Source organism: Hyalella azteca, unplaced genomic scaffold (assembly GCF_000764305.2).
Source record: "Hyalella azteca isolate HAZT.00-mixed unplaced genomic scaffold, Hazt_2.0.2 contig8861, whole genome shotgun sequence".
Classification (NCBI taxonomy): Eukaryota; Metazoa; Arthropoda; class Malacostraca; order Amphipoda; family Hyalellidae; genus Hyalella; species Hyalella azteca.
In genome coordinates, this window is record NW_025938944.1 from 121 (window position 1) to 72209 (window position 72089).

General features: G+C 38.2%; 4 protein-coding genes and 1 long non-coding RNA gene across 6 annotated transcripts; 3 read left to right on the forward strand and 2 right to left on the reverse strand.

Annotated features, from left to right (window-relative positions):
- Positions 1-2972: 2972 nt before the first annotated feature.
- LOC125178322 lies at positions 2973-16754 on the forward strand. The gene is made up of 11 exons (XM_047881808.1): positions 2973-3623; positions 5706-5829; positions 6118-6325; positions 8975-9115; positions 9750-9907; positions 10224-10346; positions 10832-10872; positions 11814-12098; positions 13317-13429; positions 13851-14028; positions 16533-16754. The coding sequence occupies exons 1-11, from the start codon at positions 2973-2975 to the stop codon at positions 16752-16754; spliced, it is 2244 nt and encodes a 747-aa protein (XP_047737764.1).
- A 377-nt stretch (positions 16755-17131) lies between these two features.
- On the forward strand, positions 17132-18004 carry LOC125178321. The gene is made up of 3 exons (XR_007156860.1): positions 17132-17190; positions 17493-17621; positions 17878-18004. It is a non-coding gene; the product is annotated as an uncharacterized LOC125178321 (long non-coding RNA).
- A 189-nt stretch (positions 18005-18193) lies between these two features.
- LOC108678222 lies at positions 18194-25070 on the forward strand. The gene is made up of 12 exons (XM_018166588.2): positions 18194-18270; positions 18732-19028; positions 19306-19484; positions 19710-19835; positions 20566-20676; positions 21087-21276; positions 21682-21876; positions 22555-22744; positions 23015-23228; positions 23430-23550; positions 23962-24037; positions 24213-25070. Exons 2-12 carry the CDS (start codon positions 18879-18881, stop codon positions 24704-24706), a joined length of 2046 nt encoding a protein of 681 aa, XP_018022077.2. The 5' UTR covers positions 18194-18270; positions 18732-18878; the 3' UTR covers positions 24707-25070.
- An 806-nt stretch (positions 25071-25876) lies between these two features.
- Positions 25877-27762, reverse strand: LOC108678229 (YY1-associated factor 2-like). The gene is made up of 3 exons (XM_018166594.2): positions 27588-27762; positions 27090-27215; positions 25877-26835 (listed from the first exon to the last, which is right to left on the reverse strand). Exons 1-3 carry the CDS (start codon positions 27701-27703, stop codon positions 26574-26576), a joined length of 504 nt encoding a protein of 167 aa, XP_018022083.1. The 5' UTR covers positions 27704-27762; the 3' UTR covers positions 25877-26573.
- A 13861-nt stretch (positions 27763-41623) lies between these two features.
- LOC108678230 (roquin-2) lies at positions 41624-49077 on the reverse strand. Of its 2 annotated transcripts, none has more exons than XM_018166596.2 (9): positions 48820-49077; positions 47919-48390; positions 47444-47619; positions 46727-46963; positions 45905-46075; positions 44042-45581; positions 42730-42899; positions 42119-42412; positions 41624-41747 (listed from the first exon to the last, which is right to left on the reverse strand). In XM_018166596.2, the coding sequence occupies exons 1-9, from the start codon at positions 48979-48981 to the stop codon at positions 41655-41657; spliced, it is 3315 nt and encodes a 1104-aa protein (XP_018022085.1). In that variant the 5' UTR covers positions 48982-49077; the 3' UTR covers positions 41624-41654. The 2 variants fall into 2 exon arrangements, with proteins under 2 accessions (XP_018022085.1, XP_047737763.1); XM_047881807.1 differs by having other exon boundaries at positions 42727-42899.
- Between the last annotated feature and the right edge of the window lie 23012 nt (positions 49078-72089).

The window sequence follows — 72089 nt, forward strand, 5'->3', positions numbered from 1 at the left end:
TTCCTACAGCAGGTTACACCGTATGTCAACATTATCTTCCGATTTGCACACTAAATGTCGGATATTATTGTTCAAATAACGGATGTTAATTGAAAATTTATTATTGTTGAAATGGCTGCTAATTGGTTTCTATTCATTTTTGGAGTTGTTGTCGTTGTTTTATAATTAAATGCACTAATTTATTCCAGTTAAAAATGACAAAACTCACATTTTTTTCCTCGGCCCTAATCACATGAAATAGAATAGAATAGAAGCGTCGGCACTGAAGAAATATGCCCAAGGCCTGTTGCCGATTCTTGAATTTTTCGTGACTTGATTCACAAGGGATCCGGCCTTTGGAACCCGATCTTTCCATAACTGCCGATTGATTGAGATAGCTGCCGGACTTATTGCCTGGTCCGTAATTTGCTTCACGCACCATCAGTCCATCTCTATGTTTATGTAACAATATTTCTTTATGAAAATATATCTCTATGTGAGAATGATGTAAATACATCTCTATGGAAGTACCTATATATTTTATGGAAAATATATCTTTTATAAAATATATCTCTATCACTTTAAGGAAATATATATTTAACAATGTATATCTTTATGTTTATGTACCAATATTTATGTTACAATATCAGTCTATAATCTATCAATCTAGCAGTGCTGTTTATTATGCACCTAAAATACTGGGCCTTAAAAAGATGTATGGCCGACGGCTGCGCACCCTCAGGAACGACTGAAAAAATATTTAAGTGGCAAGGAGAACAGTCAAATACTGATTAAAATTTAGTGGCTACGTTTTTCTTTGTAGGAGTTACGTTTTTCTTTCTATAAAACACGGTACTACTAGAAGGAAAAGAAAATGATTTTCTAATTATATATGAGTTTCGTCATGCATGCAGTGTCGAGACTAGACTATCCACTTGCACGATCGATAGTTTTCAGTCTTGCATGATGTATAATAATTTTCACTGGGTTCTCATTCCTTAATTAACATAATGTAATCTCGGACATCTAAAAGGGTCTAAAAAGTGATTTTGCGCAGTGTGAATGAATCAATTAAGTACCATATAGCCATAATTTCTTTACATATAATTTAGTTGTTTGTGGCCGTTTTGATACTTTTTGCCCGTTTTCGCTTTGAATCATCTAGGTAGCAACCGAGACATGAAACCGCGATGAGCGAATTGCCGTTAGCGGTTAGTCAAGCGATAGACACGGACTGAGAAGGTGTGCGCTGATTGAACTGCTTTGAGGCTTGAGTGGAAGTCCTCGTGTTAGAGCAAAAACTTTGGCGTGTCTTGTTTACAAAATTGTTTCTTCCTTTGATCGTTGGTGGCGGTTGCGTAACATGAACGAATTTTGCTTAGTCAGCAGATGTCGAGTGTCAACTGAACGACCGTGATAGCATATTTTTTATTTGTGTATTGCCTCGCTGGCGACAGTTTGAAAGTTGATTTTTATAAGAAATTACCATTTTAAAAATCGCGGTAAATACGAGAGGATTCGAAGAAGTCAATGACTGATAAATAATTCTCAAGCAATATTTAATTTTGGGATGGTGAAAAGGAATGTCATTCAATGTAATGTCTGTTTTGGACTGTTGTGCACAAATCGAATGTCAAACTTAAATTTGGCGTTTTTTTCATTCCACATGGTCATGAGTACGTTCGGCATTCTTGGATCAAAAATTATTATTTACTGCAAGTAGAAGTCTGCGAATTTCCCCTCTTTTACAGATGAACGTTTTTGCATCTTGCTTCATTTGTCAATGCCGGATTTCTATGAGAAATGAGACACTCTATAACTTTAGATTCTGATTGTGCTCACTGGTTCAGTTGCTTCCGGTCGAGACAGTCGTGCATAACTAATTAACTATACACCGAACATGAAATAAGGTGTGGCTGTACATACGAAACTCGAATTGCTAACTAACTTGAACTATGCACCTGCATTGTCGCCCATAAGATACTGTGAGATGCATTCTTTATACTTGCAAGGATTTAAGTGATGAAAATTTCCACCTCATCTCCAAGTTACTAATTGGAAGATATAGATACTCTTGGTAATGGCATTAATTTTGAATTCAAGCTATGGTATGTACTATTCTGTAACCGTGCACTGCAAGTGTATGCATTAGGTACGGTAGGGGCTTCACGAGCGCGCGTTCGCATTACCAATCGTTTTGGAATATTTTCTGGGACTGCAATTTTGTGCGTTAGATGGTATCGTGCGACACAAAACTTAGCTATGTTTGGAAATTTGAAGTTGGAAGTTATTTTTTGCTATTATTTTTAACCTAACTTCATAACAAAAAATAATACGATGTAAATTTCCGAAATACGAATTAATTGGAGATCTTTGTAAAACGACAGCCAGGACGACCCTATGGAACCGAATGCTCTATAATCTCTGGGATTGTGCGCCCCGCTCAAAGCTGATCAACCCTGCTGGTTATGTGTACTTGAATTTACTTCATATCTGTTCATCTGGTTTAATCGTCTAAAATATTTTGTGCGATTAGTGGCTCGTTAAAAAAAGATGCACGGTTACCCGTTGTGTAAGGTTACGACCGTGGCACGGTTGTGGCGGTGCCATCATTGCAGCCCAGACAGGGTTAGCAGCCAAATCCATGAGTTCATCCTAAATTCTTAATTTCTCCAAATTGTAAAATATAATTTATTAGATTTCCATGTCTTATTAAATAAATGTATGTTGTGTCTAAACGAAACTCGAATTTTTGTTCCAGATCAAAAATGAGAAGTGGCTATGTCAACATTATTTACATATTTATACACATCTCATCTAGTAAGGCTACAAGATTTGATGGCCATTCACCGGAGTCATTCAATGACAATGCATCCTTCGTAACCGAACTAGTTCCCGCCCATCTGACTACACTGAAAAATTCAACCAATCCTAGATATTCGCACTCCTCTGATGTCACTTTAGTCGAGCCTGCTTCTGTGAACAGGTCGGGAATGGGTGATCTCATTCGCGCATCAAACGCGGACAAGGAATCGACTCTTGTGAAAATTTCAGGCAATGAACGTTCATTCACATCTTCATTGAATGCGACGACAACAGCATTTGATTCCGTTCGTCAGGAGGCCTTCGTTGCAGGCCACAAGCAAACTACGGAATCAAGTTCAAACTTTCCCATCGATCTCCGTCCTCAGCAGTTAAATTTGTTGAAACCTAATCTTAAATCTGACGTCAATTTTTCCTCCCTCCACTCGATCGCACCCTCCATGTACTTAGATTCGTCTGAGAAACATTCATCCTCAATTCTCAATGCGAAATCCGTCTCTGTTGGTGATTCATACATGCCAGTCAACGCCAGCAGCTTGGCTTCTTTACAAAGTCAAACTAATTTAATGCTTGATAATATTCGAATAAATCACTCCGTGTCTTCGGAAAGTACTAACGAAACTGAGTTCGACGACAACTGTCTTCATTGCGATGATTCCGGCTACCTTCATATTGACATGGATGGCGCCGATTGGAGGTTGGGTTTTATCTGTTCTCGTGGATTTCCACATGAGCATCCACTCCTGTCAACATGCATAGTGACCTTCGCTAAACGTGTCATGTTGCTCTTCCACGAGTTTTACGTCGAGCACAACAGCATTGTGAGTTTCTTTCGTATGGGAATTACCTTGTCTCTTGTTTGTCGCATTTGTTCCGATGTACATTGTTATAGTGACAACTTAGAAAATCTGAGTCGTAAATTAAATTTTAGTGGATTTGGTTGAGAAAGCAATCTAAAATTATTGCGAAGCGATACTATAGACGTGCTTTCAATACTTGACGCAAAGCTGGATGCTATGTATTTATTGTCCCACTAATTTCTGAATGCCTTACATTCAACATTTAAAACTGGTGACGTATTTACCCTGAGCTCATCTGTTTTGCGTTTGGTAAACGTGTAGTATGCCAAGTGCGTATTTAATATATAACAGATTTAATTAAATTGTTCATTCTCATTGGATGATATATAGATCCTAAGTCTCGTGCGTTTCGTATTTTTCTGCAGGCTCTTTTCGTATTATTAAAAAATTTTCTAGAAAGATGTACCGTTAAATGGGGTAACTTTGATCATTTTTTTTTAAATGATGCCATTTTTTTACTAGATAAGTTAAACTTAAATTGAAACATGCAAAATACAGGTCTATACTATAGCTTCACTCACCATAAATTGCTGGCTCCTGCCTCTCATTGTTTTGATGTAATTTAAAAAAAAGTGATGGTCTTTGTTACCCCAGCTCTTGGCGTATCTTAGACCGGGTGGTAAAATCAATTTTATTTTTTGGTAAAATAAATCCAAATAACTCCAGGTTTTGGTGCATTGTAGTAGAACTCTTCTAGTTACATATGCAAATGACAAATTTTAGGAAAGTGTCATAGTTTGCAAATTGGGGTGCTGCCCCCCAATGGGCGAAATGTGACCACCTAATGGCAGCCGTGAGGGGTAACGTTGACCGGTTTGGAAATTAAGTTAAAATTACCATATATAAGACTAGAGGCTGAAACATGAAGAAAAAACGTTAATAGGTGTATCAAACATAAAATATGTTATATAGGTACCTATGGTAATTTTAACTTAATTTCCAAGCCGGTCAATGTTACCCTGTCACGGCTGTCATTAGGTGGTCATAGTTCCTCCATTGGGGGGCGGCGCCCCCCATTTGCAAACTATGACACTTTCCTAAAGTTTGTCATTTGTATATGTAACTAGAAGAGTTATACTACAATGCATCAAAACCTGGAGTTATTTTACAAAAAAAAAAAAATACAAAAATTGGATGGGGTACTCCTACAGGCTTTAAATAATAGCTCTTTTTCGTGGGTCACATTTTTAATTTTTTAACCGATTAGATATGCAAACTTTTTAAATCTTTCTATTGTGTTACGTAGCCTCAGTATTAGGCCTTTAATGGCCATTGACTAAATTTTTCTATGTCAAATAGTTTTTGCGTTTTGGGGGTTTATGTTAAAAAAAACGAAAAGTGGTCAAAGTTACCTCGCGGGAGTCAACGTAACCCCCATTTTACGGTAAATTAATATTCACAAGATGAACATTCCGCATTTTTTACGAAATTCGCCGGCTTATGACAGCTCAAGCATTGACGAAGATCTGACGATGCCTATCATTCCAATGAATTATCCTCAAGTCTGTTGAGAACTCTCTAAATTGCAAGAAGAACATAAGGTCAAGTTTTTGCGTCGCTTAATTCATGGTGTGACTGTTTATCTATATTTTAAGTGATTAAGTCACTAATTATAGGCTTCTTTCTGAATCTTGCGTCACTTGAGCTGTATAATTAATGCGTTAAGTCTTTTTATTCGAAGACCTATCTTCGTCAAGTCTTTTTATTCGAATAGATATCTTATGTCTTGCTAACGATAGCATTCCTCTTCCAATTGAGTAGATTACATTCGTAAATTTTTCTACCGAAGAAATTTTCTACTCTTTATATACTATTTGAAAATAGGTTCAATATTTATTTAATGCGATTGACACATATCGTATCCCTGACTAAAGGTATGTTTTTTCTGCCAAGACGTATTGAATGTAATCCATGCCTATCATTTCCCTATAAGTTCAGGCCTTTTCATTGTAAGTCCTTAAACTCGTCATAATATCAGTTCCAGTTTCCTGCTAGCCAAGAACATAAAAAAACTGATGATCCCCCTCCCGTCCTCTCCACCAGGTCTCCGAGTGCGAACAGAATTTGCCGGCGAGCTGCAAGGTCATAGATTATCACAAAACCAGGGTGCCAATCCACATACAAGAACTTTATCATCTTAACCTCACCATTGGCGAGCCCAACAATGGTGCGTAATTTTATGCGTAATGTATTGTTTTTCATGTTTGATGTAAGCGTGGTTCCAAGAAAATTTAGATCTATGATATAAATATTTTTCATGGTCATTTTAAATTAGATTCGTGATCGTCGAGTGATTGAGAACAAAAATCTGTCGCTGGAAAGAATCGTTAATTATTTTGAATAAAATGAATTCCAAATGTTTTCTCTTCCTGACCTAATCCATCTACTATGCTCATTTGCTAAATAGTATTTACCGTGTGCGTCATTTTATAAATGATAATTTTTGTGTTTGTAGATTCTCTCGGAAGCCTGGGTGGTCGTAAGGGCTACAATATCACCTTTGAAATGTTCAACAAAACCTTGAATTTCTATGGACTAAGAGATGCATCTCGGCTGGTCAAAATGAATAACGAGCCTCAACCCGAGAATTTCCATGCTGGACTCAAACGTCGTGTTGGCACGCCCTTCGACTGCCACTACAACGGCTACCCTGTAATACGAAGGTACGTGGCAACGACTACCCCGTCATACGGAGGTGCGTTGCAACGGCTACCCCGTCATACGGAGGTGCGTGGCAACGGCTACCTCGTCATACGGAGGTGCGTGGCAGCGGCTACCCGTCATACGGAGGTGCGTGGCAGCGGCTACCCCGTCATACGGAGGTTCTACGCAGTTCAACTAGGAATGCTCGGTTAAAAATTCTCAATTCTCTTGATTTGCTTCGCGCGAATCAAGAACCACTTTTTTCCTATTGATATTTCTTGCGTGAAGTGTTATGAGACTTACTGCCTGCCCAGGACGCATAGAATGTAATTTAGTGCCGCCCGCATTACCTGCTGGCTGCTCAGACCACCGACGTGGTAAAGGCATCCATTTATCGTGTAGATTGATGGACTCGACTTATGGAAACTTTTATATTAATGGCACTCTCTATTGGGCTCAATACGAGCACTTTTCAAAACTGTATAATGTGGCGTACCGAAAGTTATTTCTTATAAGGTTGAAATTGATCATTATTGCACTACTTCTTGTAATAAAAGTAGAACTCTCAAAACCCGATGACATTCAATTGTACCGGATAATAATGAATATTATATAACTCGACAAGTACCTCATATTAGCTGGTTTATGTTAATTATATCATAGGTAACCAAAAAAATTCTGTTTGCATTTCTCAACAGAAAACAACTAAGGTTTTTGCGCCGATTTGTCGGTGCACACTGTATGCTCTACAAATTATTATAGAGCACGTCACAAGTTATTGTCTTTTCCGAAGCAACTATACTCATATGATACTGTGCTATCATGCAAATCGCATTCATTTCTCGCTGTCTCGTTTTTGCTATTCACGTGCAAAAGTTATAATTGCCAAATTTTTTCGTTGTCAGAAGACGAATCACTAGTCGAATGTTTCTTGGGCTGGAGGTTTGGTGGATTTTGACTGTTTATTAATTTTCTATTCTAGTATTTACAGTCCTTGTATTGCGTAAAGTATAATGTGCAGACGAGTCATTTTGTCATGTGGGTTTGTTGCTTTGCTGAATATACGCTTAACTGTTTCATTTTATTCGGCTATGACATTCTGCTCGACAGAGCGATAAGTGCATCAAATTTAACAAATAAAATTGCATGATTCTGAAGACCTGGTGCAACTAGTAGTTCAAACTTGTTTATAGTAATGAAGGACTTTGGAAACATTTAGAACATTCTTAGAAACTATAGAAGATTTCGATTAAACTGACAAATAAACTGAGATTGCCGAATAAGACGTTAATTAACTATTGAACTACACTGACTCATGAACAGTGACATAGAACTAAATTCAACTAATATTCGTAGTGCATGCTAAACCATAGGGTTATATTCTCAGTTAATATGTTCACTGCAAGCATTACATTCTAATACAAAAAGTTGTTTGGGATGATGTCAATCCTCTCAAAAATTCTTCTCTTTTCTATTATTATTCGTATGTATTATATTATTATTCACGAATTTCTTAGCCTTTTTTATGTCGAATGATTTTTTGCCTGCCAGCCAAATTGAGCACACTCAAAAATATTATGGGCCAAAAAATTTCGCATTAAATAATGCAGCGATACATCAAAAAATCTCCTGCAAAGACTACAAGAAACACTTGTGCCAGTCTGGTACTGCCTGCGGTATTGATATTTAACATTGCCGATCAATTATTTAAAAAAAAATTGCAAAACCTTGTTTAAAAAATACTTATTTGGCTATTGCGATTTTTTTTTCATTTTAGCCACAGCGAAAAACTTCGATAAACTTGAATTTTAATATTACGATACGTTGCTAGCTATTCATAATTATACCGCTGCTGTTGCTAGGCACTCTGCAGGCTACGAGGCGCCGGGAAGGGTGTCAGGAGGTTGAGGGGAGAAATAAGTTGTCGTAAACAACGTCATTAATCACGAGGGTCGGTGCTGGAATCCCGGCCTTACCTCGTCCGAGTTGAGTGAAGGATGAGGGAAGCTCCGGCTGTGTCAGCCCATCTTCTCGCTAAACTCGTGGCCGGATTAAGCTGGCCGTTAAATTTCGCCCTGCGAATTCCGTTGTTACGGGCTTCATACTCAAAAAAATATAACTTAGTACTCACTGCAGTAAGTGACAGAGCGCATTTTCTCGTCGACGAAAACTTGAGGTCACGGACGGACGGACAGACAGACAGACGGACATGGCTAGCACAATAGTGCATTTTTTCCATAAATGCGAAAATGCGCTAAAAATGGAGCTACGAACGGCGTGACAAAACGGAATAGGTTATTCGTTTAAGTTACGATTATTTAATTTTTTTCCATTTTTCGATTCAAATGCACCATTTTTTTCTCGAAATGTCTGGATTTCTTTTTTATTATCTTTCTCTCTCTTATTCATTTATCATAATAAAAACAGTTACTTCTGTATACTATTTTTAGCTAAATCAATGGAGTTAACGTAATTATAAAAATTTTATGGCAAGTGAGTTTTATGCTTAGGTTTCAGGTTGGGTCTTGTGTTTGGCATTTCAGAGGTTTACCGAAGATTCATGAAAAACATCAGTGACAGAGACTGACAAAACATCAGAGAATGTTGGACAGAAAATCCAACAAAACTTCACAACAGTCACATACGCTTTTGTGTTTCTCCAAAAGCAGAGTTGGAGGCGGGCTGGGTCCGGTGACATTGCAGTCCCAGTGCCAGTGTATGCTGGGCAGCACCGGTCCTCTCTGCCAGTTCGGCAGTATGTGCTCACGCAATAACCAGTGCAGTTACTGCGGCACAAACGGTATTTGTAGGTAATGAAAAAACTTTTCTTGGTTATTCACCCCGTATATTTTCGTGTTTGCGTTAAATAACTTAGATATTGAATTTTCAAGCTTTTACCGGCCAGCTATAGTAGTAGGGCTAGTTATAGTCTTACACGTATGACTATAACTAGCTTGATTATGTCGCCTTAAACGGCACATTCAATTTTAATTCCTTTTGCATTTGCGGCTGTTTTATTTCACCTTAATGCATTTCATATTTTACCTTATGCATTTTATATTTTACTTTTTGCATTGCATATTTTACCTGTTACATTATATCCTATCGTTTCATTGCCAGCTCCATATCTTAGCGTTTTGCGGCTGTTCAATTTCCTACCCTCGTACGGCAGCTTGACTTTCTATCTTTTTGCTACATTTTAGTACATTTTCTCTCCTATATCGGCTAGCTAAATTTCCTCTCGTATTAATATTCGTTTTCTTTCCTCTTCTTATGTGGCCCGCTTCATTTCCTGTGATAATATTGGAACCGACACACTTTCTTAGTTTACCGCTTTCAAAATATTCGGACGTCACAAATCTTCATGGCACTCACGGTACCATCTAATCAACCGTACGTCTTCATTTTATTGTCACGTATACTAAAACGACAAATCAACTTCAGCGATGTGGAAGGCGGACGACATACCTCGTGCTCGTGTCAGATGCGAGACGAGTGTGACAGTGGAGACGACGGAACGTGTGGGCAGAGAGAATTTTACGGTGGCGTGTGTTGCCACTTGCCTCACCACTTCTACCCTCTCGAGAACTTCAATTTTACAGGTAACAATTCCATGTAAATTTACTGAAATATCCTTTATTTTTAAATTATGGAAACCTTGAAAATTTTAATTTAGTTGGCCTATTATCAGAAATCATTTTCTCCGAAGGCAAACTTGGTATTAATTCACAATTTCCTTGATGTGATGCATAAACTTGATGATCAAGAGTGATGCATCAACTAGATGATCTCGCCCTGTGCGTGCTTCGCGCTTTGAATAATCACAGGAATACCATCTTATCTAGTACCATGATCAAGGTGGTAATTATTGCATTGCATTTAACCCTGCATTGAAAAATATCGGGCACTTGCACTCAGTTCTCCCCAACACCTCTCGGTGGAGCAAAGGCCCGTTGCGTTTTGCAAAGTGCCGGCTCGTGTCGTATCCCCACCAGCTTTCGCTGCTGCTCTGCGCTCCGAAAAAACGTTGCTTCCCGACTGGTGAGCTCTACCATTGCAGTTTGCTACTTGCTTTAGCAATCAAGTAGGAAAAACATTACAAATTAGACCTAAAACTTTTTATCTTTAAAAATGTTCTTTCAGCACATACTGATAGCTTACACTAAGCGGACATAGTCGAACACTGCTTCCCGACAAGTGCGCTCTACCATTTAAATGTGCTAATTGCTATATCTATCATTGAAACAATAACACTGAAAAGATGCATGAAAGTGTTTCAGCTTTAAAAAATCATTTTAAACTTATGCACCTGTATACAATTATTTGATCCTAAGCAGACATTATTAAATTACAGTTTGCTCGTGTAATTAAGCGTTCATTAAAGTCCAGTGGAAAATTACGATCACTCGTCCGTTGTGCAAACTTGATTTGTTTTTCTGGTTGCATAATAATTGTTTCCTTCTGCTTTCCCTCTGCAGATCCAACTTATACATTAAATCAATAATTTTTTTATTTTCCATTTCCAGTACCTGCGAGCTCCAACCTACTCGCAAATTCGCATCCTTCGGTAGGTACTGCAAAACTTCTCTGTCTCTTAATGATAAGCGCGAAACGTTACAATGCTGCTTTCGTTGCAGTCAAAATAGTTTATATACGCACGCATATATTTTTTTTAATTTTTTGCACTATTTCTACACCTCGTAGACGTTGGATTTCTACCCCTGGTAGACGCTGAATTTCTACACCTCATAGAAGCTGAATTTCTACACCTCGTAGACGCTGATTTTCTACACCTCGTAAACGCTGAATTTCTACACCTCGTAAACGCTGAATTTCTACACCTCGTAAAGGCTGAATTTCTACACCTCGTAGACGCTGAATTTCTACACATCGTAGACGCTGAATTTCTACACCTCGTAGACGCTGAATTTCTACACCTCGTAGACGCTGAATTTCTACACCTCGTAGACGCTGAATTTCTGCACCTCGTAGACGCTGAACTTTTACACCTCGTAGACGCTGAATTTCTACACCTCGTAGACGCTGAACTTTTACACCTCTTAGACGCTGTATTTCTACACCTCGTAGACGCTGTATATCTACACCTCGTAGACGCTGACTAATATTTTCTTGCTTAAACGTCTAATGATATGGAATCAAAAATTAACCAAATTTGCATTCTTCCTAAAATATTCTATAGTATTAAGATATAAATCACGATTATATTTTTACATTATCCCACGACATATTTATATGACGGGAGCTCAGTTTATTATTCAGGAGGCCCTGTTCATGTTTAAAAGTTGACTATGTAAAAATATTAACTTCAGTCTCACCAAGTGTCGAAGAACGTGCTCATGAAGTGGCGCCTTGGTCTCGCTCTAGCTTCCCATAAAGAGCAAATAAATGGCAGTAGGCGTGCTGTGTTGCGCCGTTTCATTCTCAAACAAGAGCATGTTGAATCGTACAAATATCGTGTTTCTATTTTCTTGATTCGTGCCTCGACAGAAACTTCCTGCGTCTCACGACTCTTGCTTTACCATGGCTAGCCAGTCGTTTTGGGTTGGAAACAACGGCAGCTTGGGCAAGTCTGAAAACTTCTCGGAGCACATAAACTTAAAAGAAAACAGAACAAAATTCTCATATGACGGTAAAATTGACCGCGACACTGAAGTGAGGGAAGGATGCTGGTCGCAGCAAGCTGAAGTCGTGAAGGCCATTGCTGCGATTGGCAGCAAAGAAAATGCAAGGGAGTCACGTAAACGAGACCTCAGCGGCAACCTCACCCTTCAGGTCAGCTCATGTTTTCATCTTGCGTGTTGTTGTTGATGATCGTACTGCGCACACAGAGCCCCGAGTTCAATTTTAGAGTAAAGCAAACAGCGTTTCAGTAACAGGCATGCATAATTAATTATCAGCGTAATTTATTTAAATTAATTTTCGCTTTTACCCAATTAAACTATGTGCGAGTCGAACTAATTCAGAATAAAATCTAAAATTTTTGATGCCGTTTCCACAAGTAGGCTGGTACCATTCGTCGGCAGTCCTACATGAACGACAACGAAATCTCATTTCTTGAACAGAAATTTTCATATTTTTGACAGTTTCTGGCTTTAAGTTTTATTTTTATAGTTCAGTAGAATTTATTAGGATGCATACAATGAGTTATCCATCCATATTGCTGATTATACGACTCTCATAGATCGCGTATTGATATTTATGAGGAAATCTTCCGCATTCACATTGATTCAGGTTTATTCTTCTAAACTTTTTATGTGTATGTATCGAAATGCAACCACTAGGAACGATATTATAAAAATTTTTATTTAGGTACAGCAGGGTAATTATCTAATATGGTTAAGGTGCAACTCATTTGATATAAAAATTTTATTGAGTGGGTTTCTTTGTTTTCATTTAAGGACAAAAACGCCTTCGTTTGCAATGAAAAAAAAAACTTCGCTATAAAATAATTCTCGTGATTGACCGACCATTCAAAATCAAAGCTTATGGAACTCGCAAGACATTTATTGACACAAATTTCTGCCTGCTCATATTTTCATAACCAATGTTTTTTAGCGCAAATTTTTACATAGGATAGATTGAAGTATCTTTTGGATGGTTTTTCATTATTTCATGCAGATGATGCATTATTTAAATGCATGTTCTACTCTAATTTTACTTCCAAATGACGAAACAATTCCGTTCGAGAACGTGTTAGGCTAACGCTGCAGCTGACAAATTTACTAATATTCTACATAGGTAGTATTCATTTGGTGTCAAGTTAATGATTCACTATCTCTACTTTCATACGATTCTCGTTCATAACATTGACATTATTTGCAGTGCATTCCAATCATTGTTTTTGAATCAAGAAAAGCGGTTAAATATGGTCTGCGTGGTTCAGCTATCAGTTAAAGGTACGGGTTCTCCATTTGCAACAATATTTTTTTTTTGCTGATGGCGATCTGCTAATTAAACAATTTTTAAATGAGTTACGTGCGAACCGAGCAGTTCAAGATCAACTCTATGATACTCGAGGTCAAGTGTTCGGTGGCATCTTCAGACGGGCAATTCGACTTCAAATGGTACTTGGACGCCCATCCCATCACCGGCACCTCGCAAACGTTAGTTACTTTCCTACGGCCATACTTTAAAAACTCGCTAAGTGAACGTAAGTACTTATATACGCTTTATTTTCTTGTCTATGATTGGTAGATTTGGCTTGAAAGGCCGTCAATGATTGGCGGATGAACTTACAATCTCTTAATTTTTATAAAGCCGCGCGTCACAGTCCAGTCAAGCCAAACTGACTTTGATGATCAATCAAGTAATCCGTGTAGTATGATATTTCAGTTATTCAGTTAATTTCAAGTTATTATTTAAGTGAAGGTTATCTTGACAGATGAAAGTTCTCTTTATTCAGTTCATTTCAAGTTATTATTCAAGTGAAAGTTATCTTGACAATAGAAAGTTCTCTTTATTCAGTTAATTTCAAGTTATTATTTAAGTGAAAAGTTATCTAGACAATTTCTTTATACGTGGCAGGTTATACAATGCGGACTGCTGCACAGGCATGCTGCTCGTCGACTCCATAGGAGGTCACGAGTACGGCATTTACACGTGTCGAGCGTTCAACTCTGACGCTGAGGGCACGGCCAGTATCCTGATAGACCCCAGGCCTGAAAAAGTCGTCGTTGAACCACGCAGTGTCGCCGTCAGGAAGGTACTGTTCAAGTTCTGTACTGTCAACTTATTTAAGGTAAGTAAAATGCCCTGTGGAAAGGAAAAGTCACTGTGGGAATTATCAATAATTTATATTTGTCAAGCTCTAAAAACTTTCGTTGCTAAACTTTTCATGCCCAATCAGCGGCCGAATTTTTCGTACATGTAGACCAGCAAATTAACTGACTTTCTGTGAGTCACTCACTTTTTTGTTCATAAAGAAATCAATTGGCTTCTCTCGTCTCTAATTTTAAATTTGATATTAGTTCCATAGACAATTTATATCTGATAGATCATCCATAGCAAATCGCAACTTGATGTGATGACACGCATTCAAATTAGAGGTAATAATAATTTTGTAATTTTGATAATCAGAAAGTTTTATAATTACCAATCGTCTAATGGATAAAAAGAAGTAACCAGAAGGGTTTCGTTAAATCTTAAATGTCGAATGACGTAAATTAGGCACTCCATCACGTTGGTGAATTATATTCCTAAACAGTTCGTTTTATATAGCGCGCATATTTATACCAAGACTGCGTGCATCTCTTAAAAACTATAATAAGCAGAAAGGGTTTGTTTGGCGTACATGCTTAGGATAAATTCAGTTTGAATCATACCGCACTCCGTCTAAACATAGAAACGTTTACGCGTTTCAGATGATTTATCTTGCTCTGTTACACTACAGTTCAAATGCTTAGGGTCACCCAACAATTTTTTGTTTTCCATGAAAAGTCCCATTTATTCACCACCATACGTGGAGAAATTAAGAGTGAAGAAATAATAAGAGACGAAAAAATCGGGTCAAGAAATTGATAAGGTTAGATTATTATTTGCATTTGAAATTTAACATTGTTTTTACATAAAACTCGCATCAAACTTGCAACAAACACGCAGTCACAGATATGGCTATTTTTGTACCATTCTGCCGTAAAGCCCAAAATCCCGCAGTCAGCTCTTCACTGTAGATGTTGAAACTGGTGTTTAGCGGGTAGTATTTAATGAAGATGCTGGACGGAGTCCTGTGAGGCATTTGTTTCTCAAACTGGAGACTCTCATAAACTTATCTTCTTGCTTAGTTGTTCAACGCACCTTCTCACTTCTTTATCTACTCTAGTTAGCTGTTTGTGATGTCCTCTGAAGGGAGAGTTTGTGAGTGCATTGCGCCCACCCTGGTAGTTGCAACTTGTGAGTGGGTGGACTGGGTGGTCGTTGGCCCTATTTGGATAGAACACATTTCTGAGCTAGTTCCTCGACCATTACTGGCTCGCTGACCCGCCTGGACCATAATTGCATTACACAGCACCCTGGAAAAGCCAGGTACTTATTTATCAACCAAATCTGGATGAATGTCTGAGTTGGCCATGAGCTGAGCTTAACTTAAGAATTTGCCCCGAGTGGACTCGAACCCTGGAGCTGGGTGCGAGAGACCGAGTCTCTCACTCTGCACCGCGCAGCTTTTCTTCTGAATGTAGTCCAGTAAACCGTTGAAGGAAATCTTCAATTTTTCAGCAATATCTCACGTTGAATAGCCGTCGTTTCAAAGAAGAATAATGACTGTCAAGGTTAAGATGATAGTTTTCTTTTTCTGGCCATTTGAGCGTTCTGGCCTTACAAATGTGAGGGTCCAGAAACACAATCTGCTCAAAGAAAGTTTAGTTTTGTATCTTCTGTAATGATCTAGATTGTTTTCAGAAATGTGAACATGATAGCACAAGGTTTTTAATCATCAATCAACTTTCTGGGTCAATGAGCAAACATACTGTACCATTAGAACACTGGAGTGATAATTACTGGAAATGGGCCTCCACGTAAAAATTGCAGAAAAAAAACGGACATTTGCAGCTAGAACAGTCATTTAATACATTAACAATATAAAGAGTATTAGGGCTAGTTCAAAAAAGTTAGGACTAGTTTAAAAGTTTTCTTCGTTGAAAAAAAGTACTTTTCATCAAAAATAATGACAGTTCAATGTAACCCATGCAAAATTTTGAACGGTAGTGTACATTAGATGAAATGTTCTCCAAGCGATCTAATAACCAGCATTATTCACTGCGTTGATACATAATCTTATTTCATTGTAATTGTGGCCAATCCTGGAAGTAAATCTTTCGTTGAAATTCCTTTATTATTGAATGTGTTCATGAATGTGTTCCTTGCAATAACTATATGCAATTGCGTTAGTAAAACACACTGAAATGTTAGTAAATCATTTGTTGACCATTTAAAGAGGATTCGAAGTTTGTACATGATAACTGGTACAAATCTCCTATAATTTCCCAGTATGGGCATTAATTCGAAAATGTGTAGAAATGCTAAACACTAATTGTATATTATCTATAATTTTCTATCATGGGCATTCTTTCGAAACTGTGTAGAAATGCTAAACACTAATTATCTATTATCTATAATTTTCTAGCATGGGCATTCATTCGAAACTGTGTAGAAATGGTAAATACTAATTGTCCATTATTGTGGATATTCTGAGATAGTGTGTTCCGTCAGGGCGGGAACCTCGAGCTGAGATGCGTGGGCGTGAACCGTCCCGGCGTGTGGAGGACGATATTTGCAGCACGCTGGGATACAAAGCTGGGCAGACAATCTGCGTTGCCTCTCTGGCACCAGAGACTGGGACCTCTGCAACTGCGGGGAGAAATCTCTGAGCATGTGCAGTGGGCACGCAACGTCCTCCACCTTCATAACATCTCCGTTAGTCTCGCGTACTGAATGGAGTTCTTTCAGTGAATATTGGTCAAATGGAAATTTAAAATTCCTGGATAGATTTGCGGAAATAGAGTGAATTAGGTAATTATATGTGATTATGATACGATTATTATACATTTTAATTGAGCGTAAGAAAAACCTACGAAACTAACTAATGCTAATTTGAGCTGGATAGTGGACCTACTATTTTGAGTACAGAATTTTTGAACTCGTCGATGAGAATTCGGATTCGCAGACAAGTTCTAAAGTACAAAAGTGGAATGTAAGGTTTACGTTTGAATCGTTAAACCTATTAATAGATAAAATATACTTCACTTAATGATGTGTGTGTTTAAAATTATGTTTACAGGACTCTCTGGATCTGACGTGTGCGCTGCACAGCCCCGAGGTGGAGGTAGTCGCGTTTCGCTTCTCATCTTGTCGTGTGAACGACGCTGCAGTGAGTTTTTGTTGTCAACTGTCATGGGCTTACCCAATACGTTGCAAAGATTTTCTGTTTCAAAGCGTGATTTGTCGAGAAATCGCCGAAAAATCAATTTAATTTGAGGAGCAGATCAGTGTTAATAGATCGCGAGGGCAATTCTCTGGTTGATTTTTTGCAGGTATTGGAGTCTTGGGATGTTGAACAAATATCAAAATTCTATATAGCTTTATTTGAAATTAGGATGCTCTTTAAGTGAGAAGATGAAGATTAATTAGAGTAGAAACTAGTATTCTGCATTCATGTTCTCCGTATTTTAGTCGCGGCGGCTGGTAGAAGTGTCGCTGGTGACGGAGGCGAAGACGACGGTGAGGGTGACCGTGCTGCCCGAAGACGAACCAGCCTGCGAGGCGGAGACGCTTCAAGGGGTTGTCTGGCCGCTAACTCGTGTGAATATTTGGTTTTTAACGATTTTAATATTATTTTTTGCCCCTAGTTTATAATTATAATTCAATTGTATTATATAGCATGATTCAATCGTATTTATATAGTGTGTTATTGTTATTGCTAAATCCAGTTCAAGACGGTTACGTGAAGCGTTTTTTTCCTCGGTCCCAAAATGTTTTGGGGTTGTAGAGCGTTGTTGCAGAATATCCGCAACATAGTGATTACTGAATACTTAAGAATTTTGTTTTTGTGTTTCAGGTTCATGATAACTCAGTACAAGGTTGCCCGTTGGGCTACGTAGGTCAAACTCGTCGCAACTGTTCACAATCGCAGGATAACGCCCCTCTAGATGACGTTCCTATAGATGGCGCCCCACTAGATGATACCCCTCCAGATCATACCCCTCTAGATGACACACCTCTAGATGACGCCCCACTAGATTTTATATCGCCGTTCAATATCTCGTCACTTGATGTTAATGGCTCCTCTCCTGAATTTTCTCCCGACGCGGTACCTAGAAGATCTGAAGAAATGAAAGCTCAAACTTTACGAAACTTGAACAGAACACTGCAATTTTCCATTAATTCAGCTGTGTGGCTGCCGCCAGATTACTCTTCATGCCTGCACGAGTCTTTTGAAGAGACAGAGAAGGTCAGTCATATTTATTTAGTTTATGGAAGAACCTGGGTTATGAAGCTTAATTCATTATAATTACACAGCCTTTTCCAAAATGTAAAAATTCTCGTTCGGCAATGGGAGGACATAAATATTGCTCATATTCCCTCTTGTACGCTTCATGTTTTCTTAAAGCAAAATTTGTGAAAAATAAAGGAAAAGGAAACATTTACTTTTTTCATAAATCAATTTACATGATAATGCTCCACGCTGCAATAATATGTTGAAAGCCTTTTTGTATCCTGCAAATCGTTGATTTTTTATTATTTTAATTTTGTATTTAAATTAAAACTCGTATCTTAACTGAAATTTCAACGTAGGTATTTTAGTGTTTAAAAAAATACGCGGTAGAATATTTCAATGCCTTCGATTGACCATTTTCCTTTGGATTTTGAAATTTCCAATAACTTTGTTCCTGACTTTTCATTTTATTCCAGCTTGTCCAGAGAACACGCACAATTTTCCGTACGTTTGATTCATGCGAGGAAAAATCTCACTTGCTCAGTGAGCTTCACGCTACTCTGACAACTTACGTCAGTGGGTTCACACACTTGCCTGGATCGTGTGATAAGATTTTGTCTCTCATGGACCTCGTTCGACAAATTCCTCTCAATGTGCATGGCAACAACGACAGCTTGTCGGGAGCCGAGCAAAGTCACTGCTTGTACAGCCACTGGCATATGTTGTGGACCATCGATTTGTTGGCTCGGACGCCGGAGCTGGTCCCTTCCAAGGTACTGTCTTAGTTTGCATCAATCTGTGTCTTTTCTATCGTCAGATTTAAAAACATTATAAAACCTTATTATTTGTTGTAGGTGAAATCGCTGAGATCATACTCATTTTACTGCAAATAAAATATGAAATTCACTCAATCATGTGTGTGCAGCTCCTAATTCGATTCTCCTGCTTAACAAATGTTATAATTATATTCCCAGTTTTGTTACTTTGTCACAAAATATTGAATTTACTACGATAGGTACTCAGTTTTTTTTCTGTCTGAACTGGCAACAGAGATGGCCGAGTTTACAGAACCTGCTACACGAAGTCGCTCGAGACTACTGGTCCAGTGCCTACAGAAGCTATTCTGATTTGAATTCTGTGACGAATTTCTCGTCGTTCAAGCCTGTGAACCTGACTGATGCCACGCTACCTGTCGCAACTACTGATGTCATTTTCCAGCCTGGCTACGAGTAAGTCGAATGGGTCCTTAATTCTTTGTATGGATAAAAATATTACGAAGAAGATTTTATAATTCTTCATTAGGAAATGTTGGAGATTGCTATGAAACACAATGCCTTTAGATTTACACTTCTTGCTATTATAAATCGAATACAGAAAAGGATTCTAATAGCTATGCAGATCGTTATGTTCTTGATTATATTCAAGATAATTAGGTATTACTGCAATTTGTACAGAAGAACGTCGATAAACATCTCGCTGCATTGGACGAACTCGTCCTACAACTCGAATGATGACGACAATTCCTGGCAAGGTGTTGGCCTCATCTTACACCAGGGAACCGCCATCTTTCCTTACTACGCGTAAGTTCCATTTCGTCTTTTCGCCACGCTTTTGCAACGTTTAATTAACCCTGCAATACGATAGAATGTCTAAGCAGTGTAATTTGTACGCCTTCTGTTTGTGGAGATACCAATTGCCGCATTTGCTTCCAGGCTTTGCGCTTATCATTAAGAAATTATGAAGGCGTAAATTGTATGAGTGCATTTTATTTCTGACTGGATAATCCGAGCTTTGGTAGATTCGAGAATTCTTCAGCTGCGAACCGTTTCTTGTTCTTTGATCGCCAAAACATCAAACGTTATTATTTTTACCGCCTATGATTCTTTCACGTTATTCACTTGACTCATGAGGGAAGTAGGTCATTTTGTTGCTACACTTATTTTTCCTTGAATTTTGTTTTAGAACCCAAATCACCTACTAAATACCTACTGCGCGATTAGTGTGAAATCAATTTCCTAAAATTTGTCATCTCCATCGTTGCGTCTCTTAGTTCTGAATATCTTTATCAATCGGCACATGTTATTCAATTCAAAGTCAGTTTGGAAGGATCTGCTCAAAATGCCAGTTTTTAGATCTGCCACGAAAATTAGATTAACAAGTCACGAAAATTAAAAGAGTCGGCCACAGACCAAGCTTGATCCATTTCCCAGCGCTAATTTGGCCCTCTCAATTAAATTTTAATTTAATTTAATTATCTTAATTAATAATTTACTATACTGTCTCTCGTCACCTCGTCTGGTTGCTACACAGCAATGTGGTGGTGCTGGGCGCAGCGATGCTCGTAATGCCGCCCGACTCTACAGGAGGCGTTCTCAAGATGACGGTACACGCAGCCACGTTGCTCCTGCTCAACGTCACCAGGTCTGCTCATTCACGAATAACTTTTTAATAATAAACTTGTTGCATAATAAAATACGATATTTTTTAACCCTGTACTTTCGTTCTCTCTGTGAATTGCGACGCGAGTTATTTACTTGATAATTTTTACGTTTTTGTAATGACTAACTTCCCAGGATTTCTTCAAATACATTGAACGTGAGTGAACAGCCAATGATTATCTTATTATAGCGTAAGATTATTATAATTTGCTGAAAACTCGATTATCGATAATTTTTTTATTTACTGTTATCAATTTAAATTGATAATTATTGATTGACTTCTGTCATTTGTGTACGTTTTCTTCTATTTTGTCTTACTTTTTCATGTTGATAATTCACAAATACTTGTACAAAACTATCGTATAACTGGCCATAACTCGTCTTGCCCGGCAGTGAATGGAGGAACTCCCTGCAGTGTGGCCGGGTGGACGGCTTTATAGACACGTCAGGGTGCTCGGTCTCCATCGTCCATCTCCCGTCCTCTGCAGCGAGTGTTACCTGCACCTGCCTTGTGGCGCGCGGTGTTGTGTCGATTTTTGTGCCCCAACACAACTCGTCTTCAGTGCCTCTTCTCGGGGCGTCGGTGAGCGGAAACTTGGCTTAAATATCAATATATTTTACAACCTTTCAATTCTGTGTATTGTAAAACACATACGTGAACGCCAAATGGCCGTTGAATTCCGTTCATTATGTAACATAAATGTGAACGCTAGGAGACAATTGAATCCCGTACATTATAAAGTGTAAACCGTTGTAAGTAAGTTCGGCTTGACTAGCGACTTAACTTTAACCTTCCTAATAGTCGCATTCATATTTAATCCCGTGCATTATAAAGTGTAAACCTTTGTAGGTAATTTCGGCCTGAGTAGACACTTAACTTTAACCTTCCTAATAGTCGCAGTCATCTTTAATCCCGCGCATTATAAAGTGTAAACCTTTGTAAGTAAGTTCGGCTTGACTAGACACTCAACTTTAACCTTCCTAATAGTCGCAGTCATCAAACATGTCCGTGAACGGCGTGCTGTTGTGCGGGTGCCTCGTGGCGGGCAGCGTGGTGGTGGTTGCGCTCTGCACCACGCGCTGCTGGCGACGTTCCTCCGACGTGTTCATCACCTGCGCTGGCGTCACCTTCGTCATCCTCATGGCAGCGATAGCTACGATCGCGGTGGCTCCTCGTCTTCATGTTAGATGAATTAATGATATTCGTCCCTTCTTACCATGTACCTATTATTAAATAACAAACAATTGGATTTCACATAATGAACATGTAAGAGAAAAAAATCAATAAAATCGATCACTGTATTATATAGTCACACCTTTCATTCATGACCTTACATGGCCCATAGGAATAACCTAACCAGTTCTTATTCCAGGACAATTTTAAAATTTATTTCCATCCACTCCAGTAAGGGTGTGACCACATCTTATTCTTCGCCTAGTGATTTAGATTATTTTTTAGAGTCCTAGTCGATACCCGACATTTGTAAACATTCGTCTCTGCCTTGTACCAACACCCATTCTTCAAGGTAGTTAAATGTGTGATCTTTATCCGTAGATTATTTTTCATTCAAAATCCTAGTCTTTTTACCAAGAAAATAATTTTCTAGTTTTTTTGCGAGCAGCATTTGTGTAAACTGGGAATAGATTGACTTAGTTGTTTTATTTAATTGAGTTCTTCGGACAATTGCGTTTTAATAATTTTTTCATTACATGTCGTTTCATCAATTAAATAATCAAATGATAGGCAGACGAATTGTATTCTACTACACATACTTCCAGAACTTATTCATTGTTTCCTTGCTTAAAATTATATCTTTCGCCGCTTCATCTATTCTAGAATGACAACATCAATCGTCCTCAGAATTCGGAACTTCTGGTGCTGGCGACTGGCTGCATCCTTCTCATGATGAGCAGCTGCTTCGTGCACCAGATATACACGGCGCATCTCATCTCCCTGCCACCGCTCCCAGACTCTCTGCCGTCCGTCGAACCTCCCATCCCTCGTCTTGCCTGCCCCAGAGGCGTTAAAGTCGCCGCTTTCATTTCTGCCGGTTAGTTCGCTTGCATTATTTATAACTATTTATTGAAGTTAATTGCCAACTCATTTTCATATAATTTTAAGACTTTTTACTTCGTTATTACAAGAATCATATGCGTGGCATCAACTCACCATTAGCTGGGTGGAATTGTGTCGAAATTTAGCTATGTTTCAGGTGTCGGACTGTTGTTTCGTCAAAATCATTTTATTTTGTAATGTCATCTTGAACGTGGACAAAAGCGTCCAAATGTGCCACAAGCTAAAATACGATTTCTTACTCCAGTTGGTGTGTTGTCGTTCACGGCGATCCTTTGGCTGCTCCTCTGCACATCAGTACACTTCCCCGGGCATCTCTCGGACCCCCGTAAGGCATCGATGTTGGTTCTGGCGGTCGCTCTCGTCCTCACGCTGCTCTGGGGATCTTGGGCGGGTGCTAACTACCTCGCTCTCTACCGACGACGTTGTGGCCTCAGTAATTCTCAGGCCAATCAACAACTGTGAGTTTATTTCAGAAGTTTTGTTCCATTCCTTTTTACGTAATATGTTCAAGTCTACACAATATCTCTGTTCATAAAATTTCAAGACTGGATGGTTATTCAAGTTGAGCGAGTTACAATACCGTTTGACAAATTTGATTACAAATGCATTCAGTAATACAATTGATGTATAAACATTTCTTGAAACAATCGTGTCCTCAGGGAAACGAGTGTGCGGCGCAGTATGATGCTGCTGGGGGGCGTGTGGCTCTTCATGCTGAGCGGGTTGGTGGCTGAGCAGCCGCAAGGACGATTTGCCTTCAGCGGTTGTTCGTTGCTCATGGTGCGACCTCTATTAGTAGTTAATAGCTTGCTTCTTGTCTGTTTGATATCTTTTTGTTTTATTCACCTACGCTTTATCTATGCTACAATAAATCTTCATTGATTCGAATTTTGCCTCGCATCGTATTACAAACTGCGTTAGTCTAGATATTTGTTCATTTGGCAGTCCTGCTGTTATGCTTAAATTAATGAAACCCGTATTTCCTCCTACTTTAATATTAATTGCATCAAACTTTTTGAAACATGATCTTTCACGTGGTGTCGAAGGGATTTCACTTTTCGTCTTTAGCGTCGAGGATAATTTGCGAGTACAGGTGTTCTCCAGAAATTCTGTAAAAAGGTGAACTTACTTGATTGAAAAATAACCTAGTTGAGTTTCTTCCCACCTTTGATTTTGTCTTTATTTCCCAAGGCCTGCCTGCTGAGCTACTCCATCATCGAAGATCAAACCGACAAGCTCAGGCGTCCTTCGTCCTCGCGCCCTGAAAGTAGGTTATCATACTAAGCCTAAATAGTGGAGTGTTTATTTTGTTTCGGCTCCATACTCACTATTATATTTAGTGTAATTTTACGTATATCAACCTCAAATTTATGGAATTTAAGTTAGACTTATAACCGTACTGCAAATAATTCGATACGCCTCCTTTTCTCGTGTTTCTTCAGTGACTGGCAATGCGTGTTGGGCTTCAACTAAAGCCTACGTCTCTGCAACAGTTAGGTGCTTGTTCTGCAATCTTCGTGCAAGTGATGAGCGTTCATCTACAAGTGACGCGAACTGCTCTCAACAAAACGGCAGTCACCGTGATTCGAGAACAGGCAGTCAGGTCTCCATATACCCAGACGGTGTTCACGCGTACTCGTATCCCTTACACCGGCTCTCGGCGAGCAGCGCGCAACTACCAAGTTTCGGAGTATTGAGAAAAGAATCAAACTGCGTACAAATCCGTGTGCTTTCGTCCCCTGTAGGTTATCTTGACATGTCCAGTAACGTGCAGGGTCGATACATAAACATGCCCAATAACGTTGTGATTCCAGCCGCTCCATGTTCGCTCCCTGACACAGAATTAGAGGAGCCTCCTCATGTTTATGCCAGTATTGAGGAAACTAGTGTTGAAGATGTGCAAGATTACATGTCAATGACAAAACTGTCTATCTAATTTTAAAAATTATTTCTATCCTCGGGATGCGAATGCTAAGGCGCTCGAAATTAGTTGCTTTTTGGGTCTTCATTCACAGTAAATTACAAAAAATTACTTAGTCGTCCCTTTTGCCATTGCTCGCTTATTTCCGATGGGGTGCTTGCGGATTGGAATCCGGACTTTTTACCATTAGTTTAAACAAAACGTTTATATCATTTGTACTTCCTTTTGTTTCGTGTCATAGAAATTTATCGTTACAAACCTCTTTCAAACGTTTATTTGTTACTGCATGCAATTTTTTTGCATGCCCATGTTTAGTGTTCAGTTCTTGTTTAGTTCTAAATATTGTATCTATGATGATCAATAGATAATGCGGTTGTCTAGTTTACGCTTTAACTTCCTAGTATAACTCGATCCAGCAGATTGCTGGCGATCAGTTGTCAATTGAAGCAATACGCAAGATTATCGTTTCAGGTGATCTCTCTACTTCTCGAGAAGCATTTAACAACGACTCTGACATTACGATCAGTGATAACTTTCATATAGATATTCGGTTTCAATCAAATGACGATGACGTCTCTCTGAGATATTATTCCCATTTTTCACTATAATGCTGAGAGTGAATTCAAAGTAATGATTGAGCTACTATTTCATATTGAATTTTCATATCACTATCTCATATTTTCACATGCATCCAAGAGATTTTGATGATGTGTATGGATGGAGCCATTTCAGTGAAGTTCATGTGGTAGGATGGATTAATGAATACTTCAGTAACATAGACTACATCGCACCGAAAGAGTAGGTACTTTGTTGGTGCACACTAGCGCCTAGACCACCCATGCAATGCAGGTGTTGCCAAAACACATGCTCCTAGCACAACCCAAAAATGTACACGGTTTTAACTAAAATACAACCTCGATTGACATCAATTAGCGCAGCTAGAATCCTGGCATTCTAGAACAATGGTTGAGTGAGGATATTTGTTCATCCGACGAAATGACTAATGTTAGATCTCAATCACAGCGTTAGCAGGCAATGCTCTAGCAGTTAAAATTATAAGATCCGATTGATAGATGAAGTATACAACAAAATCGTGATCACCAGCGAACAAAATAAGCCGACGCAGGGGAACAAAATTGTCAATAACAAATTAGGCTATTCAGTTGAGAAGAATGATTCTTGGCAGGTGAAATAATATTTTTATTGTGGCAATTCGTGCGTCAATATTGGTCACCATTACAAAACACGTAGCCAGACCACCTAACAATGCTACATTAATGCAGCATAGAGTATTTGTACAACATTACGTTACAGGTACAATAATTTATACCTAGACATAAAGTAGAAATGACATAGCTTCTTAAACTAGAATTAAAATGGTATTGAAATCATCATCTGCCTTGAAATCTGGGGTTTCAACTTCTAGAAAAAAAATGTACATACAAATTCAAAACTTGAGAAAAATGATTAATGAAATATTTAGAGCATGTTTTAGGGCTTCAATTATATACACATGCAGTCAAATGCATAGTTTATACTACAGCAGACAACGCAGTCACAGTCCATTGATGTCAACGGATCTTCAAATCTTAAAGTTAATGTTGACCCAAAATAAAACATTTGCACCCACCATAAAACTTTACAATATTGGAGGTTTGAAAGGAAAAACAAGACATAACTGAGAAACTTCAGTTTTAAATTCTAAAAAAATTCTTCATAATGTATTAATCAATTTTTAAAACACTATTTACAAATGTGAAGAACACGTTTCGAACGCATTATTTTTGCATTGAAATGAAGTAAGAAATCAAGAATCAGATCTAGATGAACATAAAATTAATACACAAAACTAAGTTAAATATTATGCTTGAAAAAATAATAATTAAACTGTTTGCTCAGATTTTCCTTGTGGTTCTGGAGAAAGTGACATAGCAGACGTCTCGGATACAGAGGTATTATTGTGCATGACAGCATCCGAGGAGTTGTCATGATTGGCAGAAGCGGAGCTGCTGGAGGCAATATTATTACTGGATGAATTTATATTCTTCTGTTTAGGCTGGAATTCAGTAATGATCACAGTGACATTGTTGACTGTAACTGCGTTATGCTCTGCAGTGCTGCGGTCGACATTCTTCAATCTTGGTCTGCTCAACAAAAATCTTTTAGCTCAAGACCTTCAGCACACAAGTATCAAGTTCAATATTTTATCATTAACAGCAAAACATGCATAATATTTAATTTTAGGATGAAATTTTAAATGCATAGTATATTTCTGATCATGTAATCTAATGAGAGATCTCATTTAATTAGAAAATTGTATAGTAAAATTAAGCAAAAATTTTGCTAAAACAAGAATTGCACTAAGAATATTCCAGTACAGAAGTACATGCTAACTAACCTTCCTTTTGAAGAAAGACGACCTTCAAATTTTCTTTCCTTATGAGTTCTTTCAGGCTTCTTAGGCTTGGGAGGGAGAACTTGAGCAACCTGTGCAGCCACAAGCTCTGCATTCAGACGAGGTTTTCTGGAGGTAAAAATGGTATCCAGTAGTAGATATTATGATTGGGAAGTGATGGAGGTGGGAGATCAACTTTGAACAGTTGAGTTCCACAATTATAAACATCTTATTTAGCAACAATTCGGCCTCAAAATATCTAAGAAAGCTATATAGGTACATTATACACATTTTCAATTGAGTGAATAATTTAGAGATAAAGGTAAAAAATCTGACTATGGCCTCAGCAAACAGATTTCATTTTAAAAATTGCATAGCTCATCACAGCTGCCACCAGAAAAAACAACGAATTCAAGTGCAAGTTTTTTTCATTGTACTGAGTAATGATAAGACTGCATTTAATTCAGATTTCAGGGTTTGTACAAACATTATGTTACAAACCTTGTTGAAGTTCCTTTTCTCACATCACACATGAGACATTTGAATGCCTCAGGAGAATTGCGATATGTGCAAACACTACAGTCCCACATATTGTCTTCTTTATTGGCACGCTTCATCTGTTTTCATTAAAAAGTAACTTCCAATGCCCTAAAAGATGTACAAAAGAATGATATAAAAAAAGATAAATTAAGATATTTCTTACATTGTATTTGATTACAATCATCGCATTAAAATTATTATGCATAATATTGATAAACTACAAGAACATGCTCATGACACTTATTATTGTGAGAACATTTTTTATTGATGTTAATCCTAGTTTTAAGGAAAATGATTTTTCAAATCGCGTCTTCTTTTAGTAAATTATTGGAGAAATTTATATTATGCTGGAGATTGATAATAACAGATATAAAAATTTAGATGCACCATTATCTTGAGAGGGAATATTGCTAGCCAGTAAAATGAATATTTTCTCATCAAACAAGAGTTTTGAAACTTGTGTTCATTATATAGGAAAATTATCACCAGCAGCAGCAGAGCAAACAAATGTACATTAATTTAGTGGATCTTAATGTGTTTGCAAAAGTATAAGAAATTAAACTTGTTAGATGAACTGGAATAAAGAGCATTTGTTTGTCAGATACAACTTAAAGCAGTTTTCCAATCTTCTGAGGATAAGGCCACAAAATTTATGAAAATTGGCTCCAAAAATTCAATAACCAATAATAACCAATATGACTCCAAAAATTCAATAACCACCCAAAAGTAGTTGACATTTATCACACCTGAGCATGTGTCTGTAAAGTGTGTGTATATAATGCATAAAAGTGACAAAAAAAAAATGTGCGGGCTAATCAATCTTTAAATGCATTCATCAATCTTCTAATCTAATTAGTTTGATATACCATAGCACAAAATAACAGCCTATTTCAAGTAAAGATTTCAGATCTTTAGTGGGAACATTTTCTTATTAATACAATAACAGTTTAGTAAGAGACTGATTTTAATTGCCTTGCATCCAGTCTTAGAAATAAAAATATACCATCCAGATGCTCAAGTATTGCACAAAATAGGTTATTGATGCCAAATTCATGGCCCAAAGTGAAAGAGCCTGTGGCCCTATGCAATCAATCATTTGTGATCTAAAACAAAAAATTTGGGCAGAAATCACCAGTGAATTTGACAGAAAAGCCCTTAAATCTAACCAATTTCACCTTGCTCCTATGGTCTTTTCCAAATTTCTTCAGTAAATATTTTTAAATGGCATATGTTTGCCCATTATTTTCAAAAATCACTTGTGAAACAAACATTTTTAACCAGGATTTTAGGGCAAACTTCAGCCCAATATTCAAAATTGGTTTGTGATCAGATCATCACTTATTGTCATCAGATCAGATCATAGGTTATCGATTTATAATCATGATGACTTGATAACTTTGATGGAAATTGAAAAGATTGAAAAGATGCCAATATCAACAAATATGTTTATACTCTATGAAAACAGGATTGTAATTTCTCAATGAATGAATGAAGTCTTGCAAAGTGACAAATTTTTTATAAATTTCTAATCTGGCAGCTCAATCATGCACTTTTGTTAACATTAGCTAGATAGGTAAAGGGAGGAGCCTAGGGCCCTAGGAGATAATTCATCTAGTTCTGGGAGGAATCTTGCAACTGGGAAAATGGCTATAAAGCCCTGTTTGCTGGCTTGTGGCTTGGGTGCCTGGGAGCAAGCATGGAAATAATGGAATACATAAACATAAAACATTTAACCTTTAGGGTTGCAACTTGAGCTTTCTTGCCATTTCCAGAACCGCAAGATTTTCACCAGATGAATTACCTCCTATAATCCTATCTAATTATTAAACAAAGTGCACAAATACAGCACAATCGCCAATTGGGCTTCAAGATTCCAAATGCATTACATATTTGTCACGTTGGAACCACAAGATTTCAGAACTTGCAAGTAGGAAAATTCCAATCCTGTGTATCTCTGTGTTGCCTGACGTAAGTCACGTAACGTTCATGCCGAGGCCGATTTCTGACGACCTGCAAACCTGTTTCTAGTTGCCACTTGCCTGGAACGTTTTTTTTTTCAAGGCGGAACGCTTTTTTTTAAGTGAACCTCTAATCTTAGATTTCCACTCTGTGCCTGGCTAAGCTGGCTTGCGTTTAATGAGTTATTTCTTGTGGCATACTTCGCTTATGGTCGTTACGGGTGAAATCCTCGTAAACCGCGTGCGCTACGGCCCTACGGGTGCGGGTGGAAAGGCTAAAAATACGGGTGAGATTGTCTCACCGTCTCACGTGCACGGGTGAAGGTTTACCACGTGCAAGGGTGATTTTTGCTCGGCCACGGGTGGTTTTTGCCCAATTTTCCATACCGGGTTGGAAGTAGATAACAATCATAACATATCATAATCGATTAATCGTGATGATCCCACTTTCTACAGACCCAACACCCAAGCCAGCATCATCACAGCATGAAAGATGGAATAATAAAAAATAATCATAATATTATAATGCAGTATAAAAAATTCAAATTGCAACCATTTTTTTATATATATCACAGTTGATCTGGGTCTGGTCTGTCTGGGAACTTGGAAAGTACCTAGAGTTTGTGGAGTGTGGACCAAGTTTCTACTGTACTTGGCGTTGGCAAGTAGCAGTCTAGTGAGTCTAGCAAGCAAATACCTACCTAATCATAGTGGGCTAACTGGCAATGAAGAGTTTTTTCCTCTTCCTAAGTTCAATTTTGTCATTTTGAGTCCTAAAAGTAGACCAGCTGTAACAGCAAAGTATCCTGGATTAACATAGATAAGATATTGGTTTAAATCTTGAGTAGCTAAATGAGGAAATTAGAAATAAACTGATTCTAAAAATCTTTTTTACTACAGCTCGCCCGCTCGCCGTCACCGGCGTCGCCGCACACGGGAATCGGGACCAGGGACGGTAGGTTGCGTAGGATGGTATCATGGTAATGATGGTAGCCTCACTAGCTATAGCCTATAGGCTATAGTATAGGTAGTACTGGACTAAAACTGGAGTACTGGACTAGGGATCTCATTTTTGTAAATAACTTAATTCAGCCCAGGAAGCACTAAGCAGTGTTATTAAATTATCTGGAAAAAATGTACACGATCTTCACAATTATCAGAAATTACAGCAAGACTTGAATAAATAATGATTTGCGACATTTAGAAAATGACATTAGATAAGGCGGTCACATAACTGCCAATATCATTAATGTACCGCAACACCCATAGTTTTCAAAGCCATCCGAAATCCGAATACAAAAGCCGAGTCTTTCTCTTGTAATCGAATACAAATCCGGAATAAACAAAATATTAAATTATCTTCATCAATAATTTTTTGCTTGCAATATGTATACATTGTAGCAGTATTTGATAATGATTTGATCACGTCCCCCGATTTCATGAAGAATAAGCTTATATATTTACTAAATAGCATTCAAATTAAATGTACAGAATTATGACAGAAAAAATGACCTTGGTTAAATTGTAGCTATTTCAAGAAGGCAACATGCATATTTTATATGAAAAGATTATGAAAAATTATTAATTAAGCCTTCTATGTCTTATGCGTGTGTGAAGTCAAAAAGGATCCTAGTGATGTGTGAAGTCAAACGGGGCGCATCCTAGTGAAGGATGCGTCAAACAAAGCGCAATTACAAGATGATCTTGACAGTTTACTTAACTGGGCTGATACAGTACGTGGCAGCTGCGGTTTAATGCTGACAAGTGTAAAGTACTTCACCTCGGGAAGAACAATGAACAGCAAGATTACAGTATGAGAAGACATGGTTGCAACGAGAGAGTAATGGTTGAAAAGTCTAGTGTGGAAAAAGATCTCGGAGTTTATGTCGACAAGGAGCTGAAAATTTCTAAGCATGTTGAAACGCAAGCTAACACATCCAACAAACTTTTTGGACTAATCAGACGCTCATACGAGTTCCTAGATGCAGAAGCGATGATCAAGTATGAACGCGTTCAAGAACAGACTAGATAAAGCTATGGAAAAATATATGTTCAGATTTGAAATGCCTAGCACCATATCGAACCCGGTGCAAGTCTAGTAGCTACTTGAAACTATCGTCAGTCATGAAAAGGTCCGGTCAAATAAAACGATATTAGATCTTCTGTGAACAAGGCACGAAAAGGAAAAGAATCGGCGACAGGCCACATCAGGCCTACACTTCGGCGCCGAGATCACCATGTTATGTTATGTTAAGTCTATGTCTGCTAGACTAAAAGGCCAAATAATGACAAAATTCATAAAATTTAATTGCGCTTTATTCGGGAGCCATGATTGAACAGTTCAAACATGCCGGGAGCTACCTGTCTGATATTTAAATTTCAATAGACTGTAAGATATCTCAAGGTATATTTATTATTATTGTGGTCGTATTGCGATGCCGGAAGGAAAGTGGGGGAAAATTCAAGAGATAACACAGATTGGCTACATTGCTCAAGAAATACTAATGATAACGAGAGATGAAAATTGCGCTTAGATATCATTAGGTTGGTTGAAGGTTTTGAGGGTTGGATATGAGGGTTAGGGGTTAACGAATCAGTCAGGGCTTTAGGTGGACTGTACGGATGAGTAAGAGGTGAAAAATGATTCAATATTAATACCCGTTGCCTTTCCATTTGCGACTACTAATAAATAATAAAGTGTACAATCTCAAGTGAATTGAAGAATGCCGAGCTATTTTATTGCGAATTTGGTCTTTTGTATGGCTTCTATGTCTTAATTCGTCTGCATATATTTGCCCGATCTTGTGTAAAAGTTAGTCATGCTGCGTTTGCTGTTTGCTCTGTAGTGCGTGCATAAGGGCAGTTCACTGCAAGAGCCCGGCGGTTGTTGGGTCAATTAAACCATCTTTTGTACGTGAGTGCATTGAGTGAACGTGTGATCTTCATCAGCGCATTCGGAACATGATGAAATGTTATTATAGTGCATACTATATTGTCGGTCAGATGGACTTCAAATTTGTTATACAAGTGCAGACGACAAGGTTGGTGTAGTGTTATACTACTCCGCATTGCGATGAGTGTGATTTTAATGGGTTTCAAGGAATTCGTTCCGTTATTGTGGTATCTGTGCCTATTTATATGACGTGCTTGCAGTGTTTTTTTATGATGTCTTGAAACGGTAACTAAGGTTCTTGTCAAGTTGTCCAACGAAAATCGTACTTTTTTACATAAATCAGACAGTACTATAGGCATATCGATGATTTCGTAGAATACTTCAGTTGTTTTTCTGGCAGTTAGTATACATTGCGGAAGCTTTACAGTCAATGAGTGCCATCGATTCTATTACGATGTTAGAAGTCGGAATATCGTATGAAAAATGTTGAGTCGGTCGATTTTCTCATATTTAATTCTATAAGTTTAGGGTCTCGCGCGTTCAGAAGGGGTTCATGTTTGATGATGGCTTTGATGACTACAAGGAAGGGTGAAATGAAGATGAAAGTAGAGGTCATGATTAGGCAGTGAAAGGCACTAGCCACATGGAAAAAGCTCTTCGAGTTCGGGAAGAAGGCGCTTCCAGCACGAGGTGTGTAAATGAACTGAAACCCTCCCTCAGATGATGGGTAATCAGACAACTGAAACCTTTCCTCAAGTAAAGGGAACCAGACAAATGAAATCTTCCCTCAGATAATGGTTCTCTATAACCATACAGCTGAAAGCCTCTTTCAGATCCAGGTTCTCTGTAACAATACAGCTGAAAGCCTCTCTTAGATCCCGGTTCTCTGTAACCATACAGCAGAAAGCCTCTCTTAGATCCCGGTTCTCTGTAATCTTACAGCAGAAAGCCTCTCTTAGATCCCGGTTCTCTCTAATCTTACAGCAGAAAGCCTCTCTTAGATCCCGGTTCTCTCTAACCATACCTACAGCAGAAAGCCTCCCTCAGATCCCGGTTCTCTATAACCACACACCTGAAACCTTCAAATAAAGGCTCTCGACAGTTGGTCGCTCAGAAAGAGAGCATCCGTGTGGGTAAGCGCCCCTAGGAAGGCTTAGCTGCTCCAGCAGTAGCCCAACGACGCCTCCTACGCTGAGACGCGCGGGTAAACACGTCTCCGACAAATTTACGCCCGGTCTCACGGCCGCCGGACTAAAAACATAGAAAAAAAACTAGCCAATCAACGAAAACCTCGCAGGTTAGGTCCAGTTAGGAACAGGTTCCATTAAAAACACAAAAACCTAGAAAAACCCATAAAAACACTAAGAAAACTTTTCGGCTGCGAGACCGGCCGCGGGTCCGGCCGTAAATTTGTCCGAGACCTCGAGTAAACCTCGTCTGGTTACGATGCATTGTTAGGTTGACATAAACCGCATGGTTGTTCAATAGAATTAAATTTATTACAATCACATATTTTACAAATGTTAATCATTGCACCTCTATTCTAACATTAGTAGAGACTCGTAATATTATCAAATAAATTTTCGCCTCTAGCATTTATTTTATAACGAATACCATCCTAAATTACACATAAACGCTAAGAACAAACGAAACACAGCAAAAGGCTAAATAAATTAAAGGATAGAGTTACTTACTTGGTAATCCAAGCACAAACGCTTGACAGGGAACAGTGTCTAGAAAAAATTTCTAATTTTAAAAGAAAAGATAAGTAGCCTTTTACATGAATTTTAAAAGACATTTTAATGCAGAGACGTACCATGAGGAGAGGCTCCAAGATAAAACATATTCTTTCTTGCAGGGCAAAATGTCAAAATTACTGGGCGAAAATTGCCAATTAAAGATTATAACAAAAAAGAACGGTGCGGCACTGAGATGTAGTAACATAATTAATACGGGAGAAGAGAAAACTTGGATGAACCACAAGTTGTAAAATGAAGGGACAGAGCTGTTCTTCACCAGACCAAAGCACACACGGTATGCGTCGCCGCCCTGTGCGCTGAAATTCCGAGTAAATCGTCAGGACAATACCTGACCTCGCGGTAGGTAACGAACCGGGTAGTACAATTAGATACCTACGACAATAGGTACCTGACCCCTTGGCAAATAACGTACCTGGAGTACAGTTTGATGTTCAATTGAGTATGTTAATAATTCTGCGATAATGAAATTTTTGCGATTATGTAGTTACGTCTAGGACTGATACACCAAATTCATATAATTAAATGGAAATATGTGGCTTCTTGAAATAGTCATCTATATTAATAATATAAATATATTATAAAAAATTTATATAATACAAAAAATTCTCAACGTTTTCATAATATTAAATTAAATTCGGACGCTAAAAATTCACCGAAATACTTCTGACAACAGCACTCATATCAAACCGTTGATTAATACATGCACAACAGTCCATCTCTTCAGATAATCGTGTGAACTGCATTGACATTTAACCTGTGATGTTAATCAGTCATTTCATATCAACGTCAAATTTAAAACTAATCAGAATGAGAACTTTGTCATTTTTCTAGCAAGGGAATTCAAACAAAACCTCCTCATCCATATAAAGAGGTAACGGCTGGATTTCCATTGAAACTTTACATTTTCACGAAAAAAATGAACAAAATTATCTTTGCATAGGCTTATCTTAACATCGCAAAAAGATTCTCTTAATTAAAATTCATCTTTGAACCACACTTGTGCATGATGAGACAGTAAATTATTAGCAGGCAGCCCAACCGAATATATTTTTGGAAGCCATTTCGCAGAGTTTGATCCACATTAACATTATTTTTCCAGAATATGGTCGTAAGATTTGACATAGAAAGATGGATCGACTTTGATCAATGAGCCTCGGTTTATTTCCATCGCATTCCCGGCACCGGCATCAATCAACACAGTCTACAGCCTATTAATTTCTAGCAACATAACACTATCCTCGTTCTTGAGCACGTCTTTTGTCTTGTCAATGTGACACAATCCAGAACTAATCGAGTGATTTTTCATCACCAGGGCTAGTTTAAACTTCTGCTGAAAAACACCGATGCAGCGTGAATTTTTAACGTGGGGAGGATGGGCCGTGGTTAAGGGAAAAATATGGGCTAGTCACAGAATGACAATGAACAAGATTATCAACCATTGATGGACATCTGAAACAAGATTATCAGTCATTGATGGAAATCTGCAACAAGATTATCAGTCATTGATGGAAATCTGCAACAAGATTATCAACCATCAATGGAAATCTGTGACAAGATTATCAACCGTCAATGGAAATCTGCAACAAGATTATCGACCATTGATGGAAATCTGCGACAAGATTATCAACCATTGCTGGAAATCTGCGACAAGATTATCAACCATTGATGGAAATCTGCAACAAGATTATCAACCATTGATGGAAATCTGCAACAAGATTATCAACCATTGATGGAAATCTGCAACAAGATTATCAACCATTGATGGATATTATCAACCATTAATGGAAATCTGCAACAAGATTATCAACCATTGATGGACATCTGCGACAAGATTATCAACCATCAATGGACATCTGCGACAAGATTATCAACCATCAAGGGACATCTGTGACAAGATTATCAACCATCAATGGAAATCTGTGACAAGATTATCAACCATCAATGGACATCTAACTGCATAACTACAAACTAGGTTCCATTATCGTAAGAGTGATGGGACAATCAAATTAAACGAAATAAACTCAAGCAACATTATTGGATACATGATCAAACACAATCAGATCAGAGCCCTTAGAGCAATCAAAACTACAAGGCGCGTTGAAAATATAACAATGAGGATATATATTATCCATGGATAAACTTATGGTCACACGTAAGTAAATATGTTGATTCAATTCAAAAATGATCGCGAGAGGACTCATGGCATAGCCAGTAACTTCACCGGTACTGTATAGTCCCATTAACTTTTATTGGACTAGAAGGAGTTGAGACAAACTCAGTGAAAGTTGCGGCAAGTTACATGGTGCATGATCCAAGACAGCACTGAACTCCATGGTACGGGATTTAGGAACAGCACTGAGCTCCATGGTACGGGATTTAGGAGCAGCACTGAGCTCCATGATACTGGATTTAGGAACAGCACTGAACCCCATGGTACGGGATTTAGGAACAGCACTGAGCCCCATGGTACGGGATTTAGGAACAACACTAAGCTCCATGGTACGAGATTTAGGTACAACACTGATCTACATGATACGGGTTCTGTAACTGAAGGGAGGTTGAGAGACACAAGAGAAGGGTTTCGTGCACTGAGGTAGGTACTCGAGGGTGTCGGAGGTTTGAATACAACGAAGAACGCGTTGAATGACAACGATACACTGGCTTTCGCTTTCTTCGAAAGAATTTCTCCCTAAAAACTTGTTCAACAAGATTACTACATCGACACGATAACGCTAATATGCGTTGTTTCTATACAATAACGAACGTCGTATGGCTCAGCCAGCAAGTCTGGAGCCATAAAGCACAAGAAAATACACAAGATCCAGCATCGGTCCAACATGCAAAATCGGCTACTACCTTCAAGTATTAATTAGCAATGTAAATTTTTCATCAAATTGTTGTAATATTTAATTCAATTACTTTACAAAGGAGTACTTTCATCATCCCCTAGAATTCAGGCAAGTCTGAATGAACTTTCAACAATATTTGAAAAACAATTCTGAAATTCTTAAAAAATATTGAAATATGAAGCAAAAAGTGCCCGGTACAAATATATATTCTCCAAGTGCCCGCTATAGCAATAATAACACGCCTAGTATCATTAAACGAAACTCTGGCATTTGTAAAATTTTGGCCAAGCCACGCGAACAAACATTGCTATAAATGCAAACAACCATAGACTATATACAGGGAGGAATACAAGCGTGTGCGACTTGCAAGTGTCAAATTTTACACATATGTACAACATTAGTAATAGAAAGATAAAATTAATAAATTCATTGATATAATTATAGTAACAGCATGCAAGACATACAAGAAAATATTACAAGCAGAAGACCCGCTCAATTAGAGTAGCAGTTGCTAAGAACATCACAATGCACGAATATAAGTTACTCTTTGTTTAACTGTACACTTGAAAGCAAACATTATAAGCATTATCATGACACGTTGTGTTCAAACGTACAGTCACCAGAAAGAGACACAACGCATAAAACCTCTAAGTTTGCTGCCAGTTAACAACAGCTCAATAAAAGCAATAAAAGCAAAAAATAAAATTCAGCAATGATAAAGTTTATTCGGCCATTCACTAAGTTGGGGCACAGTAGATATCTAACCAAGTTCTGCTATATAGCAAGATGAAACATTTCACACCATCGATATAGCAAGATTTCACACCATAGATAGCACTCTACTCTAGCGAGTAATAAACATAGAAAGCATGAAACTCTCGACGTAAACATTAAAACGAACAATATTTGTTTTCGATGTGTAAGAAAAATTAAGCCGACAATTATCTTCAGAATACAGAAGTAGTAACGAGAACTAAAATTATAGAAATTAAACGCGACTTTAGTCAATCTAACTTACTCCATGTACCTTGAGGCTTATAGAATGGACTCCGGTACAAGGAAACTTTGTAGAAAACACCGACAAGTTGACCACAAGGGAATTTCAATAGCGCAATAACGTGTTTTGAAACTTATTAGTAGAACTCTGCTAAGTGAATGATTTTGCTAAAGCCATTTCTTGCGTATGAGATAGCTAGTTGTAACAACTCGGTTCAAAAATCCATAGCAATTACTAAAGCGATGTATGTATAATCTAGCGATAAGAAGCATTTGAGTCGTGATGTTCGGAATTGAAAGCTCTCCAAATACACATTGATTAGGACAAAATCTCTAAATACATCTCGTGAAGTTTACTTTTCATGAGCAAGAAAAGCTTCCTTCACTAATATGCATGGAAGTCGCCAGAGTTAAAATGGCTGCCAAGTAAGAGTGAACAAACTCCAAGTACGAGAACAAATTCCAAGTACGAGTGACGAACTCATTCAACACAAGTCAAATGGATGCATAGCATAGAGGTACACCTAATGATACGGTCAATTGTTTAGCAGCAATGGGAGAGTTCTTGTTCAAGGTTACAACGTGTTAATAGTGACACAAGAGCTATTATTGTGATTTAATTATGATAGGAGTATATCATGTGCTGGAAGTTTACTAGCGCGGCTAGTATGGAGTTTTGCCCACGTACTGCTAACCGCACGGAAAATGCAGTCAGAGCGAAAAGGCTGAACATTAAATAAGAGTCAAGAAGGTATACAAGTATCCTGAACGAAACGTTATGAAACTACAAGAAACTGATCATGCCCTCACTATCATTAATTTAATAGATGATTCTGATTTACAAATTTCAATTTCACAAGTTCAGGTAAGGATAGCTCCCACCACATTACATTACCATGCGCTCAAATATAAATGAATGTTCAGCATAAAAATCAATATGGAAGCTCCTCAAAATTAATTTCCAAGAATCTTAACAAAAAAAAATCGAAAAATTTATTGAGCTCTGCACCGCTTAATAGGTTAGTTTGTTATACGCATAGACAAGCACAAGGCATGAAAAATTTACTATGACATGACGTGCAGAGAATAACTCAACGCAGCAGCTGTGAATTCGACGAAACTAAGAAGATGTAAACAACAAAAATTGGTGAAATAAATCTCAAAAAACGTAGCAAGTCCATAGCCGAGATAATGACTGTTAACGTTTAGTTAGTATTTCATACATAGTTACAAACTACATAATCAAGCATTTATGTGATGCCAGTAGGAAAAAAAACGAAGAAAAGTCTCTATTCCAAGAATATTCAACGCAGACACACACGAATCGCCCTCCTCATTACCGATGAATCTAGTATGATTAATACATCTGATGTAATATCAACACAGTTAATAATCATAGATAGTTAAGCATGATTCCGCGGCGTTATCAATAACTTCTTACATTTAAGAGTTCTGCGGCTGTTAGATTGATAAAAGTTCGAGACAATTCACTGCCACAGCTAATACAAGATCTTGAGTGTTAATCATGAATTGTTTCGATAGAATGACACGCAAAGAGTCACGTTTCACACGCTAAACAAATGCTGCGAAGTTTACCAATTGAGACCTCGGATTTAAGAGTCTAGCTATGCTTACGCCCTTCAGAATAAGTAATGTAATAATAAGTAATTGGTCATATGGTGTAAACAAAAACAGACGTTCTTGCCCACAGCAGAAACAGAGGCAGACATCACACAGATACGTTATTTTTCAAAGCCAATGTAGAACGCTAAGCTGAGCCATACTTCACATATTCAAATGAAATACTACTAATATAGTAGTGAAAATTTGAGATTAACGGTAACACTTACGATTACACAAATATATATTAACAAGACTTCATAATAAATTCCCAATCTACTTCACAAATCGAAAGGAATTGGTTTGTTCCAATGAGCAGGATAAACCACTATCATTAAAGCTCCATTATAACATGGAAGGTTTCCAATAACTCAAGATGCTTGAGATAACAACCAAATATTGGCTAGCACTCACTCCGTTTGATGCAAGCGAGGGCGAGTGAGTGTACAGAGCAAGTGTTTTCTTCAGTATATTCCGCCGAGGCGGAATTTAGTGAAGCTCCATATTAGGTATATTCACCAATATTGGGTAAATAACCCCATTTTAGGTAAATGTCCCCGTGTTAAGTAAATAATCCCATCTTAGGTACATAAATAACCCAATCAAAACTTCATCTTGAGGAACTCTCTCTCAGAACATTCTAATTTAGTGTCCGTGATGTAAGAAAAGAAAAATTCATTGCCAAGCTATTTCGCATTTGGACGGAATATATTCACATGGAACATGTTAATTTCGGAACAAGTTAAATCCAATGGTAAGCCCAGTGAAAGATTAGAGTTGATGAAGATGCGTTCAATCATTCAATTTTTGTAGTTTTTAGAATGGGATGCAAATATAAAATAATTACGGGGCATTATTCACTTCAATGTTTGATAATTTTACCTCAATTACTAAAATGAGGTTTCATTTTGCATTAATTGAAGAAATTAGAATTTTTCATTTAGCATAAATATGATAAAATGCACTTCGTTCACGAGTACGCGCAAAACACCAAGCAATCAAGGCACACCAGCTTGCAAACAGAAAGAATACATCCAAGATTCAGAGGTTCAATCCTAGAACAAAGATATAATATTGTAATACATGAATATTATTTTCATTCACCATCAATGAAGCCGTTTTATTTTTTTAACGAGTTTCCTTTGCCTGATGCGTTTGATTCCAGAGACGGAAACTCGCGCTCATGCATACGAAATAACGCAAAACAAAACCTGTCATTATGTGAACATATATTACCGATGTGTTTAGTACGTTGGTTCCATTGGTGTATTGTTGATTGTATCCATTTCATATAGTACTAAATGAATGGGTATATCATTCGGTAGGACTACAATAAAATTGGGCGTCTTATAAAGACAATGTAATGCAGTGCAAGAACGCACAAAACAAGCCCTTATAAAGGGAATTCAGTGCACATTTGCACCTCAGTCGAGTCTCATTTTCATCGAATTTTCTGAAGCAAGACACTTCAGAAACGCCATATGAAAGAAGCAAATCGAGGCGTCACCGGGACTACGAATGCCTCGCGATCACAATAAGTAAGGGTGTAAAACACCCGTAATCCACATCTATAAAAACTCCTAAAACGAAGCATCATCTGTGTAGAAGATAGAAAGTCTATTCATTTGAAAGAATTTTTAAAGAATTATCAGCCGCTAGACTGTTGGAATTTGTTTCTCCGACTCATTTAATTCTTCATCGATACATACAATGGATCAAAAGCAAATCCTTCAAAAGGGGAGGAGTACTAATATAAACTAAAGGACCTCCGAGGACATTTAGATATTCTCAAAAGAAAATACGTGCTATCTCAAAGACATGGCAAAGTAACGAACGTTGACAAGCCTGGGAATAAGAGAGCTCAAGGCAAACCTAGAGATCGAGTGCAAACCAGTAAACTGAGTCTGTGTGTAATCAGGTCTTGTTTGCAGCCATGGTGAAGAGTTGATTACTTAAGACGCCGCGACGTCCTGAATGTTGAGCTTCTCGCTTATGCCGTGCATCACGAAACTCAACTCTTGCTTCAGCCGATGCTCTTCAGGCATCTAAAATATAGGACACAATTTTGTAATTCAAATTTCATTCTGCCGGCATTTGCAATTTAAAATTCACAACAGATGTGGTTGATTTTATGTAAAAACTAAGTTCATTGTTTATCAACATAATGCCTTCGATGAAAAATCAGAGGGATGATCACTAGAATTATCTGTTCCGCGTTACTGATCAACTGAAAAATATTTCATTTACACAAACCCATCCTCGCAATGAAACCATAATTCTTGCAACACGTCCAATATTCAAGTAACACCACCAAAAATGTCGTTCCTATCCAAAATTTTAATATTTAGCCATTGAATTTCGAGAAAGAAAGGAATACTAGCATATGTGAAAAAGTGAAAACTAACGATGATCTCACATTTTTGATGGAGCAGAACGGATCGATACCGTCAGTGACGGCATTGAGGTGCTGTCGCTGTCGTTCCTCCCACTGGCCAAAGTTGTGAGTGCCAAGTTTCGGGTCGATGGGGTCGGAGGGTCGGGCCCCAGATGGGTCGAGTTGAGCCATCCTCAGGTGAGGCGGGTCCAGGATGCCATGCTGGATGGTGTTCAGGGCTGTGGCGTTGGGCATGTCTGGCAGAGGTGTGGGGTACAGGCCATACGATGGGCAAGCTAAGCCTGGTACTTGGTGGCCAGCGGGGTACATTACCGCCTGTACACAAAACCGGGTCTCATATGTTGTGCATAATTGATTGCTAGTTATTGATATATACCCCATGCAAGGATCTGAATACCGGTGCAACAATGATCATTTTAGAAAACAATATTATAAAATGATAAGGAGTTCCAATCTCTAATGAAAATATGGTGCTGAAATGTATAAAACAGAGCAACCACATAATGTCACAGTTAGCACGAAAACTTATGAAGCATATTGTACAAAATAAATAGATACTAGAACTTTTTGCGAGGTCATCTGCTGAGTAATACGTTACATGTATGCCGTATGAATCTATAGGGAACTGCGACCTGATGCGGCATCGGAGGTAGGGCGATAAGGGAGCAGTTTGTGTCGAGAGTAGAAGTTGTGGTGTAGCTGACATCGGTGCTGGCTGACACTTGGATGGGTCGGCTGGAGTGCATGCCAGACCTTCCAACGAGACCTGAGCCTCCCATGCCGTGCTCATAGGCACTGCCGTCTGCAATGACAACTATTGCTGGACTTACGAAGCTAACTTAATAGTAGAAACGGTTTACACATTTCTCTGCTGTAACAACCAAATATTTTAAATGTAAATGAAAATGTCAGGGAAACATAAGAACACCATCATGATCCAGTCACTGAAAAAGTAACCTCTAAATGGTATTAAGGGGAGCGTCTCGGTCAAAATCGAAAATTTTGACTTTTTCGGTTTTATACTCATTCTAAAGCTTACATTCTGCCGCATCTAACGGTACCAAAACCATCTCTGTACGTTGATTTATGCGTTCACGACAGATCGCGAAAGGGTTAGGGGTGGTGGAGTTCCTTAACATTTAATATAGGCCTAAATTACCGGTAGCACACTTAAATAGCTAGTCTGAACACGCTGTGCTTCAGTTATCCGCCTGCAGTCATATGGGATGGCTCTCGTGCCGTCGTTCGCACTATCCTTGACAGAAATTGAGCTCCAATATCTTGTAGTCTTGCAACCTTGCACCCTTGAATGACTTTCGAGGCGCGCGCGACTTTGTCGGGCCCTACTGAAAAGTTAACTTATTGTCACTGCAAACCTATCTCCTCCTAAAGTTTTGAAGCTACATCAATGAGACAAACACCATTCGATTTGGAAAAAAAAGATATACAAAAGTGTGCATGCGTTTTTCTAATTTCGTTATAGTTTAGATTTTATTCTGCAAAAAGGGGGGAGGCGGGGGGTGAAATCGAAAAATTTCCGAAAATTTTACAAAAAATGCTCCCACACGCACAAAAATGAGAAATTCAAAAAATCTATACACAATTTTGTAGATGTGGTCTTTACGCATCGAATGATATGTGTCTTGATGTTGTAGCTTGAAAATCCTAGGAGGAGATAGGTTTTCTAAAGTACCCCTTTTTGGTCGTTTTCTAAGAATTTCACGTTTTCTTTCAATTTTTTCGAAAAATTGACACGAATAAAACCTGTTTTATTTAAGGGTTTACACATGTGTACCAAATTTCAGACTGATCCCTCTGTAAATTACTGAGATAAATTTTAGGCGAGACGCTCCCCTTAACTAATTTAATTATAATGCAGCAGTTGCTAGTTAGGTTTGGCTTAATTTGAATTCCTAATAAAAATTCTCTAATAAATAAAGGTACCTGCACTGTCAGGTCTGCTGCTGGAGTCGATGTCAGAGGCCGTGGTGCGCAGCGCTATGCGACAGCTTTTGTAGAACTCGTGACCCGAGGTCCAAATGCTGTATGTTGGGCCGTCAGACGAAGAATCAACAGTGGTCGTTGGAATAACACATGGTATGTGTGACTGGTTTTTAGCGATGAGCTCTTCAACTTCCTCCGTCTGTTTCTCGCCGACAATATCAATAAGGCGTGACACGATGCTGTGCTTGATTTCTCTAAGTTCAGAGAGGGATTTTTTCTTAAGAGTGTTGGGAGCAAGAGATGTTGGAGTTATATTGTTGCTCCTGTGACTTTCATAACCCAGATTGTCATCCAAATGCACACCAGCATTGGTTTCTTCCAGTGTATTCTGTGGTATGAACGGAGATATTCCATACCACTGGCCCACAAAAGCCGGTTGCGGGAACAAATTGGGGGTAGGAATGGGCTGAGCAAGCGGCTGAAGTGGAGTTAGGGACGGAAACAGAGTCTGAGAAGTGCCCATGTGGCCGCCGTGTCCTTCATTTACGGGAAAAACAAACTCCAGGTTTGACGGTACCATGTTAAAGACTGGTGGAGGCCCCGGAGCTATAGGGTTCATGATGACAGCTTGAGGAGTAGCAACAGTGGGATAAATGTCCGTGGTGGTGAGGAGAGGAGTGTGTGCTTGAGGATACACAGGACCTGAACCTATCATGGCAGGAGAAGGCACAACAACTCGAGGAGGAGGTACAGGGGAAAAAGCGTGATAAGGAGAATTGAATTCAATGTCCGTGTAGCCGCCAATACTACTGCCGTCACTGTCACTAAATATTGAGCCTGCAATGCAGTCTGCCTGGTATTGGGCACGAGGATCCACTATGGCATTGTAGCCATAAATTCTTAGGTTTTCATTACCGTCTGCATGAGTGTCATTTGTTTTGGAATGAGGTGAGCTAGAACAAGTCGTCACAGATTTGTTACTGCCGTCATCACTACGAGGGCTGGAAAATGACAACTCCCGGCTGTTCCTTTGATTATCTCCTATGTATTGATCCCCTTTAGTTAGTTGTGACAAGCTCTCATCGTGGTTATTTGAATACTGCAGATTAGAATGCTCTTCAACATCAAGATCATTCTTTCCACCGTCGTGACTAGAGTTAGGGGATTCGTTCTCAGAGGCATACTGTTTGCTATAAGTTTGAGGCTTGAATACAGCGGCAGTCTGGTTGGGTCTAGGGCGATTGTTGGGAGAGTTGTAGGGAATGTTGCGGCGATGCTGCGTGAAGGCCTGGCGTGGAGGCAGAAGTCTGGTTTTAGAATAGGTGTTGTGCTGCAGATGGTCATGCAAGCGGCGGTGCTGGCTGTGTTGCAGGAACTGCACGAGCCCAAGCAGCACAAAATGCACAGCCCGTAAACCGTCCCCACAAAGAGACCAAGATACAGTCTCTGTTTTCCCACCGTTGACAGAGATGGTGGTGACGGAGTCTCCGGTCTTTGGACTCTCTTCTCGGTCACTATCAACTTCCAGCTCAGGCAATTCCTGATCACCAAAAGTCAGTGTAAGAGGGAAAGAGTCTGGGCAAAACCCTTCACGTGACAAGAAAACAATATTCACTAGGTGTTTACATAGCAATGTGAAAACTAAATTTGCAAATCAAGAAGCGACTAGACATTAGTAACTTAGTCAGAATTGATGGGAGCTAGAAGTTTCAAGTTAAAGATATTCTTGCAAAAAATATATGTGGTTATGAGCTTATCATGACATGAAGTAGACAATGGAAAATTAAATTGAACAATACCCCAAGAACTCAAAGTCAACAAAACATATTTGTAGTATCAATCGTGGTTAAAAGTGAGTATAACCTTATCAGAAGATGTCTTAGAGCCAATTTCGATTGTCTGTTCACTAGGAGAAGTTGAGGAGCCGTTGGTGAGAGGCGAGCCCGCGTCAAGACTGGCCAGCAACTCCAGATGTGGCCACAGCTTGTACAGGTGACTAGGATCTCCAGTGCGTTGCAGGACAAACTGCAGCTCCTGATCAAGCATCAGTTTTAGTTCAGTTCGACAATATAATAATTTGGATACATCATTAACACGATTAAAAATTTCTGGGCATGGAAGTGCATAGCAGAGCAAACCAGCGTCATTCACTCACGCCGGCACGTCCCATTCTATAGTATTTCTTCAAGCACAGAACGATAAATCCTAACGTAATTCATACATGGTCCTCAATATTTAACACTCCACTGCTTAACACGTTGACTCCGAAGTGGTACATATGCGTACTACGAAATGTATTTCTCCAGGACGTAGTGGTACAGAATACACGTTGCCTAAAATCGGCCAAATCCGAGAACAAAAAAGGCCAAAAAAGGCCAATAACTCAATATATACTAGTTTATTTGTAGGTTCCGCTATAAAAATTCCATTTATTTTCTTTTTGCAGTATTTAAAATTTTATTAGGAAGTACCCCTATCATAAATTTTAGCCGGCCAACGCAATTGAGAAAAACTAAATCACGGAATTTGTCCGGAAAAAATTACCATCTGGCAACCTTGCTTAAAAAAAGTACAAAAAATTAAATAATAGTATAAGATGAAGCAATCGTAGTCAACGTGTTAAGAAAGATTACCCTAACTAAGCAACAGTACCTACTAAGCTCTTAATTCAGAGAAGCAGCTTACATTGATGGACTGAGCAAAGCTCTGCGGCGTTTGCAGTTTATCCATGATGCTCTGCATGTGGGACTTGTGCGACACATCGCCGTACAGCAGAGATGACCATTGATCTGGCGCTATCCTGAGCCCGGCCTCTGTGGCGATCTGTACAATCTGGGTGTCGTGCTCGCGACGCAAGCTGTCGTAGCAGCGGAACTCTTCCTTCAGCTGCATCAGTGATGAATCTCGGTCTCGCTTTGACACCTCAATAAAGAACATTAAAAACATATAGGTCATTCAACTTCAACTTGCTTCAACACCTCAATAAACAACATTGAAAACATATAGATCATTCAACTTCAACTTGCTTCGACATTTCAACACACAACATTGATAACATATAGATCATTCAACTTCAAATGAGAGTTTCAAATGAATTAAATTCATACTCAAGATCACGCAATTCTTAAGAATCAACGCAAGTGGAAAAGTTACAGAAACTAATAAAGTACGGTTTACTGGCCAATAGAAAACTATACCTAGAATAAAATTTCTCAAACACATTGTGATGCAATCATTTCATTGGTTGTAGAAAAAATATGGCACCGTACCATGAATATTTTATTAACACTCAAAAATATCAGTATTTAATTTCTTTGTGGAAGTACATATAAAGGATACAAGTATAAAATACTCACGTGAGTAACAAAATGAATAATTAAGAAGACCCAAAACAAGTCTCACTTTGAAGCACGAAGCTCTGTAGAGGAGCTGCACAACATGACCAATGGATGTCTTTGAGGCCTGAGGGAAGTGCGGCTCCAGACGCTGCACCACAAACATGACCAGCACTTTACGAGACAGTGGTGACCCATCCTCTAGAGCAAGCAGCACAAGCTTGATCACCTCTTCCTGCATTGCTGCACATTGAATGTAGAACACAGCATTAAAATAAACCATATTGAAGTTTAACTTGAAAAACTTCTACAGTTTTGGAGTGCATCACATCTTCAATAAGGTTGGATTTGCAATAATTTTCAGAGAAACTGGACTAAAAAAATAGTACATCAAAAAATGAGATTTTCCCCCAATATAATGTGGAAAACGTTATTTATTATTGAGTGCAATTGATGAATGAGAGCAAAGGAGAAACTCCTACAGCATGTATAAACATGTATTTGCAACTTTAATCAAGCACAGACAACAATCCAAGTCTCACCAGGTCCTAGAAACTGACATCCTCTTGCCCTGACAGCAGCCCAGAGGTTTGCTGAGAGCTGTTGGTGATTCTGGTGATGTAAGATGAGCTCAGTGACAGTGCGCTCACCTAAAGACCTGGCAGCTCTCACAGCTCGAGCCCTGCCCTCTTTTTCCAGCAACTGACAGTTTATAAGCGTTATCAGCTTGCGCTGCATTGAGCGAGACAATCCTCCCATGTTAGAATTGTTATAGCTATTTGATCCTCCCACCATTGGCTTCAAGAAATAGGCTAACTTGCACATGATCTCAACTGATGTTATGTAAGTTGTGATGTGCTCCTGAGGCACACACTCCGGGGGATGGTGCCATTCTTTCCTGCTCTTTGCAGGCGAGTTACGATGCTCATGCCTGTATGCCTGATGATCATGGTCTAACAGACACAGAATGGCTGGATTTACTGGCAGTTGGGAGAGCTTCACATTCACTTCCAGCTGAAAAAAAAAATTTTTCAGAGAATGTTTACTGAAAATAACATTTGAAAATTATTCAAAGACTTTCTTTCTGACATGAATATGTAATGAACTTTTATAAAAAAATGGAAAAATTATCATTATAGAAGATCTACAAAAATAAACTAATTTTACATGCTGCTTCAAATCAGTACAAGTAAGAGAGTTTCAAGAGCAGCTATTAGATTGATCAAGTTAATCTTTGACTAGGAACATGCATTTTAAATTTTATAGAAAAATGTAGATAGTAAATAATGCATTTAGATAACGTTATTGAATAATCTGGACTGATGAACATCAATATAATGCCTCAAAAATAAGCATCATAGAACTCTTTAAATTTATAATAGCACATGCACCTAACATTTTAAGTAGCAGGTCTAACTTAATTATATAGCTCATTCAACTGACCTGATCAAAGGGGCATTGGTTTGAGCGCAACTTGTTGATGCACACCTCACACAAGGTGTGACCACAGCCAAGGCTGATTGGTGCTCGCAGGCTCCCATTGAATGGCTGGTAGCACATAGGGCAACTCAAGAAGTCACTCCATGCTGATGACTGAATAGGCATAGTGAAGTTTGCTCTCTTTCTAATGCTAGAAGTAAAAATCTAAACTCCAGTTGTGAAGAGTTGAAATCTTCATTGTCAAGTTGTTTACTTGAATAGGCAGCCTGATCATGAAAAACATATTAGTTAAGAGAAAGTGCATAGAGAATAGGTTAAATTAGTGTCTACACAGCCTCAAGAAAGACAAATCAGTTACATAGATACAATTTAACTTCATCTATTGAATTTTCTAAATTTTGGACAATCTTAGTCAAGGTTTCTGTCCTTATGACTACCTATTCTACAAAATTACCAAGATGAACAGTGACTGTTCACTTGGATATAAACATACGCAACTTAAAGACAATTAATGCCACAACAATCTAGTATCAATTTATTTTATTTCTCACATGGAGTCAAAATATTAATTTCAAATAATTTTGCACAGTTGATTAGTGAAATTTTTTGCATGTCCAAGAAAGTGTATGTGAGCACGTAGTTCCCGAACAAATAACTAACTAACTACTGCTCATTGTCAGAGGTGGCCATTCTGAAATTAGGTAGAAGCCACCCAAGAATCAGACAAATAACCATGCTTGTTGTCAGTGTGACCTGTTTATATGGCCTTGCCTAATTTCTGCCATTAAAATGATGAAGTACCAGGTGACCACTTGTTAGTGCATTTTCTCATTTATGGAAAAAATGCGCTATTGTGCTCATCATGTCTGTCCATCCATCCGTCTGTCCGTGACTTCACGTTTTTGTCAACAAGAAAATGCGCTGTGTCGCTCACAGCAGTGAGTACCTACTGAGTTATATTTTTGTTCATTGTATTAGTAAACCTATCAATGTTAAACTTAAAAAATCAAAGAAAGCAATTTAGGAAATGCCATTCTTTCTGAATCTGGAACATCTCCCAGAAATTGTGATGGCAGATAAAATAGATCATTCAAAGCTAGATTGAAATTTTTCTACTTAAGAAATCTTGTGACTCCCAAGTGACCAATTTTTATAGATTTGAATCTTGCAGCCAGATCACAGTTTTATTAAAAATTAGAAAGGAGATAATTTGTCAAGCAGCTCCAAATATAGTGGGAAAGCTCAAGTCGATCATGGCTCAACAGTAGAAATATTCCTTGCCAGGTTTCAAGTACAATTTTCCATCTTTCTTGTGTTTTACTGATGAAATTAGTCCAGAGCCATTGGAACAGTCTCAAACAACTGAAATTGACTTTGTGCATTGAACTTTTTGCCTTTATTTACACTTTCTACAGGTGGCTTATAGCCTTCTTGTATTTTTTTCTTGGGTGGATGAGACACAGTGGCAACTGGTGCCCATTGCCTCATTGCAAAATGGAATAAGTAACATTTCCTACTTATTACTGAAATCTGACAGCTGCTGACATTTTCAATAAATTGGAAATTACATACTCACAGCCAGATTGTGCCCTTTTGGTATCAATTAGATAGGAGGCAATTCATATCATGGGCCATTCATGGCAGCCCATGGTGGCAAACCAGAGTTTTTTGTTGACCTTCCCCATCTCTGAGCATGCCCTCAGCTCCAAGCAGGACTGGAACTTCTCTATTTATTACTGTAATCTTGCAACTTCAAAGTGCCGAATTTTCAATACAATTGGGTCACAAATCTTCTGGCCCAACTGTGCATCTTGCATCAACAAAAATGGCAGGAAAGCTCTAATTGACTAATCATGGCCTGAAAGGCATCTAGATATATTCTACAACAGCCCTTAAGCATATACTCCTATAACAGACAGTAAAGTATGGCACAACATAGGTCAAGGATGCCTACTTCATTGCCCAAAAGACGTTGAGGTACAATTGAGGCAGACAGCAGTCACCAATTAGGCTTTCTAATAGATCTCAATTAACAATCAACATGGCTGATGCATTGTGGTATAACAGCCAACCCACAATGATTGACATGGACATATGTGCATTACAATCATTAATCGTTGCAGCCAATGTATGCAATGATTGGCATGGACAATCATGTATTACAATCACTGCAAGTGATATATTAGCAATCAAAACAATCAGAACATCCACGCAATGGCGGACTTTGGCGGTGCTGTTGATTGCTTTATTCACAACTTGTCATTGATTATGGACCCCAATTTGAGGTCAAGATGGCTGATAGAGAGCTTGAAAAGCTGCTAATGCTAATATCTTGAGCTAAAAGGCCTTACTTAACAGCCAGGTTTCCATAGTATAGTAAATAAAATTTTGAACTAGATTGGCCAATTTGAACTAAACCAAGTCTAAAAAATCTCTCATTTGCCACTATGTTGTGGCTCTAATAATTGGATGAAAAGCTTTAGTCATGGCTTGGAATATAGTATCTACCTTTAAAGCCACAGGCCCACAATAAGAGCTTTCCTGCCATTTTTTGCAGCTGCAAGTTTCCTACTAGTTTAATTACCTCTTATCTAATCATTTGAGAAAAGTTCCAAATCGGGCTGCAAGATTAAAAATGTATTGAAAATTTGACACTTTTTGCTGCACAATTACCTGGCTGTAAAGTATATAAGGCCTTTAATCTCAAGATATTGGCATCTTTTCAAGCTCTCCATCTGCCATCTAGACCTTAAATTGGCAGCCATAATGAATGACAAGTTGTGAATAAAGCAATCAACAACGCCACCATCACGTTTATCTCCTGCTTGTTTTAATTGCTTGTACATCACTTGAAGCAATTATACTGTGCATTCATCCATGCCAATCATTGTGCATTGGCCATAACAATCATAATGCACATAGTTCTGTGCTAAACATTACGCTTTTGCCATACCGATCATAAAATGTGATCTATGGAGAAGTAAAATTGACAATGCCATCCACCTTGATTGTACGTAAGCATCTTTGTGGCAAAACAAATTTGGTATCCTTCATGATAATCAATGTGTTGTGCCATGCTTTACTGTCTGGCAAGATTACAGTAAGTAGAAAAATTGCAATTCTGGCATGGATTTGGAAAGTAGATATATTCCAGACCAGGCATGGAATATATCTACTTGGCAAGCCACGACAGAATTTTTCAAGCCATGGTTTTATGGATTTGCCAGCCTTGATTCCATTTTTTTGAGCCGTGATTCCATTTTTTAGAGCCATGAATTCCATATCTTGGCCCTGAAAAGCCATTTACAAGGTGCAACTTCATTTACAAAGTCCATGCACATGATATCCCAAATCTCTAATTTTATCCTAAAACAGTCAAACGGCAACAATAACGTTTGTCCTTACTGTAAGCTGAACACATGTCAATGCAGTCTGACCGGTGACCGCTTTGACTGTTGGGTTGAGCAGTTACTTTTTGTATGAATAGAAACCTCATTACCATCACTCGAAAAGTTTGACATGACCGCAACTATGAGCAATCTTCAACGAAATGTTCAAGTTGACTTGTTAACATTACGATGATCATGTTCTGCAGGATTTTTGGGCAAACATGTTTGCTTAGTCCACACTCAGGATGATGTATGTTTTCGGTGAATTTTCCCGCACATTTTCACTTTTTTTAAGCTATTGCTGTGCACAGTTGGCGCAATGTATTGAAAATTGATTCTCTTTGCGCACGTGTTCGCGCAATCCCCGGCCATCAATTCTACGTTGCGCTGCCGCGCACGAGCAGTTTGTGGAGGAACAGACGTAATACTCACATTACTCAGTACAGTATGCCTTTAATTATCTTTCAATAATATATGATTTTTCTTGATATAGTGACGGAATATAGGGATTTGGTAGGTTTCCATTCTAAAGGCTTTTTAATAAATATGGCAACATTTTGTGACGTTTCATCGTTGCTGACGCGTAGTGAAGTGTTTTGAGAGTCACGTGAAGGCAACAGAACTTACGTAACGCATACGTTTTTTTATTATAGTTTTTAATTTCTCGATGCGTCCTTAATGTGTCGGAATATACCGCGTTTACCCTATATGATATTAGAGACACTATATTTCAGAAAAAAATAGGAATTTTTCAGCCCTGTTCCAAACATCATGACAGTAGACTGGTTAGAGTGAGTAGACAGTAGTACTTGCTGGTTGCTCTACTCAGAAAGAGTACTGTGACTACTGTCACTACTGTAACTCAGTCACAGTAGTGACACTTGAACCTTAGTGCATTAAGTGCATAGTCCATTCACTCCATTGTTCATCAATCAGCATTTAATAGTGTATTAGTGTTATTGATGCATGATGATAATCCTGCTAGTCTGCTAGAGACAGCTGGTCCGCTGGATGTGGACAGTTGGACTAGACATCGATGACTGGTTAGGTATTACTATTATCTTATACATGATTACATCGGGAGAGAGGAGAGAAATCAGAGAATGAGAGAATATATTTGAGTCCTCTTCATGCTGTAGTCAATATTATTATTTGACAGTGCAAGACTGCAAGTTGCAAAACAAGATTTGTAGGTAAACAGAAACTTCATTCCACAATAACATCTTCTAAAGATTAAAACCACTAAAATGACTACAGACCTTGCAAATTATATACAAATTACAATCATTATCAAATATCATAAGTAAATATAGCTAGGTATAGGTAGGCGGCCTAGCCTAGCCTAAGTGAGCAATAATTTGGTTTGGTCAATATAATAAATTAGTACTAATTATCTATTTCCATGATCCAAGCTTTCACCACAGGTGCCAAACTGCCAATCATTGAACCAAAATTTGGCACTAGCCTACAGTTACAGTCCTACACTAAATTCATACAAAATAGGTACAGTAAGGACTTTACTCTAAGGTACCTAGGCCCTATTGACTTTAGTGTAGGTATGCCGATAATGCCGTATGGTATCCTAGGTATATCATATTGGATAGCGAATTAGAACGCAACTCCGAAATTCAACACGTTGGATTTCAACATAAAAAAATATTTACTTAACTTATAATTTGTAACATTGTTATCAATTTCGCGTTCTAAAACGACAAAACGCTCCCTTTCAATCCTATTATCACTATGATAATATAACGAAGGGTAAACCCGGAACCCTAAACCATGAACACACAAACTAAATTAAACTAATTTCCTTTATAGAGCACACGACATGCAAACCGATAGTTTTTTGTGTGTTTATTACAAGCGTATAAATCGTAAACCTGAAGTTATATACAGCACACCTATATCACAGTTCAACCCGTTTCAAAGATCCGCTAACTAATGACCATCGGCTCGACTTTACGAGCAAAACTTGGTATTATTTGTACCCTATTCGTACGGTCGTACGCGATTAGTTGCTAAGCTATATGCTTAGAAGAAGGTTTTCTTGACATTACTGACAGATGGCACGTTTTATTACATGAAAAGCACGTGTATATGTAGAAAAATTTATATCTGGCTGGTAGCATTTAGATATTTTCATGTAAGTAATAGTCGTAGCCATCCAGGAAGAATCCGGAGAAATCCAGTATACACAGAGACTCTGTGAACTTTCGATCTCCAGTGCTATGATCAACATTGAACAGCAGTGTACTACAGTTAAAATTTACTCGTGAATACAGTCGTTATAGTAATTACAATGCGTCCAAAAGCCTAAATAAATTCAGTAAAATATGTAATTATAATAAATTAATATATCTGTTTAATTACGTTTTAGGGTATTTCTTTGACGTCAAGGGAATATACCCATATTGTTCCTGTGCATTGCACCGAAATAGTGTTATGTTACATTTTTTGGTATGAGCACAATCTCCTTGCTGTCTTGGAGCTAAATATGAAAAAATAGAAAAGTAATAGTTAAAAATTTACAATTGGTTTGGGTTCGTCAACAACCCAGTAATTTCGTTGAACAAAAATTCGTTTTGATTCTGATAATTGAGCTGCCGTAGGTAGCTGTTCACTTATCTATCATTGCTAACTGAAATAAAAGCAATAGTACACTGTCAGACTTTCTTCTAGAAAACTACTCATCAACTTCATTTATGAGAATTAAAAGGTTCTAGGCGATTAATTATTTTGATCAAAAGCTTTAGTGAATCAATTAACTGGATTTTGGGCGTGGTGACTCTGAAAAAAAAAAAAACATTTCAGAGTCAGGCCTTTGCAACGGCTGTCAGCCGCAACCCTCAAGGGGAAGAGGAAATCAAGAGGAAATTCATTTGGTTTATTATTGCTATTGCTATATCCCAGTTTTTGCCCTGTGTGGTTTACATTTATATAGTTATGTTGCCTCTTTGGCCCTGAGTTACTATTTGTGTTATATTAAATTATTATGGTTATATTGAAATATTATGTATGGACTCCTGAGTGACGGACCGTGTAGGAACCCATAGTTGAACCATGTAGGAAGCCGTGGTTGACCCATGTAAGAACCCGTTTGACGCTTGAAGCGAGACTCGATGATGATTGATAGAAAGTTTGAATGACTCAAGCGGTTGAAGGAAGGGATTGATCGTTTAAGGCAATTTTTGTCGAGCATTCAGTCGGTCACTAAGCAGAAAACATGGCGCAACCATTCCTCTGGTTTCAAATCCAGCAGAAAATATGACAATTGTTTATTGGGATATGCTGTTACTCATTTTGTACCATTCCATACATGGACCAATGTCGTTTTTTCAGTTTTTCGGTATAAGGAAAACAAATGTTAGGAAGAAGAAGGATCCACTTTCGAAATCATGGTTCGCCACCAAAATTAATGCATTGCCTCAAAGGCAACCGCTACCTAGTAAACAAACAATTAAGTGTGCACTGATCCAATTACGGATGAGACATAGGTTTTGACCAAAGATTGAACGCCTGATTGAGGTTCATTGAAGCGCGCCAATCGTTCGATCAAGCCGTTTGATCATTTATTATCTATAGCCTTCTTCAGGCACGTTCATATCTGAATTCTGACATCATGCCAGAATTAAATGAATGTGTATTAAAATTTGTTTTTTAACTATATATACAGACTAGTCAAGGCCATGCCCATGCATGAGCATATGTTTAGTCTTAAAATGCCTCGTACCCTACGGAACAACTGATATCTAGCAGCGATTTTTAATCTAGCGTCCGTTGATAAGATCTGATCAAAAGGCCAGTCTAGTCAAGAAAAGTACAAGAATCGGCGACAGGCCTATCCAGGCCTATTCTTTAATGCCGAAGATACTATACTATACTACTATACTATTTCAGTTTCAATGGCTTGCTATTTCAGTAAAAATCTGGTACATACATGTTCAGTCGAAAACTTACCGACGAAAATTTGGTACCAACTGCTAAACTGATTGTATTAATGCAAAATGGTTAAGGATTTTACGGATTAAATAAGAAAATAAAAAGAAAACGAAACACTTTGATAGATACTTTTTTATATTTATTTTACATCAAGAATTCACACAGATCTTCAACAGAAGGCCACCGGTGTACAGAAACTCTTGCGCGTTATAATTCAACCGGAACAGAATTAGTAGCCATTTTGGGGAATTTTAGTGCTTCCAACATACACGCGACAAAATAAATTCTTTCTCTTTCCTTTAAACAATAGCTGTTTAGAAGTAATTTACAGCAAGGCTCGTACATGACCTTATTCCCATGCTGCAGAAATCGTGAAAGTCTTTGCCGTGCGCGTTAGTCGAATTTTTCGTTAACGAGTAGGCCGATGGACGCTAAAGACTTGACGTTACCATCATTAAGGGGTTTCGTACTATATTCAGCCATATAAGATGCATAAAACGCCAAACACAGATAAATCTCATTAAAAAATGTTCACATATCATTGAGTACTTACGTTGGCTGTCATTTCTATCAATGAATGAGGGAATATATAAACATATCGCAAATTTTGATGTCTAAAGATAATAAAAAAATTAAAACTCCAAGAAAATTTTTGGGATCCTAGACTACATATGGTGCCAAAATTTATTACTTTATTTACTTTAATTCTATATAAATTTTTTATCATTCATATGATTATATTTAATTGATTCAAACGCATTTGCTACGGTTGCGAAATGGTCATCGCCATACAATTTTTACTGTTTACGTTTGGTTATGTTTCAATAGAGGAATTTTTCTTGCTAAACCCAAGCGTCTCCAAGACTCTTGCCAGCAGCGAGTATCTCAGAAGCGGGAGCGACATTGGCTGCACCGCCAGCGGACACAATCGTAACCTCAACGACCTGTCACGTTGCGCCAACACGCGCGTGTACGCGGATACCATCATGCGTGGGCACGGTCTAGAGGCCACCAATCTACATCGAACTTGAACAGCAATGTTGTTCGGGGCTTAGTTTTCGGTGATTTCAAAGTAATTTTGGAACATAATTTGTATCTAATATGCTTCAATAAGTGTAAAATGCGGTGATTACGGCAGACCAATTTAAGATGCGAGCGATAAAAAATCATACCGAAATTCACGAGACAGAAGTAATTTCATCCGTACGTATAATCATATAATCAAATGAATTACTTCTAAATTTTGCAAATTAAATAATAAAATGGCGAAATAATAAAAAGATGTATTACTTTACAGTTTACGTTTCAACATGGTACCTCTTATTTACGTTAGGGTTCCTTGAAATCAAATTCACCACAGACAAAAATGAAGGAACAAAATTACCACATTATTTTTTTACATGAAGCTAACCGCGTGTAACGAAACACAGTACATCTTATCAACATTATTTGAATTGATGCCATAACAGAAAAAGACTAGCAAGATATAACATAAGGTAGGCCGCGGGCAACACAAGGCCGGAATGCGGTCAGAGATCATGCATATGAAGGTCGACGCGATCTACTCCCGCGGGAACAAGATCTGCCCACGTCACCTTTTACTCGAGCCTGCCTTGTGTAGTCTACGTAAGAGTTCCATCTCTTGGGTGGCTGAGCTATAGTGGTGCGGCGGTTTACATAGACGGAAGTAAGATGTTTTAGGGTAATCACTTAAAGTTTTATGAGCATTATAAATTTTGAACATTAACACTAAAGCAAAGAGAGTGGCATAGTTGGAGAATAACTTACATTGAAATGAATATACAAGTACATCGCTTAAAAAAATATGAGTGACATTACAAGCACGCAGTTCGTGATGTTCCAAGCATAAACCTTTCATGAACTTCACAGTGCGTAACGCGACTTCATTAAATTGAACAGTGAACAATCCGATAAACTTTACGGATCACGAATGAATACACTTATTGTACAGAGTGAAATGTATTGGTTTGAGTAATGAAGACGCAGTCTGAGCGAATACATTTTTTCTTGTATTTAAGATTGCCAAGCACGCAAAATTGTTAGCTTGAGTTAATTAATTATAAAAATAATAAAAGAAGTAATTTTAAAATTATCTTGTTCATTTTATAAGAAATCACTCATTCGTCTATTACCATTTAGTAATGTTAAAATTGTAGAGTAATGGAACCTATTTTTAAACCTGGACGTCGTGTCCGCGCAACACCAAACGGTAGTTGGCGGACGCCACGTCTACCATGTTGTGTGGAAAAAATGAGTCATGAATTATTTATTCCGAAATAGCATTTGTGGTGGAGCATTGAGGTTGGTGCAGAGGAGTCCGGCAGATTAATTGCGGATCACGAACACATATGTTGTACGGGCAGCCTGAGCCCATGTCGGAGTGAAGTACGTAATTAAGCAGCAAAACATTTTCAGATATATTAGCTTAACAGTTGAAAATATAAATCAGTACTCACTGCAGTGAGTGACAGAGAGCGCATTTTCTCGTCGACGAAAACGTAAAGTCACGGACGGACGGACATACAGGTGGATGGACAGACGGACATGGCGAGCACAATAGTGCATTTTCCATAAATGAGAAAATGCGCTAAAAATACTCGTTTGTGAGTGAAAACTCATGTCTGATATTTATGTCTGTTTATGTTTTAATGTCTGACATTCGAGCTTAATTCAAGTTTATAAGCTAATTGCCTTAAAGAAGTCGATCTAATTAACACTGGTTTTATTCAGCACGTATAAAATGAGCCCATTGGAACATATCAAGTTAATTGAAATAAATCAGTGTCACTTTTATATTAATAAGTTTAGTTAGCAAGTTATTACTCTCAGTATATTTAATTTCATCATGACTGATGTGATCAATGTATTAAGTTTTTGTACGAATATAAGAAGGCAGGCAGTAAAATGTTTCCCCTGTTTGGTTCCTTTGTTATTTATTAATTAATACATATAAAAATATAACCCAGTACTCACTGCAGTGAGTAACAGAGAGCGCATTTTCTCGTCGACGAAAACTTGAGGTCACGGACGGACGGACAGACAGACAGACGGACATGGCGAGCACAATAGTGCATTTTTTCCATAAATGAGAAATGCGCTAAAAATATAGTAAAATTAATATATATAAAAATAGTAAAATACCCTGTTTTTTGAGCAACCGAGCTATATTGACTCACTTTTCATGAGCAAAAATTTTACGCAATGCCTATTGAACAGCAGTGTCATCAATTTTTAAGGTACATTGTCGGATTACCAAATGATGGAAATTTGCTGAACGCCAAAATTGGAAGTAACTGATATTATTACGTAATATAACACAATATAGCCGTTAATATGATTAAAATAGCGGAAAAGCGAAAGGAATTTACAAAGTAATTCCAATAAAGCAACAACGAAGAACACCTATAATAAATCTAAGACAGAGCTTTTTCTTGCTATCATAAGCGCTAAGCGCTAATGTTTATTTGCGAGTTTATGATTCGCAATTACAGTATATACGTTCCACTATTTCGCGCACTATAGGCCGCATTACGTACAAGTAGAATTGGTGTTACGCTTGTACTGGTTTACCTTGCTGTGCTATGCGAGGATTTCAGCTGAAGGTTGAAGCATGACTCGAAGAGACCTTCGGGAAGCGCAATATGGAGTTGAATATTTGAAGCTAAATACGCCTGCGTTAATTGCCAGGTAAACTGACGCAGCCTCAACAAATACGATTTGAATGTAAATATCAAATGTGATCAATATTTTGGACAGGAGTTGAAGTTGAGAACGGTTAATTCTTGAGCAGGATGCTCATAAAATTTTTACGTAAAATAATGCTCAAAACTGTATAATCAAACATTTTTAGGTCGAAAAAGGCTAATGATGTCAACTAATAGTTATGGAAAGAATTTGCAAGGATTCCTCAACTCAAGGACTTTTGATTTAGCCACTAAGATTTGAAATTTCCTTGCGACTCCAAACGCACATGGTTTCTTGGGAAAATAAAAATGCACCATGCAATAATTCTAGTATCACGTATTTTCGTTTTTTTTTGTAAATATTAAAGCAAATGTTGTAATACCGTAATACAATGATTTCTTTATACGCTTCGATCAGATACTGAATGGGAAATACTTCAACGAAAATAACGACCATGTTTTGACAAATAACGAATTCACGACCATGTTTTACCTGCTATCTTAGCAGGCAGAATCAGTATATGCATTGAATGCTATTCTATTCGAGTTCATCAATAGACTATCGAATGTTTGCACCATCCTGAGCCACAATTGACCTTGGTTCAGGGCACAAAAGATGATCTTGGTCCCACCACACAGCTTGGCAATATCTAGATATGCCATCATCACGACACAAAGGAAGTGGAGCATAATCAAACGTGACCAGGATCGGTGCTGTTTAAGCAAGGTTGTCTTTTGCTTTCATTTCGTACTGGTTTTGGATGGGATTTACAATGTATCCACTTAGAAGATAAGCATTTGTGTGTCCGATCAGGGCTAAATTGATTAATATAATCCACTTATTCGAACCGTGAAGATTATAAGCGTGATAATAATTACTGAAAGGAATTATTCCAGCGCTCGAATATCCAGAATGTTAGTAACAAGATAAAAAAACTATTTTATGGAAGGACAGACCGATACAAATGCGTTATACTGGGTAAAATTATTGTTAATGGTTTCCTGAATAATTTCTAGAAAAATTTTTAATATTTCTATTCCACTTATTATTGAATGACTGTGTACCTCAGCTATCGCAACTGAGGAGTAGATGTTACTTTTTCGCTGATGAAAATGCCAAGGTATGTATTTTATTCCAATGTGACCAATTTCAAATATAAATTCCTGCTTCTAAGAAAGTTTCTCTCTGCGGGCTTATCATTATCCAGGCCAAACGTCAATAAAATACATATAGCTGTCCGATATCATTGACAAATATATTTTTGTTATTTTTTTTTTAGATTTGATGGCTCCATTCCTATTTATGTAGTTAAACTTCAAATGTTTTGACATTACCTCAAATCATTCAGCCAACGGCCTGTAACATTTCTTTAATTTAAACGGAAACATTCTTAAAGTTTTAAAAAGTTTATAATTTTTAATGTTTAATGATAGCGTCGATGTTGCCTGCACTGCTTCTGTAAAGTTGAAGTGCTAGCAAAACAACTGCTGGTCTTCCCTTCACTATAAGCACGGGTCCTTGGAAACGTTAGCTCCTATCATTTTGGATATTCTCAGGAATTTTACGTCTATGATGAAACGTGTATGGGAATTATGGATTTCACTTCCGTACTAGGCATGGATCGTAATGTTCTCTGACAGGCACAAGCTAAGGCTGCGAAGTATTGAGACAGATTAAAATATGTTATTTGTTTTAATCAAGTGAAGTTGAACATTTTCTAACATGCAGTGAAAACGCAGGTCATTCGCACCTGTGCAAGAAAATGACATGAACGTTACAGTAAAAGCTAACGGAGATTACCACGATCAATCAAAATTTGCGACGTCCTGCTCATTCAGTGATTTCTAAATTATTAAAATAAATTTGTTTCACTTATTCAAATCTCAACGTTGAATCAGTTACATTACTATTATGCTATATGGCAGCTATCAAAGAGGAAGTCGGTTTCCTTCCGGCGTACGTCGAGTTGAATTACCTCATTTTGTTTGTCTTTCACAAAATGCAAAACATTGTTTTTAAACGTAACATTTCAAACTGTTTTCGTAGAAGGCGGCTGCGATTCCTTTAGTTAGTCAGTGGTTTTGTAAAGAGACTTTGTTGATGTTTGTACACCGTAGACCGAGTGGCAGTTGCGACAATTTCTTCATTTCACTTTCGTCTTATAGAATGTTTTGAATCGCATCTCCCACGCTGAACAAAAAGAGCTGTCCATTCATAATTTCCACTCAGGGTGAAGCGCAAGAGTAATGAAAAGAAAACTAGCAAAATGCATTCCCATCACTTACGTGAAAGTTGAACGACTGAAGGCGAGAGTATCGAAAATGACTGCTGAGGAATGTGGACCTACGATGAACGGACAAACTATGAAGCATGGACCAGTCTGCGACTCGCTGCCGCCAGCTAAGGTTGTGGTGTAGACGTGAGTTAGGAGGTGCTCATCCGTCAAAAACATATTCGCATGACCGTGAGGCCAATCAGACTCCCGTGTTTGTGTAGTGTATTTATGTTGATAAATTTGACACAAATTTTTAGTGAGGGCAGTTAAATTCTGATATAAAAATCTGTTAGACAAGGCCGGTTTGCATTTAAGTTAGTTCAGGCAAGTGGTAACCTCAACGTAGCGAGCGTCGGCCAATTGCAATCCAGACACAGCCTGGGGTTACATGCGTGCGAGACTTCCCTTCCATCAAATTAATTTCGGTTTCGCTTGTTTGTAGTTTAATTCATTATTATTTCATGTGGAGAACCGCTTATTAAATATTAGCTTCGCTTTCTGTAATGTGCTGTCTGTGCTCAACCTGTAGATGATTTGAAGGAACTGTGGAGTGCGAAGCTACTGGAAATGCGAAAGGAAGTTGGTGTTGGTGTTGCATCGGTCTCATTCGGTGTGATGATGGCGGTGTGGTTCCCAGACATATGATGAACACGAGCTGTCGTGAGTTGTCCGTGGTTCAGATTAAACTCAAATATTCGTTTTCCACTATTTCATTTTGCCGTTGGACTGGTCATCGCTAGTGAAAAATAATTACAAGCGAAGGAGGGAGAAAACGAATGCGGCAGACGAGTGTGCCGCTATCAGCCAGGCCTCCGAGGCACCAACTTTCTCGATCAGACGAAGACTGGAGAGTGACTCACAAACGAAAGCTTTTAATTGGCACTCGTTTTTGGCTGGTAGCACTTTCTTGTTTATTGCTTCGTATTAAAGACAAGCTATATCCACCTCATCTCAGAAAATTTTGCACTAAGATGAAACATGCATGAAAGAGTTTGCTGGCTTCAAGGTGGCTTGCAGGTGTTCATGGCTTCACAGTTGCTGCCTCACTGGTAGAAAGCGAAAACATCTACCTGTGACGGGCAGATGTTTTGAGATGTTTTGCCCGTCCATTGAGCTGCTGAAAAGGGCGAGTGGGCGAGAGTGATATTTGACGACCAATCGTAGATGTTATAAAATTCGATTTCGGGCATCGCAAAGTCCCAGCTGAAATAAGTGAAATCGTGCCTTTCAAAGTCGTATTATTTTCATTCATTAAATTAGGAACATTATAAATTTATGATTGCCTTCTTCTTTTGGGTCACGATTTCACTAATTTTATAAGAGAGTCGAAAAATTTGTGCCTGCAAACGGAAAAATGTAATAATTGAGTCAGCCTATCAGCTAATATTCATTCTAAAGAACGAAGTTAGTTTGAAGTATCTTCTCCGAACCTGATCACAACAGCTTACGTTAAAAACAGAAAATAAAGAAAGAAATAAATAAAATCTAAGCAAGCGCACTGCACAAGTAAGCTTGGTGCGCTGCCTGGGCCGGAAAGTGCTGCGGTTGCAACCATTCACTTCGGCCTTCCAATTTTGTAAAGGTACTTCCGTTTGCGTGCGCGCTTATCATTTGAGTTTATTAGTTTGCATACTTATGACTAAATTTTTCTCAGGTCAAATTCCGTTAGTGATCACTTTATCGCTTACTAATCATTTCAATACCTCGGGAAAAAATAAAATGCGTAAATTCAACGCGCTATGCGGAACTTGAATAAAATTCATTCGAGTAGATTACATTCTGGATTTTAACTCGATTTTGATTTAGTTTAATTCTCGTAAGGTTGGTATTTATTTATTTAATTTTCGTCGGATGTGATGTAAAATGGTCAGGATCAATTCTTAGGTCACCTAAATTGAACAGGGGCTTTAAAAATGCCAGCTTTTTATCGCATTTTCTCATTTATGGAAAAAATGCACTATTGTGCTCGCCATGTCCGTCCGTCCGTCTGTCTGTCTGTCTGTCTGTCAGTCTGTGTCTGTCCGTCCGTCTGTCCGTGACCTCAAGTTTTCGTCGACGAGAAAATGCGCTCTCTGTCACTCACTGCAGTGAGTACTGAGTTATATTTTTTCCAGTTTTAACGTTGGTTACCAACTCACTGCGTCACGATATTATAGAAGATCCTAGAGTTTGTCCTGATTTATGCATTTTTTACTTTGCGTTGCTGTTATTCGCTTCTGAGCTTCTATGGTTTTCAGGACAAACTGCATAGTATATATAAAAGGTATGTAAATAAAATGTATGTACTGTATATAAAATGTAAAAGGTTTCCGTTTTCAAGGTAAGCAATTTTCAGTACATTAAACTGAAATTGAAAGACAGTGATGCCATTTTTAGCGCATTTTCTCATTCATGAAAAAATGCACTATTGTGCTCACCATGTCTGTCCATCCGTGACTTCACGTTTTCGTCGACGAGAAAATGCGCTCTCTGTCACTCACTGCAGTAAGTACTGAGTTTTTTTTTGGACAGTGCAGATTATAAATAATTACATTAGAGCTTAATACATTTTACAATATTTCTGAATGTTGACCTAACCACTTCCATGCGCGAGGACACGTTTAGTTTGTGGTGTAAGGGAGCGCGGATGGGGGCGACCTTTGCCTCCTATCAAGCGTTGGTTTATCATATACTCTCCTGCAGGGCCCAGGTCAGGCCAGAGGTCTGGTCCCAGAATAATGGGTCTGTTGCACAACGCCGTGCCGCCTCACTAAATTTCATTCGATATCACTGAGGTTGACGACGTCCGATGAAATATATAGAACGTTGTTGTGCAAGATTGCAGGCAGGCAATGATCGTTCGAGGCTGCCGAGACAATGAGAGAATCTCCTGTTCCTCTCATGGTAACTTATCGCCGCTATTCTTTAAATGACTTTGCTTTTTTCCAAGAGTGGTCGAAAACCTTCTCCTCGACAGAATAGGTGTCCAAATTACCGCTTCAAAACTGATGCGAACTGCACTAGAATTGTTCTGGTCTGTTATTATTTCTTTGATAAAAAAATCTAGAGAATTTATGACCCATTTAAACCATTGAAGGGTATCAGTAGTTTTAAATCAGACCATGCTTGGAAAATTATGAATTATGTACTTTTTATTTCGTTTATATATTGTATAAGATAAAAACTAATCGACGTTTGAGCTAATTTCCGCCAACAAGATCATTAACAAATTATTTATCATTGAATATGGTTTGTGTGCAGCCTCCAGATTTTAGATGTTGAAAACTAATGTTCTGAAATCTTCTTGAAACCATCTTCAGGCAACGGAATGTATTGTTTGAATTGTTGCATCTTTGGTACTGACACTCGCGTTCAAGTGTCCTGAATTGATCGCATCGAGTACACCTGGCCGTTGGGTTTGTATTCAGTAAATATCGACTAAACTTCACCTTGTCTAACATTGCTAGACCTTATTCAACATAACGTAACGAGCACAATCTTATCGAAGTGTTCGCACTTCACATATCGACAGATATTCCTCAAATTACCTGAACATGTTGATATCGGTGTGAGAATATTTAATTTGATTTGTCCGTGCAGCTCATAACCAAATTTAATTTTAATGCTATATTGAAACTTCTTGCATGAAAGAATGTCGTGCGTATTTTTCGGCAAGAAAAGATTTTGCCCGAGTACGTTATTTTATGCAATATTTGGAAGGAATTATTTAGCTTTTATTGCTATAAATATGCTGTTTAATTCAAATTTCACGACTATAGAAGCTTCTATACTGATTTTGCATTTTGGTTCACGTCTGTGATTAACAGACTTTATTCTAAAGAATTTACTTTGATTGGGCGCTGAAAATTTCGATAAATAATTTTCGACTCGAATGACATTCTGTGATTAGAATTAGATCATCTGGAATCGTGGGTAAAGCAGGCATCAAATAAAGTAAATTTATTACTTTAGTGGTAAAGCTTATGTGAACAAGAACTTAATCATTCAGTGGGCGGAAAATTTTCACCAACCATATGTTTTTAAAGTTGGTTTGAATTTCGCAACAATCGGGAACCAAACGCATAGTATGCATTCCACAACGCCATTTTTCTAGTCTTGATGTAAGGGAAATATAATTCCTGTCATTTATTTGCATTTCTGATTAAAGATAAGAGCATCACTAGGATATGTAATTCTAAAAAATGAAATCTGCTAAATATATCAGAGAGAAAGGCGTACACTTGTATAATATAAATTTCTGCACTTTGAAACATTCCGAAACGATGAAGAGCACGTGTTGCAAGGTGCTGCTGCGTATGCCTTGCATCCATTGTTTTAATAAACATCCACTAGCTGTTGACCGAAACATTTTATATACTGAAACCACAATTCGTGCTCTCCTGCAGACACCGCACGTTGTCTACTGAATGAGTTTCTTAGTTTACAATGGACTTGAATGGAGACAAACATACCTACAATTACCTTCAAGGGCCAGCAAATGTCTATTTGTTATTTATTGCACGATCGGTTAACTATAAAATGGAAACTGCCAAAGATGAATGGGTCAGTAATCAACACTAATCTAAAATTTCACTTTTCTAGACAACACTGATGAACGATAACATGAGCTATCTCTTGCGAACATAGAACAGTTCTTAGCTCGATGACACCACTATTTGGTAGAGCACCGTTGTGGCGAGACGGCCTATGCATTGTTCCTTTGAAGATCTCGAGAGAAGTTGCTTTTCGTTGCGAAATTTGCAGCGAGTAGTGAACAGTGACGGAATTCACCACGAAGTTCCCATTGATTCACGACACCTCGAGTGATCGAATGATTGAAGTTTCCTTACACGCTCCGCAGCGCAAGTGGCTACTTTCAAACCTAGCTGACCTCTTCCTCTACGATGGACATTAGTTCTCTTGCTTTTTAAGAGTGTTTGATTTCTGCGCAATCTGCCACGATTTACTGCTCTACGTTTGGTTCGTTTTAAAGAACAGGCGGCAACTGCTCAGGTCTTGTTGATCGTTTTTTAGGCATTGGCACTGATTTTTATAAAGTTATTTCATTGTTATTGATCATACCATAAATAATTTCCATTGTAAGTAATTACAATGAGAGTAATTTTTTTCATTATCATTTTTTTTTCATTGTTATGGATTAAAAATCGGGAAATTCGAAGAATTTAACTTGGTTGTCAAAAATTTAGCCTTCTCGAGTAATACTTTCTCTAACTTGTTCTTTATTACTTCACATGTTCGTGTCTTTTTAGCGTATTTTCTCATTTATGGAAAAAAGGCACAAGTGTGCTCGTCATTTCCGTCTGTCTGTCCGTCTGTCCGTGACTTCACGTTTTCGTCGATGAGAAAATGTGTGCTCTGTCACTCATTGCAGTGAGTACTGAGTTATATTTTTTAATCTTCTGAGCTTTACAGAAGACGTATGCATGGCTACTTATGATTATAGTAACTCTCCTTTGCTTGGGCTTCATCACTAATTTCTCGATGAATTTCACTTGTAATTTTCTCTAATAGTTGCACGTAAAGTTTTTATATCTATATTAGCTTTACAAATTTTGTGTGTGAATCCGAGCCAGAAAAAAACACAAAGACATCTGAAATATTTGAGCTATGGCGCTGCCGTTTCTGTAGGTCTTAATGCTTGTATAATAGAGGGATATCTACATGCGTGCCAGTCGTCCATCAGGTGACAAGCAGTGATTGTACTAATGTTGAAGTGAAGTTCATGTCATGCGTAACTTTCTTGATAGTCGTGAGTGTATGCGTTGCTTGCAACGCATGACATACAACTCTATTACGAGACGTCTTGTGATGGCATAATAACTACGGAGCGCGCTAATGTGTACTCCGGAGTTGCAGACTCGCGGGAAAAGAATGTATTTTGGCTTCATCATTCATCACTGCTCACAATTCCATCGCGTAACTTCCACACCGCCATTTTTCAGAAGCAGGCTGGAGCGTATGCAAATTTATTACGATATGATCATTATTTATGGTATCATGCACGTGTTCAGACTAAACAACGGGAGAGCGATGACCTCTGAAAAAATTTGAAGCGGCTTTAAATTTTCATTCTGGACAACATAATTGTTTACTGGAAGTACAGTCGACACTCAAAAAACTTGTGACTCATTACAGAACTTACTGGAATTTGGACTTTAATGTGGAAATAGAGACGAAACTCTAATATCTGGTGAGTTTGCTGATCTATGCTGCAGATCAGCAAATTTATTATTAGCTGCCGTTGAAAAGTGCACGCATCATCATGCAGTATAAATATTGTCCACTAAAGTGAAAAATTCTGCGATCATCGTTGTTCTTGTACTGTACCCATGCAAAACTCAGGCCATTCAAGCAAGGTCAATTGCTTAAACTAAAAAATACTTTTGCGTGTATCGCAAAGGTAATAAAATCTACTGAATATACTCAAGTATTAATTTGTTGCTTATGAGTGGTCGGCTTGGTTATTGAAGCAACAGAAAAGAGGAAAAGCAACTCATAACCTTGCTAATACAATTTGATACCGGTAGTTTTATTATCTTTTTCCTTCACAACGTGTTCAGATCGCGAGGGCGGCTGAGTTACGTTTTAATACGGCTGATACGTAGCGAAATTACCTTCACAATTTTCGGATATGCTTTAACTATGGTTGGGGGTAGCGTGATAACAGAAAGCTCCGTAATTCTTAAAAGAACATAATCGTATAATAGCCTCTGATCCAGAACGCAGCGCGGCCACGAACACAAGCATCGCCCTCAACAATCCGGCACGGTGATCACTAAATGCTCCTACCATGCACAGCTATGTTCTGTCCGCTTTTTCCCCCCATGTTGAATCAATTATTTCGATTGCCAATTTGAAAACAAAAATTAGATCAGTACTCACTGCTGGGAGTGACAGAGCGCGCATTTTCTCGTCGATGAAAACGTGAAGTCACGGACAGTCGGACGGACATGACGAGCACAATAGCGCCTTTTTTTCCATAAAAGAGAAAATGCGCTAAAAAACTCATAATGAAATTAAAATTTTCTAACACTTTGTTACGACCCCCACTTGCCATGCACCCATGGTTTGGGAAGCACTGTTTTAGTGCATTTTCCCATTTATGGAAAAAAGGCGCTATTGTGCTCGCCATGTCTGCCCGTCCGTCTGTTTGTCTGTCCGTCCGTGACATCACGTTTCCTTCGACGAAAAAATTCGCTCTCTGTCACTCACTGCACATGAGTACTGATTTATATTTTTTATGGAAAGTTTCCATGCCTGCTTTTAGAAAAAATTCCATGCCTACTTTTGTTGTGCTCTAAGAGCAGTAAATACTTATATCAGCACAGGCATATTTTTATATTATTATTCACTTTCGCATTTCGACTATGACCTCTTGAAATTTTGAAAGTTGTTTTGCCGTTTTTGAATGCACTTTAGTGTATCCAAAACGTCGCGTGAAAGTTATGTAAGCTTTAAAACTATAAAAAGAGGTATTACAAAAACTGGAGGTTGTAAATGTTGGGCTAAGGCTTTGTGGCAATATGAAATCTGTTCACGTGCATTAATTTGAAAAATACCATACTTCGTAATTCAATTTCATTCATACTACGCCGAATCAAGTCTTGTGGCAATACATTGTTTTTTTTTTTTCTCTCGATTTGTAACCTTAAGTTATTCAGTTACAACGAACTTTTCACAGCACATGGTTGCTTGGTTTCCTTTAATGTGTTCATGTTTACACTTGACATTTACGCATAGGTACCAATGATCCTGAAAAAAATGCGCTTGAAAGTAGCTTGAACGAATGTTGTATTGATAATTTTTGTTGTATAGATAAGTAGATTGAATTTCGAATGAGACTTCTGACAACGTTATAAATAACGGGCGGCTAACTCCTGCGTGCAATTCGTTGCACCAGATTTTTTTCATATCATGCTTTGACATTAGTCAGCGTGACAATCGAATTTTATAATCGGAATGCCCGCTTGAAAAAAAAAAACACATTTTTTGCCGCGATGAGTGTGGAAGTTATGAGGATAAAGATGCTGGGAACCGAAATCGAGTAAAATGTCGGTAGTAGACCTCGGTTTTAAAAAAATTTTTGCAGGCACATTTCCCCTCGCAGCACAACTCGATTGTGAAATCTATCATGAAGGTATGGCTCTTGAGACTCACACTGGCTTCATTGGTGTACGCGTCTTGTAAATTTACTTAGCCGACTCATGTGACGGGATGAGTCAGCTAATATTTTTCAGCGGTCATGGGAAACAAACCATGCCTCTGCAGATTCGCCGCCGGTGCGATTATCTCATGCCTGCACTTCTTTTCGTACTTCCTAATCTAAATTCACCAGAGGACAATTGAAATCAGAGAGGGTATTCTTGAGTGACGTGCATCCAGAATCAGTCATGTCGATTCTTTCACCAAGCGTAATTATAGAAATTTCTACTAATTGTCTACTTGTGTGACGAACATCCAGGAAATGCCTGGACGATGACGACCAAGATGCTATTTTCATATAAAGAGCTTCCTTTCAACAAGGTTTGGCCGACCATGACTCGAAAATATAAACGTTATAAGTTATCTTCTAAGTCGTTAATTAAAATTAAGGCAAAATTTTTGAATTATTTGTTTGTTTGAATATTCGAGGTATCAAGACTCCTCAATATAGCTTTCCTTCTCTACTAAATACTGATTGATGTATCCATTAAAAGGAATGGAATTTGATCGTTAGCATTTGCAGCAGGTAACACAGCTCAAACGTTGAGCAAGTCTTTGACCTCACTTTTCGTTTCTAGGAAACATTATGTGTTCTTTTGAGACCTTACCGTGGTACACGACTACAGAGATATTTCTTGAGTATTAAAACGCAGCTAAGTTTACTTGTTTCGATCATTAATTTTCCAGGACATGCATCGGATTATCTTTAAAGTTTTTCTCTCCTAACTATTTTGGATCACCCTAGCCGACTTCTATATGCATTTTTATAATTTAATTTGTAAGTCACGACTTCTTTTTTTAAATAATTTTAGAGATCGCACCAACAGAAACCAAACTGGTAGAAATTAGATTTACACTTTGAAGCTGCGCGTTCGTACCTAAAACTCGGCAAATTTTTCGCGTAGTTGAGCGCACAACTGCGAGATTCTTAAGTTCATTACGGCGGGTTTCTCGTCGTTCGCGTAGCTCATGCATTTTTTTCGTCCGATAAAGCATTTTTTGGGGGACCAAGTCAGCGAAACAATGCCTGCACAGCGCCTCCGACCGCATGTCGTCGTCTGGTCTACAGAGATAGGAAAAGCCCGCGACTATTGCATCAAACTGTCGGCTGCTGAAGTATTGATGAATGGCTACTCTCGCCTGAGTCTGCTAAAATCATTGTGTGCGAGACCGCTGCTTCTGAGAGTAAGCAATACTGATTTCCGTAAACTGTCTTCGGTTCTTAGTAAACATTTTAGAGCTCTGCAATACTCTTTCTTTTCCTCAAACGTTCATGGTATTGTAAAATCATGCTAGAGAGCCACACATGTGATAGTTTTCTATAAAAATGTCGTTTGTTGGAGATCTGCAAAAATCTACTGTTGGCAGCTTGTCGTTCGGTAGGAAGGCACTCAATAGCTCGGCTCTTCATTCAAAGTAAAAACTATGATATAATTGTTTTTATTATATCTTAGATCGTATCAGCTGCGAGTGTGCTCGACAACACTTATATTGCTGGAGAACTATTTCACGTTCAATCTATCATGTTTGCTGGGCGAATCAAAGCTAACAAACGACATTTTAATCAGTATGAGGATCAAACAACTTGAAGATCTCAGAATCTATTTGCACGAAATCCACTTATCGCCGCACGTTGTCTTCTTGAATAATGCATTCCTTTTAGAAATTTATAGATAAACCATGATCAAAGATCTTTCGAAAGATCGCCTCATCTCTGTAAAGAACTGATGGAGAACATAATCTAGCATGTCATATACGAG

What these genes read in the sequence shown, in the direction of transcription:
- LOC125178322 (XM_047881808.1), top strand. Translation starts at nt 2,973, where the DNA reads ATGGGTGATCTCATTCGCGCATCAAACGCGGACAAGGAATCGACTCTT. An exon ending in AAAACGTTGCTTCCCGACTG is followed by an intron (nt 10,347 to 10,831) that starts GTGAGCTCTACC and finishes TTCCATTTCCAG; the next exon opens with TACCTGCGAGCTCCAACCTA. An exon ending in TCGCAAATTCGCATCCTTCG is followed by an intron (nt 10,873 to 11,813) that starts GTAGGTACTGCA and finishes GTGCCTCGACAG; the next exon opens with AAACTTCCTGCGTCTCACGA.
- LOC108678222 (XM_018166588.2), top strand. Translation starts at nt 18,879, where the DNA reads ATGGACCTCGTTCGACAAATTCCTCTCAATGTGCATGGCAACAACGAC. An exon ending in GCGGTTGTTCGTTGCTCATG is followed by an intron (nt 23,551 to 23,961) that starts GTGCGACCTCTA and finishes TTATTTCCCAAG; the next exon opens with GCCTGCCTGCTGAGCTACTC. An exon ending in TTCGTCCTCGCGCCCTGAAA is followed by an intron (nt 24,038 to 24,212) that starts GTAGGTTATCAT and finishes GTGTTTCTTCAG; the next exon opens with TGACTGGCAATGCGTGTTGG.
- LOC108678229 (XM_018166594.2), bottom strand. Translation starts at nt 27,703, where the DNA reads ATGAAGCGTGCCAATAAAGAAGACAATATGTGGGACTGTAGTGTTTGC. An exon ending in AGAAAAGGAACTTCAACAAG is followed by an intron (nt 27,216 to 27,587) that starts GTTTGTAACATA and finishes TTTTACCTCCAG; the next exon opens with AAAACCTCGTCTGAATGCAG. An exon ending in CGTCTTTCTTCAAAAGGAAG is followed by an intron (nt 26,836 to 27,089) that starts GTTAGTTAGCAT and finishes TTTGTTGAGCAG; the next exon opens with ACCAAGATTGAAGAATGTCG.
- LOC108678230 (XM_047881807.1), bottom strand. Translation starts at nt 48,981, where the DNA reads ATGCCTATTCAGTCATCAGCATGGAGTGACTTCTTGAGTTGCCCTATG. An exon ending in ATGTCAGTTTCTAGGACCTG is followed by an intron (nt 47,620 to 47,918) that starts GTGAGACTTGGA and finishes TTCAATGTGCAG; the next exon opens with CAATGCAGGAAGAGGTGATC. An exon ending in ACAGAGCTTCGTGCTTCAAA is followed by an intron (nt 46,964 to 47,443) that starts GTGAGACTTGTT and finishes TTCTTTATTGAG; the next exon opens with GTGTCAAAGCGAGACCGAGA.